This window comes from Embiotoca jacksoni, unplaced genomic scaffold (genome assembly GCF_022577435.1).
Source record: "Embiotoca jacksoni isolate LCO1_2020_lvr unplaced genomic scaffold, fEmbJac1.0.p SCAF_23, whole genome shotgun sequence".
Lineage (NCBI taxonomy): Eukaryota > Metazoa > Chordata > Actinopteri > Embiotocidae > Embiotoca > Embiotoca jacksoni.
The window spans coordinates 4,998,990-5,070,103 of NW_027185374.1; the positions used below are offsets into that span (position 1 = coordinate 4,998,990).

General features: G+C 40.3%; 3 protein-coding genes across 5 annotated transcripts; 1 reads left to right on the forward strand and 2 right to left on the reverse strand.

The window, feature by feature from the left end:
- Positions 1 to 29,959: 29,959 nt before the first annotated feature.
- On the forward strand, positions 29,960 to 33,929 carry mrps18a (mitochondrial ribosomal protein S18A). Its single transcript, XM_069158390.1, has 6 exons — positions 29,960 to 30,154; positions 30,867 to 30,898; positions 31,163 to 31,267; positions 31,365 to 31,488; positions 33,208 to 33,280; positions 33,390 to 33,929. Exons 1-6 carry the CDS (start codon positions 30,007 to 30,009, stop codon positions 33,532 to 33,534), a joined length of 627 nt encoding a protein of 208 aa, XP_069014491.1. The 5' UTR covers positions 29,960 to 30,006; the 3' UTR covers positions 33,535 to 33,929.
- A 92-nt stretch (positions 33,930 to 34,021) lies between these two features.
- Positions 34,022 to 38,422, reverse strand: rsph9 (radial spoke head component 9). Its single transcript, XM_069158389.1, has 5 exons — positions 38,092 to 38,422; positions 37,847 to 37,982; positions 36,606 to 36,735; positions 36,229 to 36,372; positions 34,022 to 34,271 (listed from the first exon to the last, which is right to left on the reverse strand). Exons 1-5 carry the CDS (start codon positions 38,316 to 38,318, stop codon positions 34,111 to 34,113), a joined length of 798 nt encoding a protein of 265 aa, XP_069014490.1. The 5' UTR covers positions 38,319 to 38,422; the 3' UTR covers positions 34,022 to 34,110.
- Positions 38,423 to 42,040: 3,618 nt separating this feature from the next.
- tmem63a (transmembrane protein 63A) lies at positions 42,041 to 60,171 on the reverse strand. 3 transcript variants are annotated; one of them, XM_069158394.1, is made up of 24 exons: positions 60,080 to 60,171; positions 56,492 to 56,676; positions 56,173 to 56,252; positions 55,927 to 56,005; positions 55,660 to 55,697; positions 55,313 to 55,455; positions 54,955 to 55,006; positions 54,731 to 54,839; positions 53,829 to 53,899; positions 53,635 to 53,715; positions 53,264 to 53,381; positions 52,992 to 53,125; positions 52,455 to 52,595; positions 51,739 to 51,892; positions 51,531 to 51,637; positions 51,282 to 51,368; positions 51,094 to 51,159; positions 50,609 to 50,771; positions 50,162 to 50,267; positions 49,849 to 50,016; positions 49,275 to 49,390; positions 49,137 to 49,187; positions 48,641 to 48,782; positions 42,041 to 46,864 (listed from the first exon to the last, which is right to left on the reverse strand). In XM_069158394.1, the coding sequence occupies exons 2-23, from the start codon at positions 56,660 to 56,662 to the stop codon at positions 48,642 to 48,644; spliced, it is 2,376 nt and encodes a 791-aa protein (XP_069014495.1). In that variant the 5' UTR covers positions 56,663 to 56,676; positions 60,080 to 60,171; the 3' UTR covers positions 42,041 to 46,864; position 48,641. The 3 variants fall into 3 exon arrangements, with proteins under 3 accessions (XP_069014495.1, XP_069014494.1, XP_069014492.1); XM_069158393.1 differs by having other exon boundaries at positions 42,041 to 47,218; XM_069158391.1 differs by having other exon boundaries at positions 42,041 to 48,782.
- Positions 60,172 to 71,114: the final 10,943 nt, after the last annotated feature.

A 71,114-nucleotide genomic window follows, 5' to 3' on the forward strand; every position in this document is an offset into this window, starting at 1 on the left:
TGATCCCCAAGACTTTTGGGAAAATACTCTGTGGACTGACGAGACAAAAGTTGACATTTTTGGAAGGTGTGTGTCCCATTACATCTGGCGTAAAAGTAACACCGCATTTCAGAAAAAGAACATCATACCAACAGTCAAATATGGTGGTGGTGGTGTGATGGTCTGGGGCTGTTTTGCTGCTTCAGGACCTGGAAGACTTGCTGTGATAAATGGAACCATAAATTCTACTGTCGACCAAAAAATCCTGAAGGAGAATGTCCGGCCATCTGTTCGTGACCTCAAGCTGAAGCCAACTTGGGTTCTGCAGCAGGACAATGATCCAAAACACACCAGCAAGTCCACCTCTGAATGGATGAAGAAAAACAAAATGAAGACTTTGGAGTGGCCTAGTCAAAGTCCTGACCTGAATCCTATTGAGATGCTGTGGCATGACCTTAAAAAGGAGGTTCGTGCTGGAAAACCCTCCAATGTGGCTGAATTACAACTCTGCAAAGATGAGGGCCAAAATTCCTCCGCAGCGCTGTAAAAGACTCATTGCAAGTTATCGCAAACGCTTGATTGCTGTTGTTGCTGATAAGGGTGGCCCACCCAGTTATTAGGTTTAGGGGGCAAACATATTTTCAAACAGGGTCATGTGGGTTTGGATCTTTTTTTCTCCGTTAATAATAAAAACCTTCATTTAAAAAATGAATTTTGTGTTTACTTGTGTTATCTTTGACTAATATTAAAATTTGTTTGATGATCTGAAACATTTAAATGTGACAAACATGCAAAAAAATAAGAAATCAGGAAGGGGGTAAACACTTTTTCACACCACTGTATAACCCTTTCATTAAGTCTTTGTAACCACATGGTGTTTAAAATGTCCCTGCAGACGATGTTATGACAACAAGGTGTCACGGTGATGATTTAATTGCATAATGTGCAAACTGCAAGAGACATAAAATGTGTTCATATAGTAAACACCGCTGTTGATTTGCAAGTCCCATCAGCCGCCGGCCTTTATGTGAACTTATTCCTGTGTTTTTGTACGGTAGCATCACCCTCAGATCAACTATTACAGTACTGAACAGGCACAGTCTAGTTTGTGTGGGAGAGGAATGTGCAGATGTAGCCTATGTATATAGAGTCTATAGTATCAAGACATATGAATGTTATGCCTCCAAGGGCAGGAGGAGCACTTGGTGAATGTACCAAAGAAAAATGTGACGAATTCTGCCTTACAATAACACCGTTGTCTGTTGTCTGTTTTTCTTGGTGGTTTAAATAAAAAAAAAAAAAAAAACTAAAAAAAAACCTTTGCACTATTGTTTAGTTAGTTTTAATTTAATTATTCTATTTTGTTTTATTCTATTTTATTGTATATACTGTGCATTTTTATATTTAATATTTTTTACTGTTATTTTATTTCTTTCCTGTGTCTATAAATGCTGCTGTAGCGAAAAAAGTAACTATCTATCTATCTATCTATCTATCTATCTATCTATCTATATATATATATATATATATATATATATATATATATATTTGGGCAGATGGACAACCCCAACACATTTTTTGATAAAAATCATTATTTACTGCAAAACTTTTACACAAAAAGCTGTGTTCAGATTTAAAAAAGGGCCGTGTCAAGAACAGTTTCAAGGTACAGTAAATGAGACCACTCATGTTATAAGATCATCTATCAGTTGTTTGTTCGTACATGTGTTTTATAAGCCATGGCAGTAAATTGCGGGATGACAGAACAAGTTGAATTCAAGCATTATTGTAGTTTGCTGCTGTGCTGATATTTCCTCCTATAGTTTTTCCTTCCAAGTATGTCTTTGAGACTTACTTCCATTTAAATTTGGAGAAGAATTACTTAAACATTGTCCTGACTAGTTTCTTGTTTCAGTAAGGTTTACATTTATGACATTTGGAAACGTTCTCCACCTCAGTTTTAGACAGAGGTTTTGGATACGATGCCCGGCTGAGGATTTGAGGAGAGTAAGCTGTGGAATTCAGGTCAGCAGGAATCTCTACAGACAGTTTAAAGACACATGAGGCAATGTAGATAATAGCTTATAAACAGTAGTGGGACTGCGGGGTGCCCTGATCAGCCAGTGTACCTAAACACAGTTCACAGAGAAATGAGTGTTTATTGAGGAATCTGTCTCTTCACCCTTCCTCTAATGTGGACTTTCTTCACTGCTTCACATCACTCTCTGCTTTAGGCAGCAGCAAAAGCCAACACTTAAACAAAGGTAGATATCAGGTTTGGGATATTTAATCAGTTTCCATGGTAAACTTACAAGCAGAGTTCCTGTAGAGGGAAGTACTCGACAAGATGCAGTTACTGGCAGGTCCCCAGGAAACACCAGCTAAAGCCATTTTACAATTACCGTAAGTCTTGTCATCACTCTTCTCGAGTACCCATGTGGCACTGGCTATAAGCCACCCTTTCTTCTGGGACAGAAGACAACCACAGGGCAACACAAGAGAATTGTTGGCCCTTCAGGTATTTGAGGATACAGTTATTAATACAGAAAAAGCTGTTACAGAGTCGAACTGAATTGAAACTGAACTATGGGCTTTTATTTTGGCCACAAAAATTAATATTTTATTCATTTAAATAGTATTTGTATTTACTTTCATGCAGTGATCCAATTTTAAACTGCTGGGAAAAGGCCTGTGAAATAGGTCAAACTGGAGTATACTGAGCTCTGTTTAAACTGAGGCCAAAATGAACAACCTTGGGCTCTATGGATAAGAGACACTACATTTTATATTCTATTCTATTAGTCTCCTTTCCCCCATCACTTTCTGTAGAAAAGATCAACAATGCTTATGTTGCTCAGGACAGGTTTTCTTATGTTTGGTCAAATCTTTTGTTCAAGTTTGTATTACAAAATGCTTTTGTAACACTTTGATGCGAAAAGACATCGAGTGAACCCTTTTCTGTTCGGAGCGTGCAAGTTTGTATTTTTGTGTTAAAGCACAGGTTGTTAAGCATTATCTTAATATAAGGAGTCCTCTTGTCACATTGTGGTGTTGGCATTTTTACCCTGTAAAAGTATCTGTTTCCAACCACGTTTAAAGTACAATCCTTCTGTGAAAACTGACTGCGCCTCTGTTAAATTGTTTCTGGCTATGGGGCTGCACGCTTGGTAACCTTTGAAAAATGGTGCCAGTTGTGATTTTATAACACACAGCCTGGTCCAGTACAGGAACTTGCAGGGTTGAAGGGGTTGGACAGGGTGTGATTGCCTGAGAGCTCATTTCTTGCTCTGCTGGTCTGTGTTGCTGTGATGTCACCGTGTTCTCCAGATGTCAGCAACTACTTTGGAGAGTATGATGCTGTCATAAATGGTAGAAATGGTGGCCAAAGAATAACCCTATTCTAGGATTCATACATATTTGTGAAGTTAGCTGTGACCAGAGCTGACCGTATGAAACAGCAGTTTGTGTTGCAGTCTTCTTGTCATGTTGTCGGTTGAGTGGTGTTTAAGGAGAGCATTTGTTTTACGCTCGCTCTTCAAAACATCACAGCGCCTGACAATCAGCAAATGAGCAACCTCGGCCTGCCACCGCATGAGGGGGAGTTGGGTGAATCAAAGAGAGGAGGAGAGGAATGTCAGATGGAGTGGGGCAGTTCAGTAGTCATGCTTACTTTACTCTGTAGGTTAATTACAATACTGACAGACTGATTACTGAGAGTGACAGAGGAGGGGGATCTGGCGGCAGCTGTACTCCTTAACCTTCAAACACTCTGTGTGTGTGTGTGTGTGTGTGTGTGTGTGTGTGTGTGTGTGTGTGTGTGTGTGGGTGTGTGTGTGTGTGTGTGTGTGTGTGTGTGTGTGTGTGTGTGGGTGTGGGGGGAACACAGAAAGTGAGACTGCAAAAGAGAATTGGAGCGCTTCTAACATTGTTGTGTGAGCAGTAGAGGATTTAAAAATAAAGGACGTGAGTATTTTCAGCTCTCAATGGATGTAAACAGTTGCCTGTCTCACTGCAACAACTGCCTCTCTCTCTTTCTCCCTCTCTTTGTGTGTGTGTGTGTGTGTGTGTGTGTGTGTGTGTGTGTGTGTGTGTGTGTGTGTGTGTGTGTGTGTGTGTGTGTGTGTGTGTGTGTTGGACACCTGGAGTTTGAATAAACTGTTTAGGATGTCTGCATCTGTATACTTTTCTCTTCCAGGGTCACTGCAGAGGTCCTTTATGTCACTGCACTTGGAAAACAAACACATCAACAGACACAATCACTTCCTTGTTGTCGGGCTCTGGCGTTGGTCACGTGATCGTGATAATTATCATTACTGGGTGCTATTGCAGATGCAACATAGAAACAAGTTAAATGGTTAGACAGATTCAGCGGAATCACAAACACTGAAATTCAAATATGTTTTCTAATATTTATCACAGCAAACTGCATGAATGAAACTGCCTGATCTCACGCACTTTGCTGGAAACACAGATGTGTCTGTTGACACTAGTTTCAACACAGCTGCTTTTTTATTTAGTTTTAAGCTTCATTTGGTACACAAAAGACAAAAACATATGAAGTGTCTGACTACTGCAAGTGGTCCTTTTGTTTTTGTATATGCATGTAGACGTGTGTGTTCATTAAGACAACTGCAGCAAAGTTGTTTTTTTTAAGCCTGACTTTCTCATCTGCAGCATGCCAACATTTGGGGCCCCTGCCCTGCACAACCTCACTGACCTCCTCCTCGGACTTTGCACATCTTTGGGGCAGCGAGGCGAGGGATGAGCCTAAAGATGAAGAAGGAAGTGAAAGAAAAAGGAGGCTGTCTAAGTAGCTTAAGTGTTTTTTGTCTTCATCTGTTGGGGATCAAAGCTGGCTCCTGCTATAAGAGCTGTCTCTCCCATAAGGAGGATTAGTGCGAAACAAATGCAGGTCTGACTTGGCCCTTGCTGTCTCCCACAGAAATGAGGAGGAGGGGTGGGTTCCCATGCCAGCACAGGTGGGCAGCTTACAAGCACAAGGAGGCTAAACGACACCTCATTTGGAAAATATCCTGGAAAGTATTTTGGAAAGCGCTGAATACACTATTATGATATCCCCACACACAATCTCACACACAAACCTTTCTTTTGATGCTGCGATGGACCAGCCTGTTGAGGGAAGCCATTGTTCAGCCAAGCTCAAATCTCATCTGTCAGGCCAATAACCCCGCAGGTATGAGATGAGGTACCGCAGAGTTGAGCGAGTACACTATGGCCACCATCTGAGAATTTGTGTGTCTGTGTGTGTGCGTGCGCGTGTGCGTGTGCGTGTGTGTGTGTGTGTGTCTGTGTGTGTGCGTGCGCGTGCGCGTGTGCGTGTGCGTGTGTGTGTGTGTGTGTGTGTGTGTGTGTGTGTGTGTGTGTGTGTGTGTGCGCGCGCCTCCCTATTGTAGTGCGCTGATTGAGTTAATGGGTGCTTTGGCCATTGACCAGTTGTAAGAATATATAAAGATTTACAATTTTGATTTGTTAAAGTTGGTTGATAAATATAAAAAAACTGATTCTTCATTATGATGCAGGCAGAGGAACACAGTCAACAGCACAGTGGCAGACCCTTTCTTCATGCCTATATTAGGTTGTCCTATTTAATATCAAACTAAAATAGAGCCCTGCAGCTGTCTGCCCCACCTGGTCAGCACCCTCACCACACAGGTGACTCTGCCATCAACACCACCCACACCGCAAACTGTAACTGAGGACGACTTCTGTATTTCTATCTGTGCGCACAGTGTGCACCCGAGAAGCATGAGGGACGGGAGTGACTGACGGATGCCACAAGTACTTTTCTTTAATAGTGCTGTTCAGGCATTGTGACATTTCGGTGGCCTGTGCCTGTCAACATGGTGTGACTGCCAAAACCTGTGGGGTCACGCAGTCCTTGTTGGACTGTGACAGACACACCACTGGACCGATAGTCATCACAACAAACACTATGGATGTGCGGTCAAAAGGTGTGTCACGGGACTGTCTGCAGGTTTATGGGGTGACTCCTCTGGTGCTGAGTGAACTAAGGGAAAGGGAGTAATGGTACTGCGAAGGAGGCTGTGAAGTTGTCTGGTACATTATGTGGCAGAACATGCTGCTGGAAGTGTAGCAAAAAGGCTATAGGATCACACAGAGACATCCAGCAAAACTGGGTCATTTGATTTAAACAGCATGGGTCCCCAGATGGGTGGTGTTTAGGACTGGGACAGATCCAAATATATCATGCTGTTCCTTAAACACAGCAACATATACTATACTGACTTTAAGATTCAGTATGTAGGCTTTCGAAGGATCAATTGGTAGAAATGGAAAATAATATCAAGAGATTATATTTTCATTAGTGTAAAATCACTTGAAACTAAGAATTCTGTGAATTTAAAGTGAGTCCATTATATGTATGTAGGCGTCAGCTCCTCTTCCTTGGAGTGTGCCGTGATACGCCATCATGTTTCTACCATAGACTGTATATAAAAGTGGACGTAGCTTCCTGGTCTGAAAAATGAGGCCGATGCAGAAGTGCTATAAAGTGTAATACCGCCAACTGGGAGTTGGCTCCAAAAAGCCTCTGGCTCCATAGACTCCCTATCAACTTGTCTCATGAAATACAAAGTCAATACATTTTTTCCACAAGTTATTATGGTATTGTTAGTTAAAATCCCTTCTTCTTATTTGTTTTCTGGCAGTCCATCTGAAAATAATCCTGCTATTATTTAGAAATCAAGTCTCAAGAAGCTATGTTTTTGTCTGTTTGATTGACAGGCCAGTGGTGCAGTCAGGTTTCCGCTATCAGTGGGCGGGATTTAGTATCGTCGGGTTTGTAATCAGATCGAGTCAGATGCGCCGCTCGCTCCTCCACAGCTCGTCCAATTATGGTCACTTCTGTCTCCAAACCACCCAGAGCTAGCAAAATGGCGATGGCCAAAATATGAACTTCAGGCTTCATAACGACAGTTCACAAACCAATGGGTGACGTCATTGCTGGTTGCCACTTAGTTTCTACAGTAGCTCAGAATGTACTAACCAAGCACTGTTTCTAAAGAAGGTCGATCATGTTTTCCACGAGTTTTACGGCCACCATAGATTCTCTTACTCCCTTGGAAGGAGGGGGTGAGGCGAGTGGTTCTCGGTTGGTTACAATCTGCAACCTGACCACTGGATGCCACTAAATCCTACACACTGCTCCTTTAAACATACAGTACGAAGACTGCTCAGGTGTTATTACATTTTAGGAAAATATTTCTTTGCTTTCTTTTTGCGATTTAAATGTGAATTTTAAAATTTGTTTTATGTTTGTCCGTGGAAATAGCCTACAAAGCTGCAGCCCGAAGATCTTTTGTTTTAACTAAGCTAAGCTTTTTATGCTAATTTAAGACTGCTGGCTGTCGCTTCATAAAGAGGATAAGCATGTTTCCCAAAACATTCCCAAAACAATTCTTTTAACACACGTAAAAACAGTTTTACAGTAAAATTAAAAAAAAAAAAAAAAGTTATTTTATAACAAATAAAAGACCATGTGAAAATACAGAGAATAAAAAAGAAAAACTTAGACTGCAGCCTACATTAAGAAATTTCTTTTCATTAAGAAAATTTGTGGCTAAAGCAACATCCCTCAGGCTCAGAGATTTAATTTAGAAGTTGACTGTGTTCAACTGAATTTTGCAAAATGAATATGAGTACGTTTACGTAAAGAAACCCTACACTGAGGGCAGCAAATTACCTACAGTATGTGCACACACAGAGCTCAGCACACTAGAGCAGTGTTGTTTGGAGGTTACCAGGCTTGTAGTTGCCTGCGTCGGGTCAACGCACATTTCTTTTCGAGGTGACAAGCAGTGGGGCTGACATGTTCAGAGCTGTTTCACTTTGTTTCCTTTTTATACACAAACAACGTTCCACTGTCATCACTCCATCCTTCAAATACCAAAGGGCCCCCTTAGGAGTATGGTCTCAGTGTTGGCCTCAAGTCGGGCCCCATGATTCCTCGCCTGGAAAGCACGTCCCCAAGGAGGGAACTTTTACTGAATTCAAGCTCAGAGATTTTCTTCTCTCCAGGTTTCCTCTTTGCAGTTTCTCATCCAAAATAACAAAATCTACCAAAACATACTCTATCTGATGGAAATGAGCATTATCTGCTAATCTTATTGCCATTACTACATTCTCACAGCCTCTTTGTTGCCTTCAGAGGGTCACTGCCCACTTTCCCCTCATGCCTTGTGACATTAGGGTTGCATTACACTCAGACTGACATAGCAACACACTCTTCCTGATAATATTTTACAACAGGTAGTCAATCTCTCACCCTGTAAAGCTGCTGGTCTGTGTCAGTGTACGTCAGTGTGAGTTTTCTCACAGGTTATCACTCTCACAGCTGTTTTTTCTTGTTCTCTGGCTGTAATTTAAGATACTGTGATGATAATGGATTTAACAGTTTCTTTTAAGCAGCACTCTAACCAGATGTGCTCAGCAGCCTCAGGACGGTCTGCTAAGTATCACATCTTAATTTCGTCTGAGGTGGTCCTTTATTTTCAGCCAGGTAAGGCTCACCTGGAGGTCCTTGCCACACCTTCTAAGTACCCTTTCCAGTCATAAACTTCACTTGGCAGTTTGTAGCCTACCCCTATTTAGGGTTAGCCTGGTGTTCCCAGACCTAAATTAATTGCTTGAATACATGCATCTGGAGCTATGCTCCACAGAGAATAGTTTTCATTCACTGATTTTGAAACCGTTGCAGCAGCCTTCAACCAATCATCATTTACCACCATACACCATATGTTGTGTGCTTACACTCTACCACTGCCGCCATTGTTGGAACTTCGTCATTGTCATTGCACGTAGGAACCCGCACCGGCCGCTGATTTGTCCGCCCTTCAGAGGTCCAAATTTGGTATTATTCAAGTGGGTCAGGCTCTGCGCTGCGGTGGATAAATGAACTGTGCCGGGTAGCGGTGGCTCTTACGCAGCTGTTGGTCTGATGTTTGTCCAAAATACAGATGAGGTAAACTAAAAAAAAAAAAAAAAAAAAAGAAGCTAAACCCTTAGGAGCCTCAGGTGAAACAAGTCTCGTGTTTTTAAGGATTACAGAGCTGCTTTATAGCCATGAGTTTTAAGGTAAATCTCTTATTTCTAAAGAATTTAGCTGAATCATGCAGGATATTTTTTCAGGTAACAAATAAATAAGTAAATAAAATAAAAGAAGAGCCTGAGGAGATCTTCAAGATTAAAAACTGTTTGAGTGGAGGAAAAAAAAAATCCAATACAATCGAACCTGTTGTAATGTGTTGGTAAAGCTCGGAAGCACTTGGTCAGGTACGAACACATAAATATGACAGAGAGCTATATTCACTGTTTCTATTGCTTACAAAGAGGACGTCAGTTGAGTAGTTGGTCCTTCAGTGTGGCCCAGGACACATTTGGCTTCACACTGCTGAAAGAACGTCTGAGCAGACCGGACCTCAATGCGTCCTGGGTGCGTTCCCACCTGTACTTTTAGCTGACCACTTGTGATCCGATCTCCTGGGATGGATGTCAATGCCAGGTGTGCCGGGGGTCATAACCTCTCTCCTCTTCTTACTCTCAACCCAAGAGTACACAAATGTGCTAATAAACTAATTTTCTAATCTTAGTCCAAGCCTCAATTCTCTCGTATTCAGTGCATTTCACCTGACATTACAGCAATAGCTCGACAACTTGGGAAATATGCTTATTTACTGTCTTTGCAAGAGTTAGATGAGAACATTGATAGCAATTTTACATTTGTATGTTAAATATAAATATGCAGCCAAGAGATGGTTAGCTTTACTAAGCACAAAGACTGAAACTGGCAAACAGCTAAATTCACGTATCTCATATGACGTCCAAAACCCAAAATGGGAGAAACGACTTCCTAAAGTCTTTGTCATCACCATAAATGTTGGACTGAAGAGGTGCTTGTAGGCAGATGTTTCTTTTTTTTCTTCTTTTTTTAACCTTTGTCAGAAGCCAAGGTAACGGCTTGCTGGCCAGAGCTTTTTATTTAAAAAATATACATAAGAGTGGTATCGAGCTTCTCATCTAACACTTGGAAACAAAGCAAATAACTGCTTTTCCCAAACTATATAAAGTGTCACGATGCTTCAAAATATGAGCTTCTTGGATTGTTGAACAGTGTATGCAACAGTCTCTCCTTCACATAGAGGGGCTGCGTCTGACTATATCATATGACAAACACTTTTGCCTCTGGACTCTTGAACCCAAAACCTAAAAATGTACCTTCTTTTTAAAAGAAAAAAAAAAATGTATTTTTTTAGCAACATCTTATTCATACTAGCGCTTAGACTGAACAAAAATCTATCCCCAAAATCCAACTGAGACAAACGCTTACACACAAACCAGCCAAATCATGTAATTCACCTGCCAGTCCACTGACACCACTGATATCATGTCAGTGTAATGTTTTCATTGCTTGGGCATAAAAATTACACATATGCATGACCAGCTTGTTGTTATTCCCAGGGGTACAAAGAGTGATAGAAAACTGGTGTTTTTTAGTCCGTGAGTAAGCAAAAGTGAATGGCGATTTCTTCCAAGTAACATATGTAGGTTGCCAACATAAAGTAACATATTTAACTTCCATAACATACTTTAAATAATTTACGTTTACGTAATGTAGTTACTAAGATAAAATTACTCATTTTAAGCCAAACCCCGATCTTTTCCTAACCCGAAGCAAGTCATTTTTGTGCCTAACCCTAACCAAATTTTGACCATGTATCATTTAACCCAAACCATGGATTTTTTTTCCTGAAGCTGAAAACTTAATGTGCCTTATTTTTCACGCTGAGGTGAGACAAAACGTAACACTGACACGATATCCTGTAGTGGGCTGACAGCTGTATTACACATTCGGGTGCACAACCACACACATACATGTCAGGGGAGAGGGATACAAGTAACTCAGAAAAATTCATCTTAACCACATTTCAAGGATGCAAAAAATCATAACAGATTCATCAACATGTGACTATTAATTACAATTTGTTAAAAATCAGACAAAACAATATACATGTAAAGACTAATGCGGTCAAACTGTGTTTTGATATTGCAAAAAGCAACCGAAAAATTCTTCCCATTCATGTTTTTATGTTATCAAATCACAGTTTCTTCATGTGAAAAACTACAACTTGTTCATGCACCCAGCTTTTGAAGTTTCAGTCTGTGGAAGTTCGTTTCTTACCTGCAGTATGCTTCTGACTTCCTCTAAATTCCTAACCTGATGGTTACATTTCATTGAGCCTTGAAAAACTGACAAATACACTTCAATAGGGTTAATGGTAGGATTACTGGACAAATTGACCTGACTCCACTACAAGATTCCTGTAATAAGATCACCAGTTAATCTGTGGCTCCACTGGAGCTTGAAGTGACATTTTTCTGAGAGATGATATTTCAAAAGTTAATGAATCTGACTTTGTCTCAGGATGAGAATAGAGGTCTTACATTGCATGACTTTATGAAGCATCTCAACCTCAATGACCACAAAGCCAAAAAATTTTACTCCCTTAACCTTTCCCAGATGTGCGAGTCAGCTGAGAGTAAAGGGTGTGGACGAAGTAGGTGCAGCAGCGAGTTGGGAAAATGAGTGCTGAGAAGAAAGAGTGGAACAGTGGAAGAAGGAGAATACAGTGGGGTGAGTACAGGAGAGGAAAGAAGCTGTCACTGCCTCCAGGGATGAAGCAGGGGGCCAGAGGTGAAAGAAATGGGGATCTCTGCAGTCTGGGTGGTGGGACCGCAGGGAATGACAGAATTATTAGGAAGAGCATCTGACAGGAAATAAATACATCGTGGGCAGAATCGCCAAGAGGCAGCTGGCCAGACATTGTTGAAAACTACAATAAACTGCGTTGTTTATGGGTTAAGAAAACTTTTCATAGAGTGCTGCACCGGAGAATTGGTGACCTCTCCTGCTCAGACTGAAAGTAAATAATTTATCTTTTCCAGAGGCCATACACAAACAGTCTCATCTGAGGAGGTTTCTTCATCTTATTTATGAATTACACGCTCTTTGTCTAACTTAACAGAGACTGTAAATTAAAGATCAGTCTTTTAGCAAAAGAACTATAAAAATGAATGTCAGGATATTAAAAAAAAGAAATGCTTAATTATTCTTGCTCTGGTCTTGTATGCTGAGGTGAGATGTCACTGTGTGGGTTAAGTTCCATTTTGTTGTGTCTGAATTAGCTGAGATGTGTTGATTAACAGATGGAACGAGGAAACCGCTGGATACCTCAGAAGCTCCATTGGTTACGGGTCATTCCTTCTCTCTGTCGTTTGTTCAGGGATATTTGAGAGGACAAGAATGAAAGGCATGGAGACCCGAAAGAAGATGAGAGCGATGACTTTGAAGAATCCTCCTCTTATATGTCATTGTCAAGAGTTTTTAACCAATGCGTACTTGGGACCCCTAAGAAAAACAAAAACAGCTGAAACATGCCACAACACCACTTCTGACAGTTGAGGCACATGAAAGACATTTTTTCTCATTCTGCTGAAGCATGATTTATGGCATCTTTTTCACATCGCAGCTTGTTTTTCAGACACAGTGTCGTCTTGCTTTCCAACGATTCCCTGTGTAACATTTAGTAATGGAAAGAAGGGAAAAGAGTTCCAATAATCAGACAAATGGCAAATTAGCTCCAAACAAGAAAACATTAACCAGTTAAATCCACAATTTAACTGGATTTAATGCCTGGACATAAAAATATCTTTGTAGCTTCAGAGCAAAAGATGTTTTGCCTTGATGTGGTTATGACATTTCCAAATGACTCTTCCATAATGAGAGTAAATGGCTGTGCTAATGCTTCTTGGCCAGGGGATCAGGATATCACTCATACAATCTGTAGTGCTTCCTCACTACTAAACACACAAGAAACCGAGCTGTGTGGGCCAGTAAATCAAAAGAAATGGTTCAAGATACGAGTCAGTTCGAGACGAACACAGTTTAGTTGTGTGTTGAATTAACAAGGAAGATCAAATGTTAAATGAACTAGAATTTTCTTCCACGCCTATTTAGTTTTACGAGCCATTTTCCTAGAAGCTACCACTCCAGCTGGTTTGATGTCTGAAGAATCCAAATCACTGGACAGTTATTTTGATTGAAGACAATTCACTGTTTATCCAAAGGTTAGCTCGGCCAAGACAGGATTTTTTTTTCTGTATTTCAATTGGGTCTTGTGTTGTGCTCATTGAAAGAGTTTGAAGTACAAGATTTAGAATTTAAAAAAAAGGCCATTTTGTCAAGAATGAAATATATGAACTACACATAGCCTACTCAGCATACACATTTTAATATACAGTGGGTACGGAAAGTATTCAGACCCCTTTAAATTTTTCACTCTTTGTTTCATTGCAGCCATTTGCTAAAATCAAAAAAGTTCATTTTATTTCTCATTAATGTACACTCAGCACCCCATCTTGACAGAAAAAAAAACAAATGTAGAAATTTGTGCAAATTTATTAAAAAAGAAAAACTGAAATATCACATGGTCGTAAGTATTCAGACCCTTTGCTCAGTATTGAGTAGAAGCACCCTTTTGAGCTAGTACAGCCATGAGTCTTCTTGGGAATGATGCAACAAGCTTTTCACACCTGGATTTGGGGATCCTCTGCCATTCTTCCTTGCAGATCCTCTCCAGTTCCGTCAGGTTGGATGGTGAACGTTGGTGGACAGCCATTTTCAGGTCTCTCCAGAGATGCTCAATTGGGTTTAGGTCAGGGCTCTGGCTGGGCCAGTCAAGAATGGTCACAGAGTTGTTCCGAAGCCACTCCTTTGTTATTTTAGCTGTGTGCTTCGGGTCATTGTCTTGTTGGAAGGTGAACCTTCGGCCCAGTCTGAGGTCCAGAGCACTCTGAAAGAGGTTTTCTTCCAGGATATTTCTGTACTTGGCCGCATTCATCTTTCCTTCAATTGCAACCAGTCGTCCTGTCCCTGCAGCTGAAAAACACCCCCATAGCATGATGCTGCCACCACCATGTTTCACTGTTGGGATTGTATTGGGCAGGTGATGAGCAGTGCCTGGTTTTCTCCACACATACCGCTTAGAATTAACGCCCAAAAGTTCAATCTTGGTCTCATCAGACCAGAGAATCTTATTTCTCATAGTCTGGGAGTCCTTCATGTGTTTTTTTGGCAAACTCTATGCAGGCTTTCATATGTCTTGCACTGAGGAGAGGCTTCCGTCGGGCCACTCTGCCATAAAGCCCCGACTGGTGGAGGGCTGCAGTGATAGTTGACTTTGTGGAACTTTCTCCCATCTCCCTACTGCATCTCTGGAGCTCAGCCACAGTGATCTTTGGGTTCTTCTTCACCTCTCTCACCAAGGCTCTTCTCCCACGATTGCTCAGTTTGGCTGGACGGCCAGGTCTAGGAAGAGTTCTGGTCGTCCCAAACTTCTTCCATTTAAGGATTATGGAGGCCACTGTGCTCTTAGGAACCTTGAGTGCTGCAGAAATTATTTTGTAACCTTGGCCAGATCTGTGCCTTGCCACAATTCTGTCTCTGAGCTCCTTGGACAGTTCCTTCGACCTCATGATTCTCATTTGCTCTGACATGCACTGTGAGCTGTAAGGTCTTATATAGACAGGTGTATGCCTTTCCTAATCAAGTCCAATCAGTTTAATTAAACACAGCTGGACTCCAATGAAGGAGTAGAACCATCTCAAGGAGGATCAGAAGAAATGGACAGCATGTGAGTTAAATATGAGTGTCACAGCAAAGGGTCTGAATACTTATGACCATGTGATATTTCAGTTTTTCTTTTTTAAGAAATTTGCACAAATTTCTACATTTCTGTTTTTTTCTGTCAACATGGGGTGCTGAGTGTACATTAATGAGAAATAAAATGAACTTTTTTTGATTTTAGCAAATGGCTGCAATGAAACAAAGAGTGAAAAATGTAAAGGGGTCTGAATACTTTCCATACCCACTTTATAACTGTCCTGGGTGTAGTTCTGCCAGAGTTCACCAGAATCTGTTTCTTAACGATGCTTTTATTGTGAAATGTTTGCAGGAATGTATTGTGACGGAAATCAGACAACAGTTAGATGTGTGATCCAGGACAGCTGTCGAAAGTAGCATGATTATAGCTTGTATACATCACTGACTATTGTATGTAAACTTACCACTGTAGGAACAAGGAAGAAAAGTCAGTTGATCACCATATTCATTTTAAGATTCGTCCTCTCCTTCATTTATGTCATGACATTCCATCAAATAGTTGTTAATTCCACGAGCTGTGCGGCTACTGTGGCTAAAAACATGGCAACCATAATAAGATTACTTTTTCCAAGAAACAACGTAGTCCTATGGCTCCCCCAACAGCAATTAATTTTAGATAAAGATCCCCAAATCAGTTTTGACAATGCAACTGTCGACACGGAATACAAACTTGACGGATGACTGCACATTAATATACAGTACATGTATTTTGGGAAAATAATAGAGTTGTGTGATTTAAAGGGGTCAAACAGTCAGCGCTGTGCAACAGGCGTGAAGTTAGAGCAACAGCCATGAAAAATATATTTTCTGTTCTACTCCATGCAGACAAAATATCCCTTCAGTGTGTTTCAGTGAGCATGTAATGCAAACTGATGTTTAACAAAACACACTACAACAGCCAAAGGGAGCGTGTGTCCATTAATCAACGTTATCTTTAGCTATCTAAAAAGTAATATTATCTTACTGTTTTTTTAAATGTGACCACCATGCCTCCCTGAAAAAGAGGTAATTTAATTTCCAGCAGGGCCCCAGTCCAGCGAGGCATACTCTGCTTGGAGCGGATTCACCAGGATCCCCTGTCCGGATGAAAAGATCACAGACCTATGCATGCTCTTTGACGTCCATGTTTAAAGGCAGACTGTAAAGGTCCCTAGATGTGGGCCCTGAGGTCCCTCTAAACTTTTACTACGTCCCAAACCGATTTAATAATACTGATTTAATACAACAAAAACATTCTTGCGTGCCTGTCTTAATAATAGTCAATGGGGATATAGGTTATTGTGATTTTCATTATCCTTTAGCTCACTGCTGGGATTCAGCCATATCTTGTGAATGAGGTAAGAAAACTATACCCCTGTGTGGGACAAAAGATAACTGGTTGTAGTGCTGCTAACAGGCCATCGTAGGAGCTGTATAAACACATTACAAGTAGTTTGGCTATTGTAAAACTTCAGATTGAAGCTGTTCTGTTTCAGTGTGTCTGGAGAAAATCTGTTTGAAAACACAAACATGACTAACAAACAGTCATTTCAAGGGACCGACGGCGGGAGTCTTCCGTTTGACTGGCAGTCAGGGTGATTGTAGTCTGGCAGAAGTCCTGGGGAAAATGTTCAGAGACCACTCTTATATACTGTATATGGTCAGATTAGGTTGTCTGTGTCTTCAGCACAAATTGTGCTGCAGAGCTATGTAGAAACAACCTGTCAGATGGGGCTGATTGTGACCAAAAACAGACCAAGCAAGGCAGATGTTCTGCACCAAGGGTGCATTTTAATTAACACAGCTCATAGGAAGATAAGCCAGGTCATTTCAAGTTTTCATTGAATTGAATTGAATTTATAAACCAACATGTCTGCCTCAAAGGGCTTTATAAAAGATATTCAATTGTAAGTGTTCAAACATAATCAATAACCACAATCAACGCAATCTATTTTATATTACATCCAGTCTTTGATTAAAATATGAACTACATCTTTAAGGTGATAGTTCTCCATTAATTTTTTTAATGACACGTTCAACATCATAAAAAAGTAACGACAACGGCATGTCTTCCTTGGAAGTGTGGAAAATTGTGTTAAAGATATAGTATATCTGTTTCATATTATCGTGTGCCTCCCAAGGTTTACCCTCCAACTCATTCAGCATACAGGTCCAATAATCAGAGCCACATTTCAGCTGCAGGGGGAAGCTTTTTAGGGGTTTTTTGTTTGTTTTGACCGGGATATATGAGGTCCAGGTAGTGATCATACTGTCAAATTGCAGTGGACAAAGCTAAACATAATGCAATAATGAGCAAGACTCTATCATAAATGCTGTGTAGTTGCATGTCAGTCTCACAAAAAAATGTTTGACATTTTTGGGAAGTTCACTTTGAGGTTGTGTTGCTGAGAGTTGAGTAGAGCAATACCACTCTCATGTCTGTAGAGTAAGCTGTTGCCAGCTGGTTAGGTTAGTTTAGTATCAAGATTTGTTCAACTGGCCTTTGGCTCTGTCCAAAATTAACAACATCTATACATCAGTGCCTAAAAAAAATTACAATTTGACGGGTAACTTCCTTCTTTGTGGGTACCAACCACCTGGAGTTACTGTAACATGTTAATTAGTTATAAATTGGTGAGCTTTAGAGGTGCTTGGTGGATTTTTTCTTTTTTCTTTTGGCTTTATGTTAAGCTAAACTAACCAACTGTTGTCAGGAGCTTCATACGTACTATACAAACATGCTTGAAATCAATCTTCGTGTTTAATACTAAGATGATTTCAAACCATTCCTTTAAGTTTTGCATTTTCTTTTTATCAATTTAAAGTTCATATAATGTAAATCAAACAGGTGTATTTGAATCATTTTACCAATTTATTCTATTATTATCTCAAATTAACTCTGTCACGGAGGTTATGTTTTTGGTTTGTTTGTTTGTCAGCAGGATTACAGAAAAACTACCAGCCCAATTTTCATAAAACTTGAGAAAGAACCTATTCAATTTTGGAGCGGATTTGAATCCCCTGGCGGCTCTGCAAATAATTTGTCACTTTCAAAAGCATTATGAGACAGGGCATCTGGTCTACTTAAAATCCAATAGATGGTAGTTAATTTCAATGGTGACAAAACATAGGCCATCCTAGAAATACGATTACTCTGTATCACCATACATATTCATGGTTAAAAGTCATCTTCTGGGATACAGATGTACTTGCTCAAAGTTAACACAGCAAGCAGTTGTTATAAGCTCTCGATGCCAGTGGTTTCTATTGGGGAGAACCAGCTGAGATGTGAAGCACATCACTCTAATAGTTTTGGAAATATTTCCAGACGTATGTAGTGGTTGCAGTTGTAGTTTTGCATATCATGGAGGAGTGGACTATTGGCCTTGGAGGAGGGCTGTGCTCTCTGAGTGCTCCTTTGGTTCTACACATTTTTGCCAAGAAAAATATGGAAAATAGAGGCCCATCATCAAGAAAGTCCACAGGGATGTAAACCTAGGAAATCAATGCATTTATGTCCATACATAAGTGTCTCTGGCTGTTTCTGGCTGTATTAGTAACACGTTTTTTGCGTGGCTTTCATTTAAAGTTTGTCTCTGTATGGATCGGAGTTCTTTTTGAACTTTCAAAGAGATCTTCCTCTGATCAAATATCTTCAGATTTCCTGGGGATCCGTCATAGATGAACTACAGTAGTGACTAAATCATACAGAACACTTAAACCAACAACAGATGGATCTCCCTAACATCTAACAGGTGGAGTAGACAATGCAAGGAGAACTCTTCAATCATCATGGAAACCGTACTGTACATGCTTAGACTAGTTACATATTATTCGTTCTGTTTGTCAGCACATTTAATTTGAAATGATATAATGGATACTGCATTGATGTCTCAGCTTAAATTTAATTAAGTTCCCATCAGTATTGTAAGATATATAGCTTTTAACATGCAGTGCCCAGATTGCAAGGATTTAAAGTAATTGGACACTTGTTGGCTGCCGTTTCGTTCCAATGCTAATTCAAGGACAAAACAGCCAACACGTGGCTCAGAGGTGACTGAGAGTTGCTGTTTAGATTGAGGGCAAGTTGTCAGTATTTTTAGTATGGCTGTTTGGATTAGTTTTGATTTGATGGACAACAGATTGTCCAAACCACTTTTTTTTTTTGGACAACCCAGCCTTTGTCCCATTTTAACAGTTTTCTCTTTGTGTGATTCAGACTAAGTTGCCCTAGTATGATAACTTTCCTTTGTGTAATTTCTATGATTTCTATGTGTACAGACGGTTAAATGGATAGGGAAAAGATCACCCTGATTACATTGGCTAGAAAAAGCCAGGTAGACTGTCTGCCATCTCTCCAACAGCTGCGGGGTCAAAAACATAAAAGAGCACATAAAACACAAACGTAGGATGCATGAGGGTACAGGCTCTTTGATGCTTGTGTCTTTTTTTTTTTCCTTCTGTACGAGCATGTGGGGAGACTCTGACAACAGGGTATTTACCACACATAAAGAGACTTGAATCATCTGAGAGGATTTTGTGTTTGTTCTTCTGGTACTTTACTGTGTTTCTGTGTTTTCTCGCTGTTCACTCGTCTTTAATCCCTTTCTTTCTTTCTGACATCACGGCCCATGACGGTCCCTTGTGAGCGCCCGGTGGTTGGGATCATTGTGCTCACCATAACAAAGAGAAAACATCCCACATTTGTAAATGGGCTCCTGCCAGTTGGAGAGTTTTTTTTTTCTAAACAACCATTTCAGTGGGGGAAAGGAAGTCTGAATCTCTGCAGCCAACAGCATGGGATGAACGCAAAATGTGTGATCCAATCAAATCTAATTAGATTTTCATGTTTTATATACAGTTGACACCTTCCTCTAAGCTCTCTGATGCAAATCCTCCATGTCTGTTTACAGATCTTGAGATCCCGAAGATTTCTTTTAATCATCACTGTGATTCTAGTGCTCTGTAGGGAATTTATTAATCATAACACTAACTTGTTCTTTTTCCAAGTTCTTCCCTTGGACAGCATTTCGTTGCCTGATTTTCTGTTATGGGAATTCATGTTTTATCTCTAAGTCAGCCAGATGTTTAAGAGTCTGCCTTTTTTGTAGGAACAAATAAATCCAACAAAAAATTAAAGAAACAGAAAATGGTTTTATCCCCTAAATCTGAATTTGATGTCTTTGTTGGCATCAAGAGATTATAACAGATAATCAATCATAAAATACTGTATAGAAAAGTTGTGAAAGCATATAGCACAACCATCACTGACTTTGCTATGTTTTAACTGTATTAGCATTACATTGAGTTGGCAACAGAAGAACTAAGGTCTGCTGAACCAGCAGCAGTGCAAGAACCCACAGAACAATCCAATTCAAACAATAAATATACAGCATATGATTAAAATAAAAAGGTTTCAGAAATTTTAACCATCTGGACAACAATTTGGAAATTTGTGATCCAAACGCCTCGATCCAAACCTCATCGTCAACCTCAAAGATGTTATGATCTGAAAGTAAAAAAAGATGTGATCTACAGTACAGTTTTCAACAAAACATCCCCTAATGATTATCACTTTAAGGTGGGCCAAGGTACACAAATTTTGTCTCAAATTGAAAGCCAAATATTGTGAAATATTTGTGTTTAATGCATCCAAGACAGATAGCAAACCAGTGACACACACAAATAGAGTACTTTGTTTGGAAACTATGTACACTGCAGATGCACTCATCTGAGTGTAATCATGGTTTATCAAAGCAGGCTATTTTTTTAAAACAATAAACAGAGATTATATCATTTTTGATCAAAGAAATAAGGTAATTTGTGTTTAACAAATAAAAAGTTGTAAAACACACACAGGGGGTTTAGCTGACACAGACTTACTTACTAGATAATATTACCTATAATGCTACCAAACTGTAGCCAGATGTTGCTGTGTAATGAACATAATTGAGGCTTAATGACTCTTCCCTACACGTATTATTGTTGCACTATGATTTTGTAATGAGTAGATAGTTATATTAAAGGTTTTATCCCGAGACCAAAACAAGAAGTGAAACGCCAAAGGTTTATCATCCAGTTCAGTTTGGGAGACTCTCAACCAGATTAGCCAGAAACAACATATTCAAAGACTTATTACATTTTAAGGGGGATTATTATATGTTCAAAAACTAAACTGTGGAGTCCCTAAAGTTTTAATATATAAATCATAGTGAGTGCGTAAAGGTCAGTGCCTAGAGAACTGCGATTGCCCGCAATGACAGAATTTATGATCGTGATGTGCAACAGCACTGATTTCCTTTTGATCCATTACAACTCAGGCTGGTGTCCCCGATACCAACGCTAATACTTGTGGACAAAAGCTTAAAGGTTCAGATACGCAAATAACAAGTAGGCCTGATCCATTTGATTTACCTGGCATTTGTTGAGTGCTGCTGCTCTCAGAGAATCATTTACACACAATACAAATGAACTCAAATGGCCATAATAAATATGAAAGGAGTCATTGAAAAAAAAAAAAAAAATCTGTAATCTGTCAATGACAGCAAATGATACTGGCTCAGAGAACAAAATTGGCTGCTCATAGGCCTATATTTAATAAGTTAAGGTTTATTTCTCACAGTATACGCAAGTGTCAAGAAAATATACAGAGGATTGAACAATGATTTCACCATCACAGGCTGTAAAAGTTTATCGATATGAGGTGATCCCAGGGATATAAATCTCATTCCAAGCTGTACTCAAAAGTCACTCCCCTGAATTTTATATCGCTGTTCATGGTGGCATTTACAGTCTGACAATAAGGATGCCTGTTTCTCTCATAATCATTGTACTATTTGAAAATAGTAGCACGCTTCAAATCCCAAATTTAAAGAGACTTTTTGTGGAGGACTACTTTTGTGCTGCCTCACGTTACATTCCTTCTGATCCATATGAACAGCGGGTGTGTTGGTTCTATCCGGTTGTAGCACACTCCCAGTTAATGGAGACACTCTGCAGATACAGAAAGGAGAGATGATGTGACACTTAACGTGATGCATTTAATGCTCCTTACTCATTTTAAAAAGCTAAACTCCGAAAGTATCCAGCTGCTGGTTGTGAGCACAGCTGCAGCTGCTCTGCCTGCTGACGGGTGAAGCTGTGGCTGGATACGGTTATTGTTCAGACTTTGGCTGCTGCTGTGGTTCCGTCGACGGTGTTGTGGATATGTGCAGCTGTTACTATTGAACTCACTGCTTCTATGACAGATATGTTACCAACACACTGGAGGAGTTCAGGAAAACAGTAACTCAGCCAGAGGAACCGTCGCTGCACAGCCAGTCACAGTGACAGCTGTGTCGCCTCAAGGCTGCAGTTATCATCACAGATACACTCTGTCTCTGCAGCGGTTAGTGAGAGAGCTAGTGAACCAGCTCCTGTAGTTTTCCCTTTAAATGTAGGGATGCAGCCACAGCGGAAGGTGCTCTGACTCTGGCTGTAGACACAAACGGTGGTTGCCTACTATAATACATGATCCTGTTTCATAGCAGAGCTCAGCTTTTCTCTATGGGTCTGAGGAAATGTGAATGTTATTGTGAGGTAATGCAAAAGTCTTGCAAGGTAATGCAAAACTTATTGTTAGGTAACCATAGGCTGTATATAAAAGTGGAGGTAGCTTCCCGGTCTGACAAGTGAGGCCAATGCAGAAGTGCCTTTAACCGCAATACCACCGCGGGACACTAGGGGCTGGCTGCAAAAATGCTCTGGCTCCAAAATACTCACACTCAATTTCTCTCATTAAATACAAAGTCAATAAAGCTTTTTCACAAGTCAATGTGGTGTCTCCCTATGATCAGTGTTCTGGTTTTCCCTGTGAAAATAATTCTATAATGAATTAGATTTTGGGCCTCAAAGTGAGGTATGTTTGGTCTGGTTTGATTGACAGGACTGGAGTGCAGTCATCTTTTTGCAATAGGTGGGCTGGTGCATAGTGTCCTTGGGTTCTTAGTCAGATCGTGTCAGATTCACCACTCGCTACTCCACGGCTCATCCAAATATGGGCATTTCTGGCAAAAAACAAAACAAAAACATGTCAACAACTAAAAAGTCAAACCCGAGGGAATTTTGGTAATTCACAAACCTGAGAGTGACATCATGGTCGGTTGCTGCTTGGAGGTAACACAAAAGTACAATTTGTCAAAACTAAACATGGTTAAAAAACACTACTTTTACTTTTCTAGGGCAGTACATTTCTGTTCTTCTTCACTACAAGGAGACAAACTGGTAAAGGCTACCAAAAATTTGCATTCCACATATCTGTCTGTCTCCATTGGTCACATGACCTTCAAACAGCAGGGCATATCAGTCCATTGAGAGCAGTGTTACCAGGTGTACAATAATGTTGTATTTCAATAACAGTATAGACATTCGTATGAAGTACGATAATTCCAATTTATGACTCTAATTTCTGAGAATTTGCAGAAATAAAGGGAATTTTAATTATTAGTTATATCTTTAATTGACACTTGTTTTCTACAAGCTCCATTAAAGATACAGTCTCAATTTGAAACAAGACTCAATCAGTCAGATTATCATCTGGTTATAGATGAGAATTTACTTAAAACTTAAATATGGCACCTGCTGAGTTATAAAATCTGACCAACAGGTTACTACAGAGGTAAAAATACACATGTAGTTCTCTTTTAAATAGCATTATTTGATGTGAATGGAAATAATTAAACATGTGAGTGCCCTTCCACTTGATGACAAAGCAGTACTTGGAAAAAAAAAGAAAAAAGTAGCTCTTCCTCTCTGACTGTTCTCAGTCCTGTGTTTGCCAGCGATGGAATTTTACTGGAGAGTTTGCCTTGTGTTTGACTGCCCAGTCCTTTTAACATACGAGTGAATGGAGATGGAAGGACTTCAGGTTTGCCTCTTTTCAGCGTCCATTCTTTTGTTGCATCATGTCTTTTTGTTTGCCTGAATGTCTCCTCATTAAGACCCATGCATAAAGGTTGGAGAAACTCTTGACTGATGGCTGTTCACTGTACAACTTCTTCTGACTAGGGCAAGGCAGACTGAACACACGCACGCACGCACGCACACACACACACACACACACACACACACACACACACACACACACACACACACAGAGAGCGAGAAAGTAGAGTTTTTACATTCTCATTCAGAGGATAAGATGTATTGGACATGGTGTTAAAAATACAACAAAAAAAGGCAGTTGTAAAAATAAGAAAAAAAGCCAGTCTCAAGTTGTTTTCATGAATGACCCCCAACTGGGAAAGGAAGAGAACAAGGGACAGAGGTCATGTTCCCCATCAGGGAGCCCACATAACATGTCTCAGTGGTGGAAGAGAGGTTCCTTCGGCTGAAATTCATTTTGCTGAAGGACATATCATTGTCTATTTTTATTACAATTACAAAGTGCATCCAGTTTTTCTCATTTTATCCTCCCTTAACATTTGAGAGTTTATTTCAAAGTTTACTGTATATAGCCAACAGTAAAATGCCATGCAGTATCTTTACTGCCCAAGATGTAATAATAACCTACTATGTCTGTAGGTTGTGAAAAAAGCCACTTAGGTGTGTTTTATTATTTAATCCTCACGGTCTTACTCACTGACTGACTGACTGACTGCTGCAGTGTAGAGAAGGTTTGGAGGCAGTCAAACAGCGGAGCAAAGCTTCACCTGACAATCACCACTGCCCCCTGCTGGGCTCCACCTGTCCACAATCCAGCCTGCTTTCTGTGCATTCTATACCATTCAATACCTTCACTCACAGAAAAGGAGACGGACTAATGAGGGTGAAGAAAAGGCTGCAGTGACCTTGTGTCACAGTGAATTTCTTTACAAGCCAGGTGTGGCTCATGTAAAGGAGGGATACAAGCAGCATTACTTCAGCAAAGTATCAACTTTTAAACTGCAACAAACCTTTTTGTGTTTTGTGTTTTTGAAAGATTGCAAGCAGTGCGGGGAAGCCTGGTTACTTTTTGTGTGAAATATACGGCGCTATTAAGTTATGTGATGTAGGCATGGCGTTGTCAATACGCAAGGCCACGTTAAATATGTGGTTTCACAACTGAGTTTGATGAAAGAGTGAGTGGCACATGTGGAGGCCATGCTGAGATAAGAATGACTGTGATGAAATGTCCAGACCAGTGTTCTGGAAAGTTGGAAATGGAACTGTCAATAACTCACTCCATGGAGAGTGGGCCAAAATACCCGGTCTGAAGTACCACAGATCAGCAAGAAGTTTGTTTGGCTACAACAGTTTACTCAAAAAGCGCCATGGCAACACACTTCACAAACAAAGATTGTTTATAAAAGGAAGACAGCTGAGAACTAAAACTATCATAGGTTTGCACATCCAACTTTGCCATTCCCTTCAGCTCTACAGAACTTTTTAGCATCTTTGAGCTCATTGTTTTGGTTTCACAGCCTGCAGCCTCAATGTTTGGTTAATTCTCAGAGTTCTCATCATTTTTGATGCAGCAGCAGCAGACAGCTCTTTCAGCATCAAGTACCCTTTGTTGGAGCCTTGAAGTAGGTGTTGAACGTAGTGTGGCCTTAGCCACTAGCGAATCAGATATTTCCTCTAACAAGTTGGTGGAGGCCAAAACAGAGCAAAAAGGAGTGACTGTTTGATTTACTTTGATCAGGTGTACTTTAGAATATCCTATCGACTTAGATGATGCACTGTTCCCGGCCAAACCTATTTATTGCAGGCCTCAAGTGACTAGATCAAAATGAAAGTAAAATGTATGTATATCTACAGTGTAAGACAAATATCAGATGGAATGAAATGTGACTCCAACAAACTGAGAATAGAAGTGTCTGTTCCTGTAATAGCAATGGTCACCTCATAAGTCACATGACCACCTGTAGACAGCCTTTAAGTAAAAAAAAAAAAGACTGCAGCTGACTGGAAACCATCTGGTCCATGTGAGAATGCCGCTGCAGGCGTCATGGCAACTCGCACAAGGAGGAAGTTAAGAGCAGGGGCAGCCATGATGGGAAACTTATCCAGGCAGTGCTGCACAAATCAGCACAGCATGAGATATCCCTGTATCACATTAAAACATTCTTCAAAGCTTGACTGAATCACCAGTTTACATTTTTTTTTTTTTTTTTTGGTTTTTTTTTTTTTGCTCGTGGTCCTACAGGTGTAATTTGATTCTTTCATTCAAAACAGATGGAGGAATAGGGATACCAGGTCAGAGTCCTGTCTGTTTTTTAATGTCCTGCCGTGATGATGATGGAAAACGAGTCAGTTGCCTCTTCTTTTTCCTTAGACCTCGTCCCCCCTCTGCTTTAACTGACTTCCTTGTTGTTAGCCACTGGGGGTGACCCTTTAAAAGGTCAGACAAACACAACTCACCCAAAGGAGACCGGACCTCAGGAGGTGCAGCACCAGTTCCAAACTGAAACAAAAACGACATCCCAGCAGGAAGAAGAATGCAAACTGTTTTCAAACAGTTGAAGAGGATCACTCAGGAGCCAAGGAGCACGGGCAATGTGACCTGTGTGAAAAGACTGCACATCATACAGAGAGTGTTTGTGCGTATATGAAAACGACAGATGCAGGGGGCCATGTGATCGTGTTTGTGTGTGTATTTGTGGGCAGGTGGAGTATGTGTGTGTGTGAGAGAGAGGATAGAAGGCAGCACTCTTAGCGGGCCAAGTGCAGGAAAAACGGGGATAAGAGCCTCTTCAAAGAGCAGCGAATTTGTTGAAGAAGCTAGTGCCGTTTAGCACGTACGCCCAAATAAGTACTGGAAGGGTAGTGAATGAGAGGGCTGTGAAACAGAAGAGGGGGGTTTGGGCTTGTTGATACTTGGTAGGATAAAGATTCATGTCACTTGCACGAAAGCTTTACCCCAAATCAAAAAGGAGTGTCCATCCAGATCTTGATCTGCTCTCCCCGGTTGACGAAGACTATGTTTCTGTTTCCATTTGTCTACTTTGGTGGGTTTCTTTTATTCTCACCTCATTTTACAGCAATGGGGGCCTTTAACCAAAGTCTTTCCCTCGAAATAGGCTAATTGTGTCCAGTTGACTTCCTTGGATGCAACAGGCCTTACGAGTTAATCACCCAGGAAAGCCTCTTAGGGACAGCTATGCCTTAATTGCATACCAGACTGTGCCCATCAATTTGAATGCAGCAAATCCACAGTTACCATCTGCATGGGAATGAGATATTCTGTCCCTGCAAGAAATCTAAGGAAACACATAGTAGTGAGAAAACCATACCGCAAGAGTCATACTTTGTAATTCGTGATTTTGATTAAAAGTGCCACCTCAACTTCTACTCTTCAGATCCCACGGTATTGCTGTTATGACTCTCTTTCAGGTCTTCTTTTGTTTAGACTCTTCAGAAGAAACGATCACCAGGGGCCCTTCAGCCTTCACTAAAATATTAAAAGCAAAACAAATGGACCAGTGTGACAATAAAAGGGGAATGCAGCGGGGTGGTTTGGATTTATTTTTGTAGGATGTGACCGTGCCCACTCATCTTCACTCCAGTCTCATCTCATTTGCTCGTTCCATGCTGCGTTTTAGCAGTTTATCCAGGAAAGCAGGGGTGAAGACGCTAACCTTTTCCACACAGCAATAACTTCCCACCATGACATCGAACCAACATTGCTTCAGGGTCCCTCAGTGCTCGCTGTGAAAATGTCAGACAAGTTCTTTTCATCTGAGGGAAATCTTATCTGATTTACTCTCCCCCCTCTTCCTCAGCTGAGGCGCCTGTTTGTACAGAGCCATGTTTCATTTGAATATCAAAGCCGGTGAGGAGGTGGCCAGACACTTTAAATGACATTTTTTGGGCTTCTCTCGAGGAATGTGACTACTTAAGTGTCCCAGACGGAGGGACCTGATCACTGAGACAATGCGTCCTTTGTGGCAGCGTGGGTGACCGTAATCTCTATTTATCTGCTCTCTGCTCTGTGGATGAGACGAACACAGAAGTCCATTTGCATCCCAGGGTGCAGCTTTTTTTCAGCCTTCACAGTTTAGATGGCATTTGAGAAATTGTTCACATTTTTGCCCTTGAAACCACAGAGCCATGACGGACAACATGTTTCTGACATGTCCTTCTTATCTTTACCATGTTTCATTTACAATTAGCTATGCTTAGCCACCTGTTGCGGGACCACACAAGATAGTCCCAGAAATATTTGGCATTAAAGGTGCCCTGCAGAGTTTTTCTTTTAAACAAATCACAGTTGTGTTTGTATTTGTTTTATTCATCAAAATTCATGATGTCTATCCTTGAAGACAACAAACACATTGAATGCATTTGCTTCCTCATAAAACATTTACAAGGCCAATTGTTTGATGTTTTGTTGGTGCACTGCTGCATTACTTGGCTCTTAACTTCCCAAATGCACCTGCCGTTAATGTGAAAAGAAAATGGTAGCAATTTAACCTCTTGACATTCACCAACCTAAATCTATCATGCTTCAGTTTCAATAAAATGGGGGGTGAAAGTTAAAGGTGCAATATGTGAGTCTTAAGTCCCGTCTGGACACCAGTGCATCGACTAAAAAGGTTACAATTGGTTAAGCCCATAGTTTATGTTGCTTATCTTTGTTTTAGCAAGACCATAGTAACAAGAAAACAGTCACAGCAAAACCACATAATATCAACACTATTTTGACTGTTTGTCTGTACGTTTTTGCACTATCAGTCCATTTTTATTTGTCCAGTACGCCTGGTTTGTTTGGTACATGACGTTGCCTTCGTTTAGTTGGTATAACTAGATGATGATCTAATTAAGCTTGTCACATTAAGGTATTATAACTGTTCTAAACTCCATATCAACGTACAGATAACATTGTCAGTAATGTTAAGTAATTCGTTCATAAGCTATTGCTACATAGCCAACATCAGCATTTACAGCTGTTTACGTACCAGTTTTGCAGAATTGTTGCAAGTTCAGCCTCTAACTTTATTCCTTTACTCACCAAGTACTGTCTCCATCAGTGGAAAGCAACACCAACTCTTATTTTGGTTGTATAGTTTCGCAAGAGTTCCTGCCATCTTTTTACTGTTTACTGTTCCCTTTATTCTGATAAGAAGTTATATTATGCTACTTCTTCCATTCATGTTGGATTGAGGGCAGACTGGATGCTACAGTGACTCACTATCACACAGTGGTAGTACAAGATGGAGCATGGTAACTTCAATAGATATCTGTGCAACACAATACACAGATGTCCTTGACCAAACATCAAAGCTGCAATTTTTTTCATATTCTGCAACTAAATTTAGTCAACTTTTGAATGTTTTAAACTAAAAATCTTACAGATTGCACCTTTAAATGAGGACTTATGTAAGCAGATCTCCTGCTGCAGCTCAACTCAGGATTTCTAAAGCTCTCTTTTATGCAAACAGATATATCTATGAGATAAACCCTAAAAAAAACAGGAAACATAAACATGACAACTGGACATAGGCATAGTCTTCTCCTGATAACACTATCAAACATCAAACATCTTATCTTCCTCTTTATCAGTGCATGAAGAGTCTACCTGTATCGTCTGCTTTCGGCTAGAAAAGCTTGGCATGTGCTCCCGTATGAGCCTCTCATGCTTTCATCTGATGTGCATGGTATGAATAGTGGTATGAACAGTGACCCATATCTACGAAAATCTCAACAAAAGCAACACAAGTTGAAAGTATGAAAATTGTCCAAGGATACTGCAGTTTATTGCAGGATTTAATTTCTCCCTTCCTTCCTCATAGACAAATAAATCATGTTTTTATCCTGAATCTTTATCTGGGTTATAAAAAACATCTCTGGTTCTGTGAGCTGCATTTCACCGTCACTTTCCCCCGGAGGTTTTTGGTAGGCCTGTATTTGGTAGGCTGGATTTCAACGTGCCATGTTTTCATTGCTTTTCCCTCTTGTGTTTAGTTTTGTTTGACATGTCTGCTGTAGTGTGTTCTGTGGGTAACTGTATTAGTTAGATTTAGATCTGGGTTCATATTTTGAAATCTTTTGAGGCCACAGTTTTGATGAAAGTTCATAAATCTATGAATTAATTTACTTGGACCAAAAATTTTTCATTATGAAGTCAAAATAGATCATGTATTGAAATGAAAACAAAATCCATACAGGGACATGCTCACAACTGACGTTGATTTGTGTACTCCGGTCAAACTTCTTTCTGATACGTTTTCTTTCTCTTGGATGCAATAACTGCTTTTCGTCGAGGGTGTCGCTGTTTTATTATCGCGAGATTACCAGACAGGAAGCGGGGAGGAGAAGGCCAGGCGTTAAACATGGCGGCCCGCGGTGTGTGGAGGACTGTCTGGACCTCGTTTGCGGACTTAAAACTGGGCGCCACAGGCACCAACGCGAGTTCTCTACAAAGGATAAATGTTCCTCAGCTGTCTGCTTTCACCATCCAGAGCAGAGGGATTCGTCAAGGTGAGACTACTCTGCAAACGTTACGACTTTTTTTTTTTTAGCCTTGTTAGCGTGATAGCCAGCATGCGCACGCGCACACACACACACACACACACACACACACACACACACACGCACACACACACACACACACACTTGATGCTTCTCGTTTGTTTTAAATCATTTTCCGGCCACATACAAGTTTACATTGGACACGCATGAAGTTACCAGGAGGTTGAAAAGAAACCCAAAGAATAAATAATTTTCTCCTCTAAGGACATTACTCCTTTTTTTTTTTTTTCTTTTTTCTTTCCCTTCAGCTATCTTGCTGTAAAATATAACAAATATGTAAAGTAATGGAGAGTGGAGACATCCCTCCTAAATGGTAGATCACAACAACTTCCCTGAAGTAATTTAAGACAGTGAGACGGCGTCTCATTTCATTGCATAAAGCCCAGCATCCAATATATATGTCCAAAATGTCTTTGTTGTGAATACAAAAAAAAAAAAAGAAGAAAATTGGTGTTTTTCCGTCTGTGAGGGCACAAAGTCACTAAATACAGCAGCATTAAAATATACTATTGTTGAAAGGGTGTCGTACCGGAGTTAGTTTTATTGGTTTTCCTGCTCCTCATTATCTATACATATATTTGCATGGGATTTCATGAAAATCATAACTGCTAAACTGACATTCATGATTGAAGCCTGATGATATATAATCTCTGGTTCACAGTGGTGGAGAAGCAAGATGGGAATACTGTGACGGTAAGTAAAACTGGGGTGTGATCCGCAACGTTTAGACTATATTCCCTGTTTGTTTGTTTTGGTTGTTAGAATAACACATATGCAACTCTTTGTAAACTTCATTTGTGATATTCGTCCATTGTCTCGATTTATTATTTTGGACAGACCTTTTTTTTTTTTTATAGTGTTATAATGCTATTGATATGCTCATGATATTCGGTCAATCTGATGAGAAGCTTCTATCTTACTGTTCGACTAACTGCTGTGATGTTTACCTCCTGTCAGATTGAGGGGAAAATCCTGGATATTCCAACAGGACCACAGCCTCCAAATCCCGCAGCCAGGTGTCCAATCTACAGATGGAACCTGCAGCACAAGTACAACTACACGGTAAAAGTGCTCACAGGCCTCCGTGGACCAAATGGTCAGAGATGACGTTGAAAGCCGTTTACAGCGGTTGACCCTCTTGTCTTGTTTCCCCTTGCAGGATGTCTTGCTGCTCAGCCAATTCATCAGGTCAGATGGAGGCCTGTTGCCCAGGAGAATCACTGGTCTCTGTCCAGAGGAGCATCGCAAGATTGCCGCCTGCGTGCAGATGGCTCACAGGGCAGGTCAGTGTTAAGGTGGATTCATCGTCCACGTAGGACCTTAACGAAAGTCTTGCCGTCGCGACCCGCGGCTCAGGTTTTCTGCTGTACCGCACAAACGGGGCCAGCTCTACGAACAAGAATATATCTGACACGCAGTGAGTAATAAAGCTACACCTAATGCAGTGAACTCCTGTACGAGTTCCAAATTAAAAGCCCTCCAACGTTTACACGGTCCAGCAATACACCAGGTTTTGACATAATCTTGGAAATGTACCCATTTATCACACATCTAAAAACGCTCCATGAGTCCATGCCTCATTGGACTTTATATTCACAACAGCAACTGTTCTCGTGCTTTCATTTACTTTGTTAAACAGTGCTGGTGAGCTACAGTCAAAGAAAAACGATGAAGTTTCATCTCGGTGACTGTTGTGACACCGTCTTGTAATTGAATAATATCGCAGGGAAACGGTTGCAGTGAGCAGAAGGCTCGCAGGGCAATCGCTTCATTTGAGATGTGTTACTGAAATGAGGAAAAAAAGAAGAGATTATTAAGGGTGGTGACTTACAATTCTTAATGTCGCATCAAAACCCTGAAGGGGAAAATAGAAGCAGCCACAAGGCGGAGTACTTAAAGGCCCCACGAGGTATCTCCCTTAGCCTCAATTAACCCTTCTCCACTGTGGCGGGTCGAAGTCAGTCGCTAATCTTGAACCAGTCTTTTGTATTTTGACGGCAAATGAACTGGAAAACTGGTTCCAGACTGGCACCAACAATTGGCTGGTCTAGAAGCAATAACTGCTTATGTCGGGGGCTGGGAACGGGATCATTGTGATCAACCAAGACCAACTAAAACTTTGTGACCGTCATCTGAAAAAAGAAAACGGAAGAGCCTCGGCATGGATGTGAAATGGAGTGAAGACAAACAACAGCGGTCTGTGGACGAGACAAACTGTCTCCTTGCACTGTGGTCCTCGACAGATACCCAAAAATAAACTCGACGTAGTCAGTGTTTGAAGTTGGCAACAGCACTGCTGGGAAAAGCAAAAACACGTATTGACGTATACAGTGATGTAATGTTGTGGCTCTCTAGCCCGTTGAAAAGCAAACTGGTCCTTAGAGGTTTCGCAAATTGTACCAACGAGTCCAGAACCAGAACTGGGCGTAGCCTCCGAGCAGATGAATAAATGGCCTTTACTGCTTGCTCCAAAAATCTTCATCCTCTCAAAAATGTTCATCCACTTCAAACAGATCACCATCAGTTTGTCTAATTTGTCACTCGGTAGGTAATGTTACACATTTCAACAAGCTTTTTAGGAAGTTTCAAATACAGTGGTGATGACAAATACATGTATGGTACATATGAAAGGCAAAAAATATTGTGCAAACTTGCCCAAGACATGATTGTAGTAATGCTGTTGTTTGTTCTTTAATGACTAAACCGCTTCGATGACACGGACAAACTTTCGTCTGCTTGGTTTACACAGATTTTTCAACATTGTCATCTATCAGTCAGTGCAACTGCAAAATTCAATAAAGGTCCATTACTTTGGTAGCTGATAATGAGTCAATCTTGAGTCCATCAGTGAAGAGCATAGCTGAAAAATGTGGCTGTTAACATGTGGCATTAATAAAAAAAAATTAAAAAAAATGTATACCTCTTCGCACCAGACCTGCTGTTGATGTGTTGTTTTTGAGTTTCTGACACAAACGTGTTTATTTTTCTGATCTGTGTTGAAGGTCTGCTTCCTGACCACAAACCCAAACTTCCAGAGGGCCACGTCCCGAAGAGACCCAAACAGCAACTCAACAGGTGACGCGTGGAACCGTGTCTTCATATATTCCTCTCCGTTATCTGCATGGATGTTCCAGTGTGGTTAAACCCTATTAATACTTCTCCTCCATCTCTGTTCACTGTACAGATACCTGACCCGCTGGTCCATTGACTCGGTGAAACCCATCTATAAAACTGGACTGAAGTGGTGTAAGAAGCGCATGCCAGTCGGTGACCCAATACTGAAGGACAATGTGCGTTATGGTGTGAAGCCCATGTACATAAAACACTGACGGGCAGACAGCCTGACCAATCGGTCCAACAACTGGAGGACAGTGGGTGGGCCCATTATTCAGGGACACGGGAGAGCTCCATATGTTTCAACTGTATCTGCAGTTGACCTTGGCTTGTGTCATACTGACGTGGGAAAAGGCCTAAAAGCATCGGTCCATCTGTATTTATTGTTAATTTGTGTTTATGAAGCTGCGTCACACTTGTCGTGAATCACAGTCAGCCCCACCCAGAACCATCTATTCCCCCCGTCGCCTCGCTGAAAGCCTTTGAAGTCGACTCCGCTGACAACTTAATGTGAACAACGACTGGGTCAGTGTTACACATTTCAGAGTAGGTGGTACGTTGACTGTGTGCTCAAGGCAACACAGATGTGCAAATAAAACGTGCGTGTTTACTCTGCCTCTCAACATGTGTTTACTGTGCAGGAATAGCTTTATTGAAAGAAAGCCAACTGGGAGAAGAAGCTTGTTGATTGGCAAAAAATAAAAAGTCAACACATTTTGATTTTAAAGGGTTATTCAAACAACTGGAAATTATGAATAATATGTAGCTTTAGGCAGGTCCAAGATATTTCTTCACAGCATGAAAGGAAGGTCCAGGTTCTTGGTCCCGTCGCCCATGTAGATGTATCCGTGCTGCGGCGTCATTGGCACATGGTAGAAGGTCAGTCCCAACCACAGCAGGCTGCGAACCACGCACACTCTGCCGGCACATTCGTACTGAAGAAGCCACGACCCTGAACACAAATACAGACGACTCGTAAACGGTTAATGTAAAATTCTCTTGACCTCACCGATGAGCTAAATTGAAATGGAGGCCTCGGAAATCTTGTACTGTTCACATGCTACAAACAGCCAAGGGATACAGCAATAAATCATCCCTTTGTACTTCTGAAGTCTACGGACCAACCCGTTACTCGGTATGTTTGGGCGTAACCATGAACACCAAGACCATGGGAATTGAGAACTGGATTGGCCACTCTGTAAACATTTGATGTCACAATAGGGAGGCAACTCCAACAGATAGAGCCGCTTCACTACGTTGTTTGTCTTAACTTGTCTCGACGTATGATGCAACACGGTGAAAATGTCACGGACATATGGTGTGTGTGTGTGACACACAACACGCAACGTCGGTTGCAGGAGAAAAAAAAAAAATACAAAGATGTAAATCAGGAGCTGGAAATGGTTAGCAGGAATGTTTAGGAGAAGGGGAGCCCAGCCTGGGTCTGAGAGGAAGGCACCTGTCTTTTGGTGGAGATACATCATACAGCCTCCTCCTCCCAGCCCCAGCCCCCTCCCCCCTCCATCCCCCCGCAGGCACCATTAAAAAAAAAAAAAAGTTAACTCTATGCATATGATCTCCTGTAGCGATGGCAGAATGTGAGTGTTGTTTTGAAACATCTGCGTTTTCTCTGCTGCAGCGATGACACTGCTGACTGACATCCGCATCAGTTCAAAGGCTCTCTTAAATCACACATCTGCTGGATGTTTGGTTCTGGGTGCTAAATATTTTCCTTGATCTCACACACACGCTTTTACATTCAGGGCCTCACTGTACATTCACCATGGTCTGGAGTGCATCCAACTATTGCAAGAATCTCCCAGACTTACTAGACATGACTGTGCATGAATAACATCGCGTTGTTTTTACTGTATTCGTTGCTTAATATTTGCTCCTGGGGTTTGAGTTTTTCAATATACAGTCAGCGTCCCAGCTTCCCACCAGGTTTGAGTTTGCAAACCTTAAAGACCTAATCTCCGTTTCATGCTTTCAGCTGCATTATCTCATAATGATAAACTTGACAAATATTATTTATTAAAGGCAATACAGTATTCCCTGTAGGAAATGACCCATCTTAATAAACAAAGCTTCAGCAGGTTTATGGACAAACTGCAGTGAAATTTTGCAGACTTGTAAGAATGTAAAAAAAAAAAAACACCTGTTAAATATTAGGAATCTGTCTTAAATTAGCCAAGACTCTCTCAACCTCTGCTATTATAGCTTAAGTTGTTTCAGTTTAATTTCATACAGATGCGAGCAATCCCATTAGTCACATCAAATAAATTTAGATTATAGTATTTTTTGTCCTTTGTGTCAGCTTCCATCCTGGTTTTTATCTTCCTCACTTCCAGCGAGGGGAAATTGGTGATGGTAGAACTCCAGAATCCAGGACTAAAAGCCCAGATATTACAAATCCAGCAGTAATCGTCTGGTTTCCAGGCCACTGCTGATAAACACTATATTAGCAAGGTAAAAGAGAAATTCTTCCATCGCAGTCCCAGAAAACCTTTCCTATCTGGCTGCGGAAGGTTTGAAGATTTTGGTTTTATTGTTATCGTTTACTCCTTACATTTTTTTTTTTTCCCCCACTATGTCAAAACCCTTCTTAGCCTCCAGTCAGCTGAATCCTCACAATGATAAGCAGTAACATTGGACCTCGTGTAGTTGTAGTTGTTGCATGGCAGGTTAAGCACACTAAATGGGAATAATTAACGTACCACTGTGTGTAAATGTCAGATTGGCTTCCCTTTTCTCTGGTTGTCTTAGAGCCCCGTCATCTTTAAATACAATAGGCTGTTGGAGTGTGATGTAGTGGCATCCACAATCTCGTAAGCTGTATTTTTATGAAATGAATGTATGTACTTTTTATATAATGAAACAAACAGGTGACATGAGCTGTGTGGCTTTACCTTTAGGAATGTCATCTTTCAGTTCATCCAGGAAGTCAATAGCTGGGTTCAGTTTACTCATCTCCAGGATGGATTTCTTCTGGTACATTGGTTCTCTGAAGTGCAGGAAATTGTCGAGCTTCTTTGACTCGGACTCGGAGAGACCTAAAGAAAAAAAAAGTCCAATCATTATTTTGAAACACAGTGGACCACATTCACAAGGCAGGATTAGCAAGTTAACCAAACTCATTTTGAGAAATATTTTCCTCAAAATATGTGTATGCATCCATGAATAATATTAGTCCACTTACAACAACAAAAAAACATGCTTTATTTAACAGAGTAATTCACATGCATCAGTAAATCTCAACACTCCACAGGATACACAATATATTTACCACCAAAGCCGCGGTTGATCTGGACGAGACTATTTGGAGCCTTGATGAAGGCGCCACGAGGTACCAGAGACACTTCCTTATCGATCTGATGAACCGTCACTGCCAGCCTGTTTTCCTCCGTCACTTTGATCTGCAAGGGTGGAAAGTAACCAAGTACGTTTACTCAATATAACTATATACTTAGTACAATTTTGAGTTACTTGGACTTTACTTGAGTATTTCCATTTCATACTTCCCCTCCACAACATTTCAGAGGGAAATCCTTTCTATTCCACCAGATGTATTGGTCTGCTTTAGTTTACTTTTAAGTTGAAGATTTGTTGTAAACAGATTCACCAAGTAATGCTTTTTCCCTCCATAGTTCTCATTTTGGTAAATATCTCTTTAAAAAAAAAAAATCTCAAGATTAGGTAAACAGTCCAAAAACTGAAAACAGATTTGTTTATCAGAACTTAATTTTTTTTCTTCTTTCTTCTCCCAGAAATCCTCAGATGACCCATTTGTCTTTCTGTGCCCGGATATAAAACTGGATACGAAGTAGTTTAAACTGGCTCCACCTGCAGCAGCTACAACATAAACATGCTAAACATGATAAATCACTGATACTTCAGCATTAATAATCTAATGATGCCATATAAAATGATGCATCAGAAAGACCATACCAGTACTTTTACTTTGATACTTGGGAACTACTTATGTACTTTTACTTGGGTACGATTGTAAAAGCAGGACTTTTTTGTTGTTGTTATGGAGTATTTTTACATTGCGGTAGGAGTACTTTTTTTTTTTTTTTAATACAGGATCTGAATATGTTATCCATCATTGTGGTTGTGCAACCAAAAACAGTTCATCACTAAGCTGGAATTTTATGACTCAACCAGCAAAAACAAATCTAATTAGGTTTTTTTTTTTTTTTAATGCTTCGTGATTAAAACACGACACAGAGATAGATGACCCGAGATGTGACTTTTAAAAGGAGAGGTACAGTGCTCTTCTTCCTTGTTAACAATATGTTTAATTTATGGTCTATCTATTACTTTTTTTTTTTTTTTAACTGTAGTTATAGATCTTCTGCACAATACTGTCAACTGTATTTTCTTTTTAAAAACAGACGGACGGATTTATATTTATAGACTATACAAAATAATGTAACACTTTCTCTTACTCACTATTACTAATAACTTGAAATGTCTCGGATCATCTCGCTGTTCATTTCTCCTAACTAAACTGACCACACTCACCACTACCTCCTCCTCTTCCAGCTTCTCGTAGATATACGAGGGGTCCCCCATGAATTGTCCCTTTGCAGCTTTGGACGCCTCCTGGATCATGACGTCTGTGACAGGGGGAAGCAGGAACCACTCCATGCAGTTGAAGCTGGAGATGACGGACCACACAGGACATGCAAACTAACAAGGTATCTCTCACACACACTCAAGAAAACCAAACCAAAAAAAAACCAGGGTCACAGCCGTGGCTCCCTTACCTGTACAGAACAGTTCTGTCTTTTAACTCATCTTCTCCTCTCCCCTGAGCAATGAAGTAATACTGCTTCAATCCCATTATTTTGCCCCAAAACAAGACTCGATTGAACTTGTAGTTTTTCTTCAGAATCACCAGGGAAGTCTGAAGAGCAGTTCTTTGCTCAACGTTCAAAATATATCTCCCACCGGCAGCGAGTTCTAAAGAATAATATAACGACTGTGAGTCCATTGTTTCAACGTACTGGTGAAGTAGACTTTTTTTTTTTTTTTACCGGTCTTATCGTTATCTAATGTTTGAAAATGCTTGCTAGCTAACACCAGCTAATCAAAACATTGAAGTCCGAACGCTGCTATGGTTGTTAATGACAACAAACCTTGTTGCCATGGACGCCCGGTTTTGCGCCTTCGTGTTTTGCCTTTTTTTTTTATTTTTTTTTTAAATAGGTTTTTATGTCTGACACGCTACCAATCGATACGCCAGTCAAAACCGAAACAAAACAAAACTGTTCACGTTTTTTTTTATTATTATTTTTGACTGCATTTGATTGTTAAAAAAAAAATAAAAAAATCTATAAAACAAAACCACGAGAGACTGACGTCATGCCGCATCGCCTTCATGGTGTGCGCTCGCCAGCTGGAGAGAACTTACAGAATGTATATTAATATGTCTGCACGCAGTTCAGTTTGTTTAGAGGAGTAGATTAAATGACTGTGCTGATGTAAGATATAGAAGGTATAAACACACTGGAACATGAGAAATCACGTGCTGCTGGTAGAATAAGTTATGTCATTTGCAAGAACAGAAAGTGAGCTTTGAAATGTGACTTGTGGAACTTGTGTATATAAACACGTTTTAAGAAAGGGAGACCTCACAACACAGAACAGCAAACTATCAAGTTTAGATGTCTGTAAAGTCATCCAGGCCATAGTCAAATCTAAATGTTATCGAAAGGCAGATGGACTTTCTTTATACTCAAAGTTCAAGAAAATTGAAAAAAGTTTGGCCTGGGCTAAATTGTCTTTGGGTACCAGATTGATAGAGTAAGACTTTCTAATGATTTATGAATGGCTTTCCAATTAATCTTAGTCCCAGACATTGTGTATAATCGTATGGGCTCTACAATGTGGTCAACTTCCCATTCCAATAGTTTTCTCCGATAATGGCGAACAACAAAACTTAATCCAAATGTTGTTTTGTATTTACGTCGTGTCCTAACAAGGAATTTAGTCTAATCAAGCAGCAATGTTGCTGCCTGCAGATACAGGTGTAGCCTTGATCACGTTGTTTAATGCACGGTTTAACTCTTATCCGCGATGAATTGAAGGCCTATCGAAGAGTAGAATGGCACCTACGACTGGAAAAAAAAAAAAAAGGTGATAGATGTGAATATGTTTCAAATTATTTTTGATGAATTAATGCTCAGGTTGATGAATACGCTGGATGAATGTAGCGGATCCAGAAAGAAATTGATGGTCGGTTAATGACCGCGGTTAAATGATACGTTGGTGAATTGATGTCCTGTTGGTTGATGAACTGATGAAATATAGTATTAATTCTATGAAATATTTTAAGTACATTCAATATTTTTGAAAACACGTCGGAATCTTTCAGCACTTTGAAACCTTAAACCTTTATAATTTCACCTAATAGGACTTCAGCCTTTCTGATGATGTAAAAAAAAAATCCATTAACAGCACATCAAATATACCAAACATGTCACTAGAAAAAAGTTTTGTGTCAGCAACGGCAAAATGGTGAACCATAAAGATATGCCCATAAAATATATGAGTAGCGGCTCCATACCATTTAAATGTGCAAGCCGGCTGTCCCGTTGTTGTGTATTGTGGTTCATTAGCAGGGCTAATGTCATTCCCTGTCTGCTGTGAAAAGGGTCTGTAATCCAAACCAGTGAGGGAGCATGCATAGTATAAAACAGAAAATGGAACACATGCCATCATTATTCTGAGGCTATTGCATACATCTGCTCTTGTTATACTGTGATAAGGCGAATGTCTGCAGCTCAATAAAATGGATCGAGACAGTTAACTTACAATACAGTATATTACCTGTGAAGCAGCAATATGTGTTTGTTGCTTAATTTGCTAATTAATTCATATTTTCTTGTTGCTTCAGCATTCCCTGACAATATATTTGATTATCCTACAATACGGAGCTCACAGATGTAACTTCACATGTCCTGTTCATCATCAACATATTTCCTCATCCATACAGTAGATGCTCATTAGAATATCTGATGTAGTTTGTGGAGTAACTTTGTGATTTCCCTCCTTCTAACAGGCAAGAGTTCCCATTTTGAGTTGGCTTCACTCCCTCTCTTTCACCCATGAAGCTCATAGAAAGGGAAGTCGACGGAGGACGGGAGGGGTTGAAAACTCTGGCAGTGTAAGCCAAAGCATCTGGTAAATGGAATCGGGTTAGCCCTGTGAACATCTGGCAGGATGCATGCTTAGATCCCTCTGACATGTCTGGATGGCACATGAGAATATGAGTAAACAGTGTAAGAACGGCACACAAGGTGCATTTCCTGTGTACTAAACAATCCTTGTGCGTGAGTGTCTGTGTATTACCAGAGTACGTAACAAACAAATACTTGTATAATAATTAGAGATGAGATATTGCGGAGGTAAATTTGCGAAGCATTCCCATGGCCATAATTCAACATACCTTACCAGCTCGTGACATGAACTCCCCGCACGGGGCAGGCTGTCTTTGTATGGGTGTCTTGTGATTGCATGAATAGGCTGCAGGGCCTGACAAAGAGAACACATAGTGTGTGTATGTGTGTGTGTGTGTCTGTGTTTGAGCTGCAGTGACTTTTGGCACGATGAAGTAGCATGGGAAAGGATGAGGAGGGTGTCATGTGTCAGTGTGTGCTGTGCGAGTTTCGTTATTGTATTGGAGATTTGCAATCAGCAGTGTTATCTGTAGTCTATATTTTGCCTTTCAAGAGTGACGTAGCAAAGAGTTTTATTTTGACAGGGAAAGGCTTCTTTAAGCTGCTGAGTTACTGTGACTTGGTTAAACCCCTTTTTGTAACATTGGGGATTTTAAGTTGTGTGTTTGAGAAAGGTTTCGCCAAACTTTGGTCATTTTGAGTGTTACAATTCTGTTTGACCACTCTGGTTGGCCTTTTAAAGTTAAAAAAGGAAAATAGTATCGCTCTCTTTTACTGCTGATACTTTGCTTTCTGACCTTATTTTACAAATTTACAGTAATTTATTCACTTTCTCTTTCCTGTATTATCACAAGTTCCTTTTATTCACAAATTTGAGTCTTGCCTGATCAGCCAGTCGTCTTCCAATCTGATATTTGAATATCTTTATGCTGTAACTGTCAGACTGAGGACAGGGACGTCGTCCACCATCGCCATCACTATTATGACCATCCAGCCGTCCGGTAATAATTAACAACAATTTGCTGATCCTCCTCTTTCCTTGTTAATCTATCTGTTAGTGCTTTGTATTTATTGTTATTCATTACAAGTTGATTTTTTTCCAATTGAAACTCTGCCCATAGCCGTGATGTAATGTAATGCAATGCATGCAACGATCTGTATACATAGCTGGACTGAGTAGTGCTGAAATCACTGGCTCCTCTGGAACAAATCTCGTTCAAGAGACACTGAACGAACATCGTCTGTTTGGTTTATCCTGGCTGAGATCCAGCAGTCTGAGCCAGTGGAAGCAGCGTGAAGTTGGCTTAAGTTACACTTAGGAAAACATGATTTGCTGCTGTCCAACAAATAATTCTGGACAGTCTACTTGTGTTGCGCTAATCTTGTGCACGGTGAGCCTATTTTAGCCCTTTGTGAATTGGTGCTATCATATAACTTATGGACCTCTGAAATTCAAGTGTGTGAGGGTTCTTTAAGTTGGGAACTTCAATCACACATGTAAAAACAAAGACAAAAGACAGGGATGTGTTTTCAATTGTCACCTTTGTTTTAATTCTTACACTTATTTCCTCAGTATAAGAAAAAGTTAAGGCTTTCAAGAACCAAAACCCATTTTCTTTTTATTATTTATGGTCAAAAAAGCAATTCAACGTGTGTATCGGTTGTAATTATCTTTTTTTAAAGTTTATATTTCTAGTGGTGGGGTCTACCATTTATTTTGTCGTCACACTCACAGAAGATTAACCAGAAATATGGCTACTGTATCAGGGTTTGCAATTTTATCTCATGATATCAGTTTCATTGTGCAGAGTTTACACGCGTATCAGAGATTTATACAATTAATACTACTGAAAAACCCAACATTTTCTGCTGCATTCAACCAATTTCGAGTGTCCCATATTTAAGTAAAAAAAAAAAATCATAATATGAATGGCACCTATACCTACAGGTGCCATATAAATACTGTCAAAGAGTCAAAAAGCTCAGTCCACAGAGAAATGCACACAGCCCATATACTGCAACTCTGTTTGGACTTCTGTAAGTTTGTGATGTCATAAACTCATGATCATGTCATACGTCTGCTCTCAGCACGGCCCACTGTCTGACCTTTAACACGGAAGAAAACACGAGCGCGTTCTGTCGGGGAGCTAGTGAGCTACAAGACCGTAGAAAATCTGTGGTTGGCGTGCGTCACTCAGAAAGCAGTCAGCCAATCGGAACAGAGGGTTACTTATACCAATAGACCTTAAAGATAGATACAAAACAGACTCTTCTTGGTAGAACTTGAGAGAGGAGATCTAAAACTATATCGGGGTGTTTTTTTCGTGCTTTTCTTGTACTACTATTTTTGAAAGAATTTGGGACCTTTAATGTGAACGAGCGATGGATAACGTGTGGATTATTTCCTATGAGTCCTTAGAGTGTGTGAATTCAGCTCGAGAATGGTGGACCCCGTCACTAACAATGACAACAACTGTACAGAGGCGAAAATACCAACATCAAATACATTAAATGGCTATCATGTTATATTTAAAAAAAAAAAAATCTTAAGCAGTGTCAAAAAGTGGTTGAAAATTCAAAGGATTATAACTTTAATACGCTGGCGCAAAAGACTTTTCTCAAGAATTGCTATCACAAAACACAGAGGCAGGTTTTAATTATTCCTGATGTCCATTCACTCCCATGCTTGTCTATTCCCATGTCACACTGCATTTCCAGGGCTCTGTGTGTTGGCTGTAAATGTCCAAACAAAGGGCCCTCGGTCTGGAGTCACATGCTTCATCAGCAGCGGTGATTTCAGCTGCCTGGCCCTCCGCCCCTCTGGCTAATGTAGTCCACCAAGAGAAAACGGAGGGAGAGTGGGGTGACTTCTCCACAGAGTACCCCACACAGAAGAGAACACACAACGACAGCCCCTCACCAGCCCACCTACTCACCCACACAGACAAACACACTCTGAGCTTGTGGCTCAGGATGGCACCTCATTAAAGTTGGCAGTCTAGGTGGAAGTTTTGGACTTACGGAGTGACGCACACATACACACCACTCCAGCTCTTCGTCCCAATTGGCCGGGAAGGAAGTAAGACTTGGAATGAAGTGGTCTGTTTCTGTCCTTGTCCCGCTGCTCTGGGAAACTCACCTCCCAGGCGACCAGCGTTGCCATGGCACTAATCCTGACGGACAAAAGATAGGAGTGCCACAGAGCACGATGCTGCCAGAGGCTCTCATTGGTTGGCACGATCCCACGCGATGCCGTGATTGGCCATTGCCGTGTTTATATACAAATTGGAGCAGTCAGAGGTCACATCCATCGATCTTGGTGGTGACATGAAGGAAATCTGACCCCAAAACCTACGAACTCTAAATGGGTTTAATTCTTATTTGATACACACATACACACACACACACACACACACACACACAAACACACACAGGGGCTCTTTCTTAAGTTCAGTGGCCTGGGAGTGCAGAATTAAGTGAATACTGAGAGAGAGGGAGTGAAGTGACTAAATAATAGCGTCTGTGGTATACAAAAGCACAGACGACAACAATACCAAGAATGCATTGAGGGCACTGAGTTCAGTGGTGTGCACACCTACACAAAAGAGTCAGAGAGGTTCTGGATTAACACTGGGTAAATATTTTGATCAAGAGAAGGGCGTATTGTGTGCGCTAGTAATACCTTGCAGGCTAAATCACTGCTGTTTCATTTGACCTGCTGGGCTGAAAACCAATAATCCTCATAATCAAATTGGTTTTATCTATTTCCCTTGAATTTAAAAGTTGATTTTTTTTTTTTAGATTTTTTTTTTTACTTTCTCTGTTTAATCTTCTTTTTATTATTAACACTTTCTCGTTTTTCATTTAGGATTAGATTAGAAATTGATTGATAAAGTGATGAGGCTAATATGGCCGCCAGTATTAGCTTGTTGTAGATATATATATATATATATATATATATATGTAGAAATGATATGTTTGAGATCATGCAGGATCCGTGTCTCATTGATATCATGACCACCAAAGTTCACTGTGAAGTTGCTTTTTCAACTGTACAAATCCTGTATATTTTGGTCACAACTGTTTAAAAGGAATAGTTTGGGAAATGAGGAGGAGTGATAGTGATCTTTAGGAGTATTTCTGTTCTTATAAAGTGCAAATGGTCTGTAAATTCCAAATAGTTTCCCATGCCATTTGGTACCAAGAGACCATATTCAATTGTTTCCAATTAAGTCATTCAAATTAGGCGCTGATGAACCTTGAGTCATTTATTCAGTAAATGTCTGATCAATAAAACACAAAAAGGCGAGCGCAAAATTCAGCACACACAGAGAATGAGTTTCCAATGATGAATAAATAAAGAATGAATATTTACTTGGGTTTAAATTGAGCTTTTCTTCTCAGGAAATGCTTATTTTCCCTGTCATTTGTACCAAATTGCACAGCTCTTTTCCAAGACGTTTCTCGGAAATTGTTGGGAAACTATTAGAAAATTACAGACCCATGAAAACAAAGCATTACCAAACAAATTTAAAGGGGCTTTTTCAAAACTATATGTCTTTGTAAATTATTTTTTTTCAACTGCCATGTATTTCTCTATTTAAATAAAGACAATAGCTAAGCAGGGAAAATGAGAATTAGAGAGGTATGCGAGAGTTGGAACATTTACATGGTTAAGTAAAGAGCACTTTAGTGTAAAACCACAAACTGTTGATGTGAACATCTGAGGAGTGAGCTTTCTGAACGAGATGCCTCAAGCCGCTCCAAGTTTACATGAAACTTCAGATCAGACTTTCACACACCCCTAACTAGAAGTTGAGAACCATGTGGGCCGGAGCAGAGCCAAGCAAATTTGTGGTACTTTTGACATCGGGTCAAAGTTTGCCGAGTGGTTTTGGAAAACTAGTTCTGGCTGCTGGACAGAGCTTCTTCCCAGGCTCCTGCAGCCTTCACATCCACACTGCTCCACTGAGCTAGAAGAAGAAGCAGAAGAAGAAGCAGAAGAAGCAGAAGAAGCAGAAGAAGAAGAAGAAGAAGAAAAAGAAGAAGAAGAAAAAGAAATCCTCTCGAGCGGTGACCATGTGTATATAATGATATACACAAAGCACAGACAGCGTATCAGGTATCGAACTCTTGTCTTAATTTCCAGCTCATCCTCGGAACCGCATGAGAGTATTCTCAAGTTATTAGTGCCCCCGCATCCTGGCCCTGCACAACTTTCTCATGTGACCGTGTTGAGGTTCAGATCGCTTTCCAAATCGCTTTCCATGGGAGTCGTGCTGTGTATGTTTGTCTGATTGTTTAGATTTTCACCAAAAAACAGGTTGTATTATGGCTTGTATTACCAATTTCAACAGCCTGGAGATCATGCAAGAGTGCTGTCAGTATTGCATAATCACATACAGATGATAAAATAACACTTGAGACGGAACTGTTTTGCAATAGTTAATCTTTGTCTGACATTCTGGGTAAAGCCCGGTCAATAACCTTTGTGCAACAGATCTCTATCTTTGACATTTATATTGCTCAAAAACATTAAACTCGATCTAAGTTACATACTTCTATGTATGTTTGTATGTAAGGTGAATATGTGCACGTGAGTTGGACGCTTCGGTGTGGGAGTAGTTGTCTTAAAACCATTATGACCGCTTCAGTAGTTGCTGTTCCTGAACTGGTTTTTGTTCCTTAAAAGCAACTGTGAGGCTCCATTATTGTACAGCAGTTCAAACCTCTCCTTTCACTACAGCTCCTAACCTAGATGTGTTAGTTTAGCACTTCATTGCCCATATTTAACAACTGTGCCAATCACTGTGGCACCCTAAAAGCCCTTTATTTGACAACAGTGGTGTTTCTCAGCTGAGGCAGGTAGCGTGGTGAGAAAGGGGAAAAGGGCAGGAGAGAGAGGAAGCAACAGGAAAAGGGAACAGAGAAGGAGACAATAGTGAAGGATCAGGTGAGGGGGTGGAGCAGTTGGTATTGTCACCATGTAAACTGGCTCATACCAATGTCAGAATAAGTTAGAAATCCTCAATGCATCACTGTGCATTTGACCTTTTTTTTTTTTTTTTTTAATGCTTTATGAATATTTCAGAGGTTACAGCAGCCCACCGTAGCTCAACAGTGCCCCCCAATGACAAGATGAGCTCATAGCTATTAATTTGTTCTTAATGTCTGCAATTTAAAACTGCATGAGATTTAATACAGGAATTGATATCACCAGCTGCAAAACAAAGGCAGAATTTGCTCTTAACATAAAACATCTAGAGACATCTTATCTGTTCAACTTTGGAGACGCAACACTCTTATTACCAGTAACTGAACAATGAACAGATTTTCTTTTAGGATTTACTTTAAAAAGCTGCAAAACACAAGAAAAGAAAATACAATAAAAAATTTGACCTGTTTCAAACATTCCTTCATTAATTATACAGTGTGATTGTCTGACTTTATACAACAATGAGCATAAGGGCTCAAACATACAAAATTACGTTTTAATTGTAAACCTCCGGAAATATCAAATACCGACAGTAAAAACATTAAGCTCTTTTTAGTAAAAACACGGAAGACAACAAAGTGTATTGTTAAGTTATTCCCTTGGCAGGTGCTCGAGCATTGAAAATAAAAGGCACTGTGCAGAAAGCATAGCAAGATCAGGGAACAAACAGCAAGCTCCACCTCTTCAGTATCTGCACTGCAGGCCTGTTACCAGCATCTGCAACAAATGAAGCCTGGCGGTCTTTCACCAGTTTAATATAAATGTCATAAACGTTTTGGTAAAACATGACTCTGAATTGAATCCTTTTCAGAAAGGTCTCAAACATGTACAACCCTGTTTCCAAAAAAGTTGTGACGCTGTGTGAAATATAAAAACACAATGAAATGATTTGCAAATCATGTAAACCTATATTTAATTAAAGATAGAACAAAGAAAACATATCAAATGTTCAAAATGAAAATTGATATTGTTTTATGAAAAATATATGCTCATTTTGAATTTATTGGCTGTTTCAAAAAACATTGGGACAGTGGCAACAAATGACTGGAAAAGTTGTTTAATGCTAAAAGAAACACCTGCCTGAACCTCGCACAAATAATTAGGTTAACGTGCAATGGATCAGTAACATGATTGAGTTTAAAAAGAGCATCTCGCAGAGGCAGAGTCTCAGCAGTGAAGATGCGGAGGGATTCATCACTCTGTGAAAGACTGTGTGAGCAAACAATTAAGAGTATACGGTTCCTCAACATAAAATTGCAAAGAATTTGAGGATGTCATTCAGATTCAGAGAATCTAGAGAAACCAAGGGACAAAAAGCTGAAAACCAATATTGGATGCCCTTGATCTTTGGGCCATGATTCGGTGTTTAAAACACTTCCGAAAACAAGTATCTGGGAACACAGCTCATAGCCGCATCTATCAAATGCAAGTTAAAACTGTACCGTGCAAATAAGTAGCCAGATGAAAACAATGCCAAACCACATTCTGCACATATTATAACTACGTGGCTCTCAACTAGAAGAGTCCGGGTACTTAACTGGCCTGCGTGCAGTCCCGGCCTGTCGCCCATTGAAAAAAATTGGGGCATCATGAAATGAAAAATATGACAAAGGAGACTCCAAACCGTAGAGCAGCTGAAATCCCATATCAGGCAAGCATGGGACAACATTTCACTTTCAAAACTCCAGCAACTGATCACCTCAGTCCCCGAACATTTGCAGAGTGTTGTTAAAAGACGAGGTGAGGATACAAAGTGGTAAACATGCCCTTGTCCCAACTTATTGATACGTGTTGCTGGCATCAAATTCAAACTGAGCATATCATTTTCCTAAAACCAAAACATTTCTCAGTTTCAACATTTGATATGTTGTCTTTGGTCTATTTGCAATTAAATATGGGTTTATGTGATTTGCAAATCCTTGCATTCAGTTTTTATTTACATTTTACACAGCGTCCCAACTTTTTTGAAACAAGGTTGTATATTGCATAGCAGAAAGTATGAAAGTTGGACAGTAGTTTGTTAGCGTTGATCAGTAGAAGCCACTGGACTCAGCGGGACAGCCGTTGATCAAACTCGTGAAGGAATCAGGTTTATAGTCTTTGACTTCAGACTTTGACTCAGCGGTAAAAATACGTTACCTCAAGCATCTGACATGCTTTCGTCCACTGGGCTGAAGCCGTGGGTCGGGCTGTGCTCCGTAGAGCCGTAACACTGCCCAGCTTTAGCCTCTTGTAAGCCACTCACAGGTGATTTGGTATTCAACACTCTGGGAAGGTAAACCTGTAAATACACGGTAACGAGGAGATGAGCACTGTAAACAAAAAGAGGCACTACTAAATGTGCTCCTCCATATTCATTTTTGGTCTGCCCTTTTATTCTCCCGATGTGTTTAATAATAAACTTCACTGCATGAACAACTCATCGGGATTCTTCAATTGTAATTCTCTCAATTCTATAATCCCCAAATGTCTTGTAATTTTCCTGTAGTTGTTATCAGCCATCATGTAAGTTATTACTTGGTTAATAGCTAACATAAGAAGGATGTCAAATAAACATACAGGGAGGTTAACTAGAGGTCAGACCTCGCCTGAATATGTCTATTAGCTTATTTATACTGTGGAATTTGTCCAGTACCGTAGTGTTTTCTTCCACTCCCTCTATTTTATTGTCGTCATCCTGTTTGACCTGAAAAAGAGCACAAACAATATGGGGGCTCGATGTGACAGCTGACAAAGCAGCTAACAGAATATTCACACATGAAGAAACGCTCACCTCATAGTTGTGTGGACTGAGGTACTTAAAATGGCCAAAGCAGCTGTAGCTGATACAGATGAGGACGGTGATACACAGGACCACCAGGGTGAATAGAGACGTGGGATTCCAGAAGCCTGAGACGCCACACACACACACACACACACACACACACACACACACACACACACACACACACACATAGATTTTTACTTACTAAGTATCTGCGGAAAAATCTTTAAATGTGGACAGACATGTGGTGTGTGAGCTTTTGCTGCTCTTTAAAAGTTAAGCTTGAAACATTAAGACTTCAGTGATACATAAGTATGAGTTCCACGTAAAAACTGTACGATTTGACAGATTAAAGTTACATCTGATTAAAAAAACGTAATGGCTGTCAAGAATGTAATCCCAACACAAATTCTGTGCATATGAAATTTTGTAACTTATATATGACCTTAAAAAAATCTTCTATTTTGAGTGGCCTCTGTAATTAACCTCACCGGCAATGGTAAAATGGTAAATTGCTGTTGGAGAATCTCAGGTTATATTTACTGATGTATTTAACCAGGTTTAGCACACACTTGTTTCTCACCTGCTCTGAGCACTGAGAAGAAGTAAAGCCATATTAGGCAGATGATAGGTGCGGCCAGAGCTTGATTGACAGCTCCCAGGTGGACCTGCTGTTCTAGGCGAGCAGGCAGATAAGCAAAGTACAGGTTGTGTTTGTCCACCAGGTGCTTCAGCAACATGTACAGGAGACCTAGTGGAGTCAGACACAAAGAATTTAAGAAGCGGTATAGAAATAAATATCAGACAAATGAAGCGGCAATGAAGTGAAAGAACTAAAGAATCAACATGAGGTTGAGTGTGTGCATGCTTTGTTTACAGTCATTGTAACTACTCACCAAAAGGCACGATGATAGGACAAATGATGCTGTAAGCCATTATGACAGTAAACACACAGAGACTCCAGCCATACATGGCTCCATATTCAAACTCGTAGGCCTGGTTCTGTAAACAGAAGTCCAAACAAGTGAGCTGGCTTGTAAATGTTGTGGTGCAGCTGAGAAAGTAACTACAAACAAAATATTCCGTTTGTCTTCTTTAACTTTTTCACTGACTTGAGTTTACACCATAAATCCATTTAGTCAGAAGCACTTTGATGTATATTTGTAATACACATTGACTAGTCTGGAACACTCTGCATGCCTTCATAAAGGAAGTACATTATAAATGTGGTAGCCATGTATGATACGACAGTTGACAAACGACACTAATATATTGCTATAAAAAAATTAAAAAAAATGATGATAAAGCAGGCCCTACTAAAAGCTGGTAATGCTGTTACAAACCTGTTTGACGTATGCTCTCTCAGCAGAAGAGCTAGCAAATGCCAAACGTATGATGTAAAGGAGTAACCCTGGCAACCGCAACAACTCCATCCCAGAGCCCAACAGGCCTGATGCGATCACATAGTTGACAAAAAATGCCCCTTGGTCTGGTAAAAACACACATCTGGTGTAATGAACGAAAGGAAAGAGAAAAGAGGTTTAACATATGCAGAATAAAAAAAAAAAAAATTTCCTCAAAAAAATAATAATCATATTGTTAGTATACAAAGTAACTACGACTATATTCTAAAACAATACATGCAACACTAGTGGGTCAAACACAGAAACTTGAATGCAGCCGAACCTGTATGATGTAACTAAAACCTGCTTGATGTCAGTTAAAGTGACATAGCCTACAAATCTCTTTACAATGTTCTTAAACTTAAATCAAGTAAGTACATTTTTCTTTTAAAAAACGTAGGAAGCAAAAAAGATGGATTACTTACTCAAACCTGAATTTCCCGCCTGAGAGAAACTCTTTATCAAACAGCCAGTAGAAAAACAATGCAAGACTAATGAGGAAGAACAGAGAAAACGTTACGCAGGGTCAATCCTGTTATACCTAAATACATCTGTTCACTTGCTAATTGACATTCACACTTTAATTTGGTATTTTATTATTTTTGAAAATTACCTGGTGAGTCCTAGTGAAGGGAGGATGAGTACCATGAAGAGCAGGAAGAAGTACAACTTGCGCATCATGCTCAGCTGCTCACTGGACCTGAGACACAGACAGCAGTCAGATCAAATATTTACCTTTGATGACAAAACCGGATCAGTACACAACCCTGTGTGTGTGTGTGTGTGTGTGTGTGTGTGTGTGTGTGTGTGTGTGTGTGTGTGTGTGTGTGTGTGTGTGTGTGTGTGTTTGTGTGTGTTATACCTGGTCCAGTGTGCCTCTCCCAGTGTAGAATAGTACACGATCGTAGGCAGCAATGCAGAGAAGGACCACAGCAGGAGTGTTGGGAAGAACTGACTGATGATGGGGCTCTAGGGTGAAAAAAAACAAAAAAACATAAAGCAACCTGAAGATTCGTAGCTCTGACAGCAAAACTGTGACAGCTATGTGTGTCTGCATGTGTGAGCCTCACATTCAGAAAGTAAATAGGCTTTGTCACGTTGAACTTGTCCATGGTGTTGATGATGATGGTGGGAGTCGTGAGAAAGGTGAGCAGGAAAAATAGGAAGAAGTTTATCATCACATAGCGCAGGAACCAGGAAAAACCCCGCACTGAGAGATTGTCCCTGTAAGGTAAGAAAAACAGAACAACAGGACAGTTACACAGAAAGAAGAAAAAAAAAACTGAATCCTCCCTCACAATGTGTTACAGTATTCCTCTTCCTCAGTGCACTTAATCAAAAAAGATTTTACTCGTAGGTCATTTGGTAACATTTCACAGATCAGACGATCCACAGGAACAATTATAGTTCATTCAGAAGCGTGAGCGTGTGTAAAATACCTCGTCAATGCTTAATAATATGATAATGCTTGAAATCAATTCTAATAATATTATTAAGAGCAATTTCCACGTGCCAATATAGCTACAATAATGCAAATGTATGCAACACCACATACAGTATTGTATGGATGAATTTCAATACGACGAAATATGTCAGACAAACAAAGCCTAAAACTTCAAACATTTGGTTTCATTACAGTTTAATTGGAACCATTCACTTCCACGGGGGAAAAAAAGTCAAACAACAATGAGAATATTAAGTTATTGCCTAACCCTGTTGACAGCAGTACTATTAATGCCATGTCATTAATAGGGAAGGTGTGAAGGGAAGGTGTGTCAGACCTTACCAAAACACATTTTTGGGATGTGGTGCAAAGCTGACGCGCCACTTGTTCACTTTCAGAGTTTTGCTATTGGACGAGGGCTGGGGCTCTCTCCCACGGCAGGTTGTGCCACCACACTCGAGTGCATTAAAGTCTTTCAGAATGCTGCAGCGGGGAAATGACGGCCGTTAGCAATGTACATTCACCAGCTTGTCGCCTAAAGGCCTCTTTAAAAAGTAAAAAGTCATGTGGTGACAAACAAATTGCAAGATAACAATCTTGATCGGGCCACGGGACAAACATTTTCGCCCCACATCATGCTGATGCTTCTAGAAAATATCGACACACACTGCGTGCCAAAGCTTGCGTCCCTGTCGGGAGCACGTTACTCCATTTAAAACAAAAATAAATGCCATGGAAACAGTAGCAATGGATGGCCAAAGTAAAATTACAATTAAGCTGGATCAATGGCTGTCTGATTCAGTCACAACTAAACTTCACAAAGGTAGTACAAACTGTGCCGCAAGCACTGATAAAAAGACACTTAAATTTGGTACTCACTACTTGGCCATTCCCACGGTCTGTAAGGTGACGAAGGCAATCCCCAGTGGGTGCTCCGGCACCATTTCTGTCTGATTTCTCACCTCCATGAGCAGATCTTTTTCTTTAGTACTGTAGTACGCTATAGCATCAACCTGAGACAACACATACACACAAAACATTCTTTAATTCAAACATGTCGTCTATTACCTGTTTTTTCACTTTGCTCTACATACCAAAATTCAAACTCAGGCACTGTGCATGCGAGTCTCGGATCATGTGGTCCATCTCACCTTCTCATTGTTGGCGCAGCAACAGAAGCAATTACACAAATGGGGGTTGATCAGCTTACGCGTCCCTGTTTTCTCGAGGGCACGCTCGTAATAGCGCAGGTTTTTTCCAGCTCGTATCCTTGGGTGAAAAAAACATGAAGGCAAACATAGAGAAGTTGTTTTTACTCAGTGAAGCTAAGGTAAACGTTCTTTAAATACACACGTCTAAACATGGACCGCTTGAACCATTTACTATGAAGATATGTGCAGAAAATCTGAAACAATTTCAAATAACTGAAATGCAAAAAAAGGCGGTGAGCTGGTTAATATGATTTTGTGGCCATGCTCACTTGCACACGCTTTGCATATAACAGTTACTTTCAGTTTCTCACCTTTCCTTATCCAGGTGCATGAGTTTGGCGACGTCATAGCCCAAGGTCACAGAACACACTTGACAGGAGGGGTACGCCTCTCTACGGGGAAAAGAGTGCTGACATTGAGAAATGGAGGCGGTCACGAGTCTTTATGATAACACGCACGACAAATCACACAAATCTAAAAACTGTTTACAGTTAAGTTTACTCACGTGAAATGGGTCTTTACAGCTTCTGCTGTTGCTGATTTAGGTACTGAACACACAAACAAGGAGTTTCTGGTCTACGAAAAGAAAGCCAGAGTGATGTGAGGGTTTGACACCAGCCGTGTCAATCAAGCACTAAAGACTGTAATCTGCTGTGTAATCATTGTGCACTTAACCCCTCATAGACAAAGTTTAAGGAAATAAAAGAATAATGTCCTTTCACACCTGCAAGTTTGGACCGATGTCTAAAGCAAGGTTCGTGTGTTTTTTCTTTTTTACATTGTACATTTGATCCGGTTGGTTGTGGTTTCCTGTTACAATTTTGCGAGCGCGCTAAAGAAAACAAAAAAAACATGACCTACCTACGTTCTGTCATCATCACCTGCATGTACTGCTTATACTTGACAACAGTTTTATTAAGTTGCCACTATATTATTATTATTACCTTTCCGAATACAAGTTGTTGTTTTTTCAACTTGACTTCTAATTTCTTTGTCGGGCCAAATTATGACGAAATACTTTGTCTGTGTGCTCCCGTGGCTCAATTTTAATTCTCTTCCAGTTCTTTTCCTACTTCTATCATTTAATCGGCGACGACAGCCTCAACTTCCTGTAATTGGTGCGAAAGTCCAAACCATCTAAACACTGTTTTTACATCACAATTACACAGAACCGTGGTTCAGTTTGAACTGGACTGAGACCACCTCTTCTGGTTGGACCAAAGTTTGGTCCTTTGGTCCGAGACACCTTTCACGCCTGATGTTTTGGTTCAGACCAAACCAAACGGAACCGAAAGTCAAGACGATCAGGACAAAACAAGTCAGATGTGAACGCCTCCTACGCGTAGATGATCATAACTTTACATCACATAGCATCCAGTCCTGTAGTCTGAGTAGTCAGAGACTCACTGTCTCTCTGCGTATGCCTTTCATTTGTGATGTGTGATGTCGCAGCACCATAACTGTGAGGGTCAGGTAGAGAACTGCGAAAATCGTGTGCAGCCATAACAGTCTGTCGCTAGAAAAAACAAAAGTTAGACAAGCTGTAAATATTTTTGACGTGGTCAAACAACAACAGCTCTAAAACATAAACTTTGTTGATGTGTAACGACATTCTCTTATGCTGTAGTTACCCATTTTGAAGATTCCCAATAGTTGTCCTCCCGAAGTTCTGAGAATCATCTCCTGAAAGAAACAAACCACGTTTTTTTTCTCACAAAAAGTAAATAAGTAGAGACAAAAACATGAAGAAAAAGAGATCAGAGTGCAAGCAACATAATCCTCGCTTTAACTGAATGTGAAGTGGACAGCACGGCTCCTGAGTTTCGACTGCTTTCTTCACATCTGATCTGTACTCAGCACATAAAATAGCCCGAGAGTTACGTAAATCGACGTGCTTCTTTGCATTTAGTCATTAAATAAACGCTGGTTGTCATCATTTTACACTTGTGTTGTTTAGAGGTAAAGTGTACGGCGTCATGTCAAACCCACTCAGCAGGTGTCCACTCAAATTGACAGGCATTATGATTGCGAGGGAGGTGATGGTGATAACCACCAGCAGGACAATCAGATGACGCTGGAAGGACAGGTAATGAACAGCATCCATGCCACATTTGATTTTGATCTTTTCCGTACTGAAACACACACACACACACACGCACACACACACACACACACACACACACACACACACACACACACACACACACACACACACACACACATACAGTACAGATTAGGAGGAGCTACACCTCAAATGCTGCACCTTGTATACAAAGCATAATGAAATAAATGAGAGAAGTTGAGAAACATTGACCACAAAACAAGACAACACTTACTCCATTGTAATGACGTAAGGCAACCAAGAGCAGAATCCCTGAACAGAAGGAGAGATATTTCATTACACTAACATACAATAAACTTTATACTGATAAAGAAAACATGTTGAGACAAAAAAAAAAAAAAAAAAAATGTGTACAGTAGCATGTCAGTAAAACAAACATTATCTCAAAATGCAGCTAAGAGAAGTTCAAAATGATTTAATTAAGTGCATTGCATTCATAAATAGTTTGTTTTAAAGGGATTCCAGATGTTCTTTTACATACCAGTTCAGGTTCAGGGTCATCCACAGTGGACATGTTGGATGACAAATGTCCATAGTGACGGTGTACTGACTCTGTGAACCTGATACAAGCTGTGTGTCAAAGACTTCATCAAACTAACACAGATAAACCAAAAGATTTAGTTTAAAATTACACTAGGTTTACATAGTCTCATCTTGATGTCTACCACACCTCCTAAAGCTTAAAACTGAAAGAAAAAAAAAGATTATTATCAGATTATTTACTGACCCATCGCTGTCAGCAACAAGAGCTAAACGTCCGTAGTCCCAGAATGTTCTCCTGATGATCGAAAAGATGATCACCAAAATCTGTGGGTGGCAAGAAAAGAGACGATGTATTATTGCTATGGCTTATTTTTGTATTGTGGGAAGAGTTTATGTGGGCTATCATAACATTAAAAGGGGTATCTATATTCATTCTAAACAATTAAGAAATATATTTCCTGAATAAATTCTGCCTTTGAGAACAAAATGGAAAGAACATCAGGTCACAAGATTTCCAGTCTTCTGTCACTTGATCAGAATTCTATCAGAACACAGAAACATACCAGAAAGACACAGAAGTTGATCAGTAGGACAACCGGCACTCCTCCAAAGTCAAGTCCTGTAAGGACGGTGCTCTGGGTGGAGCTGAAGCAGCCCTTGTTGTCCAGGGTGCCAGAGGGAGAGGTACCATTTGAGGGCAGCACGAGCCACTGCTCCCACCACAGGGACAACATCAACAGCAGTTTGCCTGCAGAGAGTGACAGTACCTTCAGGAAGGAACTCTCAGAAACCAAAGCTGTTACCACGGAAATGTATTTAAAAATAAACAGAGCTCCACATTGCGATTATTTTAATTATTGATTAAACTGCTGAATATTTTCTTCACGTAATCGTTTAGTGGGTACATTGTCAGAAAATATTGCAAAAAAGAGGCCCAAGCTTCCCGGAGCCCGAGGTCCCATCTTCAAATTGCTTGGTTTGTCCCAACCAACTGTATAAAAGTGTCAAAATATTTGATAAAATTTGATTTAAAAAAAGGGAGAAAATTCTAACACTTAAGAGGCTGAAAACATTCAATATTTGACTTATCAAAACTATTGCGAATTATTTAATTTCTGCCCTAAAAAAGTAATAATACAATAACAGACACCCTCAGTCATTTTTGAAGTTGGGTCCTGCACATAATAGGAGACTAAACGGAGAGGAACAGTGTTTGTGAAGGAGAAACATAAAGACCAACAACAGGAACTTCCAACAACAAGCCTGTGAGTTAAGCAACTAGTCATATTTTAGAGCTGTGATTACAACACAGATTAACCTACTTTTCAATGTGGGGAGTAGTACTTTTGTTTGGAATTGAAACCTGCCTGTTTTCAATTAACAGAGATCCCGACTTTAAAAATGACAGAAAAAAAACCCTGCAAATTCTCACATTTGAGAAGCTGTAACCTGCAAATATTTGCATTTAGTGAATTATTTAACAAATAATTGCTCATCATAATTTTTTATCATTTGAGCTCTACACAGTGGATTCCTTGGCCTATCAGTGAGGAGCACAATGTCCCGCTGGGGGACCAAAAGGCTGCAGCCTTTCATTGCAACAACTCAGTGGGTTTTGATGTTTTAAAAACACCTTTTTATTTCCTGCCTTTAAAAATTATATCAAAGGATGATATTGATTAGCACACTTCAAACCTGGGAATCAGCCCGTGTTCTCTTTGCTGAAGCTGAAAGTTAGTTCTAGTGGTGGTAGAAGTATTCAGATCTTTTAATAAAAGTAAAAGTAGCAATATTACAGTGAAAAAAGTTTATGCCCACCTATCTTCAGTCTTCAGTGATTAAAGTCTGGAGCCCATGGTTGCATGAACTCTGAAGGCCTATCAATCACAGACCAGTTAGGTTTGGCTAAATGTGATGGTGTTGAAGTCAAGTGTTTGTTAGGCTGGGGGTAGAGCTGGATGAAGAGATATGAACAGCTGTAGCAACATTCGCAAATATCGAAGAACAAAAATAATGGACCATGTACGCTTGCATCCTTGAATTTACTTCACAAAGTCTGCAATGGCCATTTACTGACATCTACTCTGCCTACAGTGGTGGGGAGCTTTTAAACTTGGTAAGTTTTGGCGCAAAATTCAAAAGTAATTTGAGGTCGATTGGAAACAATCTCCGATGGAGCGCATCCGGACTTTTTTGATTGACACGGTGAACCGGGCTACCGCCTACCGCCTGCCCTCTCTGGCAGAACAACCGCCGCATGGTAAACAAAAAACAGTCGCTATCTGTGCACCTTGTGTGATTTTTGTCCAGGAATGTTGCCACCAACACCCAGTTCACTCAGACGGTAATACTGAAAAGACAAAGGCTTCCGCCAGAGGCTCAGTCACCACTGTCAACTCATTCTACTTCAGTGGAAACCTTTGTGATTACTACTTTAAGTAAGTAAATGTATTTAAAAGTACGCTTTATGCAGCAAAATGGCCTCTCTTCCTTTATTACATAATATATGCGTGGGTTATTTAGATGATTAGTAAGTGTGTAAGGTGCTTTTGTTGTAGCTGCCAGAGTCAAATCTATTAACGACTTTATTTTGCTGTTAAGTAGTTTGTTCTTCAGTGCACATAAAATGACCACCTAATTTGTAGGTAGGTTAGGTAGTTACTTTATTAATCCCCAAGGGGAAATTTTTTTCGCTACAGCAGCATACAGGAAGCAATAAGATAATAATAGAATAATAAAAGCAATAAAATAGCAGTAAAAAAAATATAAAATGCACAGTATATACAGTACAGTATATATCTATATATATATTATATACAAACAACCAAGAAACAGACAACGGTGTTATTGTTGTGTGATGGATTTTGCCAGAGGTGAGTTATTGTACAGTCTTATTGCGGTCGGCAGGAATGATCTCCTGTATCAGGAACGATCTCCTGTATCAGGAATGATCTCCTGTATCAGGAATGATCTCCTGTATCAGGAACGATCTCCTGTATCAGGAACGATCTCCTGTATCAGGAACGATCTCCTGTATCAGGAACGATCTCCTGTATCAGGAACGATCTCCTGTATCAGGAGCGATCTCCTGTATCAGGAGCGATCTCCTGTATCAGGAGCGATCTCCTGTATCAGGAGCGATCTCCTGTATCTGTCCTTGTGACAGCGGAGCTGGAGGAATCTTTTGGAGAAAGTGCTCCTCTGTCCCTGCAGCAGGTGGTGGAGAGGGTGGTCAGGATTATCCAATATGGATAATAGTTTGTTCAGCGTCCTCCTCTCCACCACCTTTTCCAGGCTGTCCGGTTTGCAGCCGATGATGGAGCCGGCCCTCTTAACCAGTTTGTTAAGTCTGTTGGTGTCTCCGGCTCCAATGCCGTATGCAAAACGTGAATCTTCAAAAGTGTGGAATAAGATATCAAACCTGTACTTGAACGCAGAAGCTAAAAGGAAATGTCCTCCCACCACTACTCACAGCTTTTGTACAGTATTTTCTGAAAGAGAAGCATCATAATTAGGCCTCTGTTCTGTTTAATTTATTATTATTTTTCAAGATTGAACCCGGAATCGGGAGATTATATGTCACGCCGCGGCATGACTTTATTGAACAACTTGTCAGAGACCTTGTGATCGGTCCGTGTCGTTTCCCATCGGTCGCAGCCCGCCCGCGCCCCACCTTCTCCCGAAATAGATGGACTTCGCTGAGTCACGCGGGGCGTAGAAATAAATGATGGGAGTACAATATTAAAATGTGCAAAAGAAACAAAACTGACAACAACAACAACAACAACAACAACAACGACTGCTCTCAGGCGGACTTGCGGGCACAAATGAAACCAATCTTGTTCAAACAGCTGTTTGCCACTTCGACAGTTTGACAGAATTCCCCGCAACGAGAGGTTGTGATTCACATCAACAGCCTCCGAGCTGAAAGTTCAACAAAACTCTTGCTTTGTTAAGCAGGTTAACCGTAGAAAAGTTTACTGAACTTACACACACACAAAAAAAAACAAGTTTGCGAATGAGGTGAATAAGACCGTACCAAGTCACTACTGTCAACATCTACGTGTAACTTTGATTTAGTGGTCCAGAAAGAGCACAAAACTGGTTTCCAGATCGCTCCCACATGCTCTGTGATATGTCAACTCTCCTACCTGTATTTGTATCCGTGAATTGTTCTTCTTTCAACTGGACATAACCGAAGTATGACGAACTTCTTCCTCGCTTCCCTTTTCTTGCACTTTATTGTTCCGCGTCTGCGCAGAGTGACGCCGCAGCAGCGTGAAAGGCAGTCTCGTGCTCACGGCTCCATCAATCAGTCCGCTGAGAAGTGAAACAGGAACTTCCCCTTTGTTGAAACTTTACCGTGTGATTTGACAGTACATGCAAGCAATCGTGTATGAATAACTTGAGGCTGTGTATTTCTGACAGAAGCGGTAGTGGGAAAAAAAAAAACCAAACAATATTCCCTCTGCAATGTGGTGGGGTAGCAGTATGCTGCAATGAAAAACAAAAACCAAACAGGAAATAATCAAGTGAAGCAGTTCATAAAATCTCAGCATGTGACTTGGGAACTTGGTTATGACCACCTTTGAATTTTGAATGAAATGCATTTTGATTGGCAATGGGTCATGCTCCATTGCTGTAATGTAAAATGGAGACATAATTGTGGTTTACGGCAAAAGATTCCATATTTTCATGAAAATAGTTCAATACACTTTAATGGAAGAGATTAAGCTCTCAGTGGCAATACAAAGGATAGGCTACATCTAAATGAAAGAAAGAAAAAAAAAAAAAACTAGTGACATAGAACAGGACAGGAATGTATATTAATAATATACAGTAATGTGACACCAAAACTACAGCCAACATAAAAAAAGAGAAGAAAAGACTAATTAAGTTAACCAACTTTATTAAAGTCAGAATACAAATTGTAATATGTCTAATTATATAAAGTGAAATTTGCGAAAATTACTCTGAAGACTCGGCTTGTGTAAACTTGATAAAGAACAAACAGGCTAATGAATATTGACAGAGCTGAGCAAGCTGTTTCTCTTGTTGTGTTGATGATAAGCTGGTCAAACCAGCTGCTAACTGCTTCTTTATATTTACTCTAACCAACTTAACCCTCGTGTTGTCCTCGGGTCAAAATGACCCGCAGCTGTGTTCAACCAAGTTCTATTTTATTTCTATATTTTTATATTTTTGGGATTTTTTTTTTTTTTGGTTTAAAGAAACCCTCACAGCATCCTTGTCACCAACGATCCCCAAAAATATGAAAATATAGAAATAGAATAGAACTTGGTTGAACACAGCTGCGGGTCATTTTGACCCAAGGACAACACAAGGGTTAAAGGCTTTCAGCAGATCAAGAGGCAGATATTTCCTTTCAAAGTTGGTGGAGACCAAAACAGCGAAACAGTGAGTGAACATGGGGCCTTTATTCATCAAGTGGCCAGAAACACACCTTTAAATAAATACTAATGTTTTTCTGTAACTGCTGCGTGTGTAAATAAGCAGCTATAATATGGAATACTGCATGTGGTATGATACGTCAGTCATAGATCACAGTTTTCAACACTTTCCAATTTCAGTCCCGGGAAGCCTTACGGGATGCAACGTTCCTCGTGGACGGGAAAAAAGTAAACATTTGACAACCGGGCTTACCTCAATATGATGTCATCTTCTGGAGGAAGACTTCACTTGACGTGCTGCACATCGTCGCTCATTACTGTATAGAAAGCCAGAACCTGACTTTCAACGCAGAAAAGACACATCCAGATGTTCACACTCTCGCAGTAAGTATTTGCCTCCTATTGGTGAGTTTTATCTTTCATTTATCACTCTTTTACTTCTACTATGTGTCCTCGTTCTCTACAGTCCATGTTAGCAACATAACTTTATAGATGGTAATGCCGGTCAGTCAATGCTCTACTTAAGCCAACACAATGTTGGATGGATTTCCGTCTAAAATTAAGTGGTGATTGCCTAATTTTTACTCTCATGCTGTGCTGAGGATGACATAATTGGTCTTTAATGAAATGTGTGGACAACTACTCTGTTGAATGCCATGACATTTTGTAAAGACATTCACGCCCCCCTCAGGATTGCTTTATAATTTAAATAACGTTGGCAATCGCTTCACTTTTCATCTTGTGCCATGATAAGGTCACAGGTTCGCTGTCTAACAGGTTTTTTTTTGTTTTTTTTGAATGAACTAATGATATACCCGTCAGCCTCAACAGCTTTAAGATTTTCAGGTGCTCAAAAAGCTGTGCTCCAGACTTTGGGAAGATGTCAGCACAGGGTTAGCCTATTTGCTGCGTTCAGTGCCACCCCTGTCCTGAGAACGACTTTTCCAAACCCACTGATGTGTTTTAGACTAAAATAAACCTCCATGTGATATTGATTTACTTTAAACTGCAATAAAAAGCAAAACAATTATCACAAAATGCTGCGAGGATATATCCAACCTGATGGTTATAATGAGTATTAGCCATCTGTTCACAGATTCCACATCGTGTCATCAGTGTATTACTGGCACCCCAGATCAGCTTTGTGTGTCTCCTTAGAAACACTCTTCCTGAGTTGAAGTGATAAATATCATATCATGCTGCTGGCATTTACCGCTCTATATGATCACAGCTTACACTTGTCATTGGGATCATCTTCCTTGCACACTGGATTACCCCCTGTTGTGTGCTCATGTGTGGGGCCCTTCTGCATCTTCCTTCTCCTCTCTCTGTTAAGCATATTTGTGAGTATAATGTTATTTAGTGGTAGACCCAACAAAAGTGCTAAATTTGGCAGGTGGTGTTTGGCTTGAGCTGCTCCATGTGGGTCGCCTGCATCATGGTCGACTCCTTTAAGATTATCTTGGCCTTTGAGTTTGACCCCAGCACTAAGAGTCCTGAAGAACCTCTACAAGCCTTATGTCATTATTGCAGCATGCACGGCAGGTCAGGAGTTGATATGTGTCCTGCGGCTCCCACTGAGGGCCCCAGAGCCCAAGTGGACCTCCACCGAAAACATAAAGATGAACGTCTGATGATTTGCAATGAGAATTTATTTCCTGCATTTAGAGCAATGCTAAGCCATATTCGCTCTTCAGCACTCATCTGCTTCGATTTTGCTTTCAAGGGAAGAACACTGCCTCAAAGTTATAATGATGCAAAGTTTACCACCGTCGTGATGCTGATTTACTTCATCTCCTGGATCATCTGTGGCCCAGTTTATAGCAGTGTCATAAACCGGTACCTTCTAGCAGTGGAGATGGTTGTCATGTTCATCTCAGCCTGTGGCATCCTGCTTTGTCAGTTCTTCATGAAGTCTTACGTTATTCTGTTCAAGCAGGAGTCAAATACAAAGAGAGCGTACCGCCAGGATAGGAATCATTCTTTGAGTCGGGACCAGGATCAGGATGGAAACTGGCTCTCATCTATAATGAGCTCCAACAAAATCAAAAACCCTGCTTTGGAGTCTTCTTCTGATTTAATGTCATCAGATTCACTGATTGATCAGAGGCTGTGCATGAACTGCGAAGTGTCATCTTTCTCCAGGCTCAAATCCAGAGCCACAGAAAATGCTGCATAACAATCTCAATCTCAATAAGGGGCAGTTACAGAGATATTTAAGTTTTCAAGCATCACCACCAAAATGATTCACAATAGTTTGTAAAAAAAAAAAAAAAAAAAAAAAAATTCATGTTTACAACTGCAGCACAAAAATATATAAAGTTCAAATATTACTCGGGCTGCCACTAACCTTTCATGATTGATTAATTGATTAATGATTAATTTTCTCCTGATTGATTAATTGACTAAACATCTCAGCTGTATATGTCAGAAGGTTAAAGGTCAAAGACAAAACATAACAAAATAATTAAAAAGGAATTAAAAAAGTGATGTTGTTCAAGTGTTATAAACCTTTAATATAATTGCATGATTAGAACAAAAGACAACAGTGGGCTTTACCAGACCAGATCATTTTAAAATCAAAGAAAAATATAATTTAAATGTTGAAGCAATCTTGCAATAATTGTTTATTTTGTACTTATTGTTAGTGGCTTGTAATTTTTTTTTCCTGATTTATAATAACTCGGGTGCCACTTTCGATTGTTACAGATTCCGATTTTATTTGTTTTTATAAATATATCTGACGGTTGAGATAAAAGAGCACCTTTTCTTACAAACCTGAAGGATACGTTCGTATTTCTTTTAAAAATAAACATTTCTTGCAATCTAAGAAGCCAATCATTGAGTCTCTTAAACTATAAAATGATTAATACATTACTGGCTCTCTGAAATTAGTGTTTTCAGTCACCTCATGCTGTATTTACTTTTGAAGATATAAAAGATGTATAGGAAGTTTTGATTAATGATCTGTTAACTATATTCAGTGTTAAAAAGTAGTGTTTTTTTTTTGGCTACTTACAATTTCGGTGGACATGAAACTAATGATGACTTTAAAAAAAAAGGCCTCGTTTTGTTGTGCATAGTGAAAGCAGTACTTGTTTTGTGTTTGTGTGTGTGTGTGTGTGTGTGTGTGTGTGTGTGTGTGTGTGTGTGTGTGTGTGTATGTGTGTGTGTGTGTGTGTGTGTCTCTTTGTCTCTTTTGTAGGAAGAAAAATAAAGAGAAAATATGGTGTGTTTCATGAGATAGTGACATTAAATGTTCAAACATTAAAAAGTGAGCGAATTAACAAAACAACAAAATAAACAAAACACACTATAATTGTTCTGCTGCTGCTCTGCAGGCATTCCCCTCAATGTTCCCACCCAGAGGAGTCAAACACTGACTGTCATAACCAGAAACCTGTGCCGACCAGAGTGTCTTCTCCACTTTTAACCCTCCAAAGAGGAGCTATAATACGCTCTTTGTGACTTCTTTCATTCCATCTGATCAGTGATTGGTCAGTGCTACACTTAACACATTTGCACAAGAATTAGCATAACATGAGACATAGCAGAGCGAATCTGGATTATTCCACATTTGAGACATCACGAGATGTGTTGTCGTGGTTTGTAGGACAGAGCATTTCTAACCAATGTCATGGGCCCCTATCAGATGTGCCAGTGGTCAAATTAACGAATCCAATGCAATTAGTCATTCAATTTACTGTGAGATTCTGTGGTTGCTCTGAGTCTGCCTCGCTCCCTCCATCTCCCTCTCTCTCCATTTTCCCTAGTTTTCTATTATGGGATTTTCTGTTTATCTGTTGTGGTCCTGACTGTTCATTTGTGCCTCCCATGTCTTGCTGTGTGTTTCTGCGTGTGTTTCTTGTTTCTGTGTGAATGTGTGCACACACAGAGGTAAGTGTTGTCAGTGTGTATACACTAACATCAATTTCCTTGTGTGTGTGTGTGTGTGTGTGTGTGTGTGTGTGTGTGGGTGTGTGTGTGTGTGTGTGTGTGTGTGTGGGTGGTGACTGTTCATGCCTCACTGTGGGACGCGTTGATTAGCGCTCACTGCGGCTCAGCTCCCAGCTGTCCTTGCGGCTGGCCGCTGATTGAAACCAATCAGGCTTGCGATGGCCCCATCGCAGTGACCCCTCACCCCTCCCACCCCCGGCCTAATCACCTGCTGATTGGCCCACGCAGGGCCCCCTCCCGTTGGCACGGAAGGTTAATTTGACCGGCGGATGAAGGCTCCAGGAGGGAATAGGAACGTGCGCTGGGTGATATTGCATGGATATAGCCCATGTGTCAATCAAAGCCACTTAAAAAGGAGCAGCTAGGGAAATGCTGACAACCAGGGAGGAAGAGAGAAACAGAAAGGTAGGAAATAAAGGAAAAAAGGAGTGGTGATGGTGTGACAGTTTACCTGTGGATGCAGATGTGTTTTTCAGATTAAAAGCATTCTCATTCAAGGCCTGAAAGCTTTTGCCTAAAATTAGTAATGCTAGATGGAGTTTGGTCAGTAAAGTCAGAAAACAAGAGGATTGGAAGCTCTGAAAGAAGTTGGATGTGGACTTTTTTTTTAAAGCACAGTTTTCAAGTCAACTTTAATGCCGAGCAGCCTTTTGTGTTAGTTACAGTCTGTTGTTTTCTTCTGTATTTCCTTTTCCTTTCCATTCCTCTATCCTTTTATACAAATGGCTTACATAGCCTGATACGTTTTACAAAAATGATTTAAATCATTATTTTGCACACAATACACACCATAACATAATTTCTGTAAATTTTTTGGGAAATTATAATTATTATAATCCCCTACTACATTTTAAAAGGATGCAGCCGCCACAAAACTATGATCTTGTGAAAATATTATCTAAAGTAAGTCACCAAAAACTCATCAGTCAAGTCACCTGAACGATAAATACAAATTAGGTTATTGTGTTGTTATTGTTTTAAAAAAATATATATTTGTGAGGTGCACACATGTACATGTTTTAAAAAAAATACTTGATAGACATGTAATTATGAATAAAGTGACAAGCTCTGAAATCATAAATAACACTTCCATTCATCAACCCTCCAAGTTAAAATTACCCCTGCATTTTTGTGCAGTCAACATATTGTATATACTGTACATTGTGCATATTGTAGTGTAAAGGTTTGTCCAATGGGTGGCAGTGTTGTATTCAGCGTAGAAAGTTGCATTCAGTGTCGTGAATGGTCTGCTGATAGTCTAATATGAGTATACTAATACTCATGTTTTATCTTCTTAATTTTCACGCTTGTTGGTTTATTGCTTCCCCTATAATCTGCCACTGTATTTACAAATGTACATTATATGTACTATATATATATATATATATATATATATATTTAGCATGATTATTCTTGACCTTGAAAATTGTTGTTAAACACACAAATATCTTAAAAAAAACTTTCCACTGCATCACTTGATTTTTTTTTTTTAATCACATGTAATTGAACTGAAAATGTTAAGAAACCTAGTAAGTGGACGTTCAGTTCAGAATTTTTTTTGGTCAAATTAATTTAAGTAACTTTTCTTCAGCTGCACAGGAACGGTTTTTGTTTGAGTTTTAAAAAAAAATGGTGAACTTTGCAATAAATTAGATTGCAGAGCACTGCTAAAAATCTCATGTGTCATCAAGTAATAATAGCAGCTCACCTAAAACACCTCCGTCCACCATCAACAATGTGACAACATCACACATCTTCCCCCACACTGGTCTAACTCTCCTTAGCATGTCAGTCCATAGATTTCTCCTTGTGTGTGTGTGTGTGTGTGTGTGTGTGTGTGTGTGTGTGTGTGTGTGTGTGTGTGTGTGTGTGTGTGTGAGAGAGAGAGAGAGTGTGTGTGAGAGAGAGTGTGTGTGTGTGTGTGTGTGTGTGTGTGTGTGTGTGAGAGAGAGAGTGTGAGAGTGTGTGTGTGTGTGTGTGTGAGAGAGAGAAAGAGAGCGAGACAGAGTGTGCGTGTGGTGTGCGTGTGCGTGTATATTTGTGTGTGTGTGTGTTTGTGTGCAGTTTGTGGCAGGTTCTTCTCCCTAGTCTCTGGTGGGCAGAATAATGTTGCCAGATTACCATATCATTACCATATCATTTCCATGTCATTATCATTCTGCTGCCTGCGATACTTTCCGTGTGCGTGCGTGCACATGTGCGTGCATGTGTCTGAACTTTGCATCAGATCTTCAACTGTTTCTCTTTCTAAGGCTCACTAACACACATGTACACACAAACACACACACAACCTCCCAGAGGAATACACACATCCGTCTGACATGCTCCCTCTGTTTTTCACTGTCATAGACTCTATCTCTCTATCTCTGGCCCACACCCATGTAAGCACATCATAATTCTCAATAATCTGCCATTCATAATCCTTGTTTGTGTATTTGGTTGTGTTAATCTGTAAAACAATTAAAGTTAACCTGTTGGTGGAAGGGTCAGATTTATTTTAGTCTGTTTTGTTGACCTGTACACAGAAAAAGATCACTTTAAACAGATTTTTCCAGTTTAGCGACATAACACTAAACGTATTATTTAACTGTTATACTGAAAGCTGAAATTGATTTGTCGGTTGACAGGAAATAAATTAACCATTGAGACATTTTTTTAAGCTCAAATATGAATGTTTGTTGGTCTTCTTAGTCCTTTATTATTGTAAATGAAATGTCTATAGATTTTCAGCTGTTGGTTAGACAAAATAAGTTATTTAAAGGCGTCAGCTTGGGCATTGACTGTCTTGACTAATTGAAAAAAATCAATGGCACATGAAGTGATAATAAAAAAAAATACATTATTTGCAGCCCTGTTATTACTGGCTAAACTGTTATAATTTCCTTTTGGATCCAAACTGCAAATAAATCTCATTAGATTTCACCTTTTAGTCATGTTAGTTAAATTTTCACGACCGTTAGGGCCATGCAAATAAATAGCTACTTGATTCTGCATTTAAAAAATCTGTGATTTGCTTAGTTGCCGTGATAATTCAGCAGATCCTTCCTTATCGTGTTCATCTACTGACTGAAGAAAATATAAAAATTAAATTTAACCAGACACCATGTTGCCTTTTCTCCTCAACAGCATCACTTCTGTTGGAGCACAGGATGACTAACATACTTTGGATAAATGACAACTTGACATCTTTTGTACACGGTCAGAAACGCTGCAGTAATGAAGAACAGAACGCCCTCCCCTGTAAAACAGTCAGTCAGTCATTCTGGCTCCAGTTCTCGCCCCACAAAGTCAGCCATTTTGGGGTCTGCAGATGCCAGAGAGAGCCCATTTAGTGAGGGGAGCATGTTTGGGGTCGTGCCCTTGTTTACATGGGGAGCCAGAGCTGATGGTTTTAAAATGGCGTCCAGATGGTGACAGAGGCTTGATTGCAGTAGAGGGGGCTTCTGCGTCCCGCCCACTCCTGCTGTCCAACTACTTTAGCTCAAGCTGCATCTCTCTATCTGCTCCCTCTTCCTCTTATCATCAAGCTACCACTCCTGTTTTATCACTCCTTCCTCTGTCCAACACCGCTCACAGCTATTACTGCACGTTTCCTCTGTGGCTGTGACTCTACACTTGTCTTAATGTTATCTCTGCCATTGTTTCCTTCCCTTTCTCTCTGAGTCCCCCCCCCCCCCTTTTTTTTTTTTTCTTTCAACAGTCAATCTTTTGCTCTCTTTTATTCACACACACCCGACGCACACGCTCACCTGCAGGTGATGCATAATCTGTGATGGATTGGATAACCCGTTGTTGAATTACAGTGCCACCGCCGCCTCCCTCAAAGCACAAGCTTAAAAAAAGGGGAGGCAATGTATTAGGATGAAAAAGAGAGAAAGAGGAGATGCACAGTTTCGTGAATATGACAGAAGAAGATATGAAGGAGAGTTTGAGAAAGTTTTCCGTTTGTATGTCCGCTTGATCATTTCAGAAAGAATAAAACAAAATGAACGGGGGGGGGGGGGGGGGGGGGGGGCATTGGTGGAATGAGAAGGCGGGCCACAGTAGATACAGATGTTGTGATTGTGTTTGTGTCAGTGTGAAATATGATTAGTGTTCTCTCATTAGGGAGCTGATCACCCTCGTGCCTGCCACACACGCACACACACACGCACACACACACACACACACACATACACACGCACACACACCGCGGGGAAGCAAAGCTGCTAAATGAGTAGGCACGAGTGCTTCAGGATGTCTCGAGTGTGACCTGTGTGTGTTTGCAAGTCTGCATTTTGCACATTTTGACCTGTGAATGGGTCTTACTGCTGCATGTTGTGTGTGCAATTTCTTGCATTTGTGTGTGTGTGTGTGTGTGTGTGTGTGTACGCTGACAAGTGTACCTTCGCTCCCCTGTCGTGGTGGCTGGTAAGTGATTCCACAGGCTGTTGGCGGAGATCCAGCTCAGAGAGAGAGAGAGCGAGAGAGAGCGAGAGAGAGAGAGAGGTGAAGGAAAGGGAGAGAAAAAAGGAGGGACGAGCAAACAGAAGTGAGAGGGAGAGAGAGGGAGGCAACGGCTGTGTAATTAGTAGCAGGTTTTCGCAGCCCTCTGCTTCTGTTTAATTAAAAACTGAAAGAGGGAAAGAGGAAACAAGGAAGGAGAGGGAAGCTGCAAGAGTGAAAGAGAGTTTTGCATAGTTATTCTGTTTTTGCCAGGAGCAGGTGCGAGGCTGGCACTGGGAGAGATGCCCAATAGCTGCAGGCGTCTCCCACTCGGCTTTGGAAAGAATAGTTAAAGAGATGAACTCCACCAATAGTTTGATTCATTCAGAAAGTGAATATTTTGTCTTTCTCTCATATTCAATGATGCACATATAGCTTTTTTTTTTCTCTCTTTTTTTTGCTATGTAGTGTTAATGACAAGGCTGATGTGTGATAATGGAGGTGATGGTGGCAGAGGCTTCTTTTTTTTTTTCTTTTTTTTTTTTTTATCCCGCAGTTGTGCATCAGGGCGATGATGACTCAGCGATATTGGCAGCAGTTGAGGTGCTGATGGAGAATTCTCTCTGTCTCCTGCAACCCAGGGCTATGGATCCATATTGCTGAGCATGCCCTTTCTCTTCCACAACAAACCCCTTCCTTTGTCTCTTTATTCCACCTTAACTTTATTGTCAACTCTGTTGCTGTCATTCGTCCAAGCTTTTTGGAGATCACTGCCCTGTTTTTCTGTTTCTGTCTGTTTGTCCTTTTCTTCCCCGCAATGTCCCACTGCATCTTTCTTTATCTTTCTCCCCCTGGTCCTCCTCTTATATAGAAGCTGCCACTATCTGGATTGTTTTGTCACGCACTGTTTTCTCACTTTTACACAATCTTCACCTTAATGAAACGCAGCAGCAGGAGCTGCTGTAGTGTTGGTTTCCCGGCCACACTGACGAGGGAATTGATTTTTCAGACGTGCCTTTTTTGAATTCCTTTAAAGCTGCACTAGTTAATTTGCTTTGACCGCTTGGGGGCAGCCCACAGAGCTGTAAACACAGCCGATATATTATCGGCGTAAAATGTTGTTTTTAGTGAAGTTGTCTATTTACAGACTCTGCACAAAGCAACATTAGCATCCATTTGAAATTGTGTTTTCGTCCATCTGACAAATATATGGCCAGTATTAGTTCACCATTTAGCTCAGTTTTGGTCTCCACTACCTCATGAGGGAGGTACCAGGTTATGTTATCTGTTGTTTTTGAGGCAGGTTAACAGTCCATTAAGGAAGCTAATTAACCCCAGTTCAGCAGTTCGGTATTTGTTTAAGCTTGCAATTTTGCAAAAATTTGATTTCTCC

Bases quoted from the DNA above. Each gene is read 5' to 3' on its own strand.
- mrps18a (XM_069158390.1), top strand. From the start codon at position 30,007: ATGGCGGCCCGCGGTGTGTGGAGGACTGTCTGGACCTCGTTTGCGGAC. The intron at 31,268-31,364 runs GTAAAAGTGCTC...TTCCCCTTGCAG, and splicing joins AGCACAAGTACAACTACACG to GATGTCTTGCTGCTCAGCCA. The intron at 31,489-33,207 runs GTCAGTGTTAAG...TCTGTGTTGAAG, and splicing joins GCAGATGGCTCACAGGGCAG to GTCTGCTTCCTGACCACAAA.
- rsph9 (XM_069158389.1), bottom strand. From the start codon at position 38,318: ATGGACTCACAGTCGTTATATTATTCTTTAGAACTCGCTGCCGGTGGG. The intron at 36,373-36,605 runs GTAAATATATTG...TTTTTTCTTTAG, and splicing joins GATCAACCGCGGCTTTGGTG to GTCTCTCCGAGTCCGAGTCA. The intron at 34,272-36,228 runs GTAAAGCCACAC...ATTTGTGTTCAG, and splicing joins GAAAGATGACATTCCTAAAG to GGTCGTGGCTTCTTCAGTAC.
- tmem63a (XM_069158394.1), bottom strand. From the start codon at position 56,662: ATGTTGTCCCTGTGGTGGGAGCAGTGGCTCGTGCTGCCCTCAAATGGT. The intron at 52,596-52,991 runs GTGAGTACCAAA...TCCCCGCTGCAG, and splicing joins ACCGTGGGAATGGCCAAGTA to CATTCTGAAAGACTTTAATG. The intron at 51,160-51,281 runs GTAATTTTCAAA...CTTCCTCATTAG, and splicing joins CCTTCACTAGGACTCACCAG to TCTTGCATTGTTTTTCTACT.